Raw genomic sequence first — 72089 nt, forward strand, 5'->3', positions numbered from 1 at the left:
GCCAGTGGATGCTCTGTCAACTGGTGGTGAAGGAATACATAGTTACTGCTCATTTAATCTGAATTCAGTTATCTTAGTCACTCACATAAGTGTTGATTGTCATTTTAATAACTGGGGTGGGGCTTTTTCTGCACTTGTCCTCCTGAGCCTAACTTCCTTGTACTTGGAAGTTTTTTCAATTATCTTTTCAAGATACATCTCTAAACTTATATATATATAGATAGATAGATATATAAAGGAAAAAAAAAATTACATTGTAGTTCAACTCTTTGCTCTGAGCATGAATAAACTTAGCCTGGAGTATTTTCTCCAGGGTTTTTAACTAATTCTTCAAAGTTCTGCAGGATTTTTCCTGTCCCTATAGAATGAAATGGACAACTAGGTCCTATCAAGGGAAAAGAAAGTATGTGATTTTATTTAAGAATCCGGATTCAGCTGACCATCCAATCATCTTTAGAGATGAACAATGTGGTCCGTATTAATGGGGTGATAAAATTATATATTAGTAGATATATGATCCTTTTCCATGTCAAAAGCATCTTGCTCAGCAGATATCCTAATTTCAGAAGCTGATGTCTGAGGATGCACACCAAATGAGCACATAGATCTCATCTGACATAATGGATCAGCTTGTGAGCCATGGTTTTCTATGTAAAAAGACAAAAACAGTCTTTGTACATTTACATGGTATTTACAAGGCATGTATTGGTACAGGCTTCAGAAAAAACTGATAAATATCCAGGCTAACTACCAGTTTCTGCTGTTATGTCTGCAGGCTGCATCCTCGTCTGCTGGTGGAGGATCCCATGGACCCATGCCCCAGTGGGACTGACTCAGAGTATTGTATCAGAAAATTGCTTTGATGAAGGACAAGTTTGCCAGTTTGAATTTAATGGAAAAATTTCAAGAAGGTATTTGAGTTATGATTGTGCTGGGCTTTTAAGAATGCATGAGTGCAGTTTCCAGTCTTCACATTTAATTTAGGTTTTGAGAACAGAGAATAGAATGGGAAATATGAGCATGATTTACTTGTTTCTTCAGAGCAGTGATGAAAATTCCAGTGTTGTACTGGTGATAGATTAGCAGAAGAGATTCAGTCATAAATAATAAAGAACACCTCTGAAGATAACACAGATTCCAGTTGTAGTTCTAAAATTTCATGATCTTATGAAAATTGGTTTATGTTTAGATGTAAGAATGGATATAAAATTATACTCCTAAAACATAATTAGCAATATCTCTGTATGGGATTACAACTTTTCATTTAAATTTGAAAGTACTTCTGAAGGAATATATAAGACAGACAGGAGAGTTATCACCACAGCTTCCTGGCACTGTCCTAAAAGTTTACCTTGGGATTAGTGGAGAAGTCTAAAAGTCAGTAATTGGACATTGCTGTTATTCTGGGAATAGGGAGCAACCAAAAATACAAAGCCAAAATTACCAGTTCATTTGAGAGTCTTGGTGGCATGTCCAGCTTCTGTGACAGTTTCTCAAGTCTTCTGACACATTTCTTTTCGTAGACATTTTCATACACAAAGAAATGCAGTTGAAAAGTTGGGTCTTTCAACTCTATTTGTCAATGCTGAATTTCAGGTCTGAAGGTTGAAGGCACCGGGGTAGGTGTGGCTCTTAGCAAATCTGCTGTGCCCTGTGAAGGTGTGGGGCTGGGTCCAGGGCACCCTCGAAGCACTGGAATTCCTGTGCAGGCTTCCTAGGCTCAGGGAAGTCTTACACAGATAAATCAGAATCACACAGCTGTTTCAAGTAGATAATAAATTTTCCTTACCCTAGGGAAGGCATCTCTTCTATGACCAGCTGCTTAGAAATTTGGGGGGTTTTTTAATAGTATATATTCTAAAGGAATTTTCCTGAGGGTCACCAACTATATAAGCTAGGAAGTTCTGATCCTTGCAGAATCCAGAGGCTTGAAAGAAGTCAAGGAAGTCCACATTTTTTGTGGAATACCCATTCTTGGCACTGCTTTCTATTTTTGGATTATTTGCATGCCTCAGCACTGAAAGACCAGTATCTGTATTTATTACCTCCAGACTTTGGACCATTTGAGAGGCAGAGAACTCCTTTTGTTCCCTGTTACTTTTCTGTGCCAAAAGAGCTCAATTAAACCATAAAAGTATTGAACTTCAGTGATTAATTAAGGAAAACTTGCTATGCAATTGAGTTTATTTTAATGAGTTATACAGCAGGCAGGATGTTGCTAGGAGTATAATACAGTATAATCTTTACTTGTAAGGAAGATGAGGCAGAATAATTTTTCAGGAATTAAGCTATTAATGTAGCAACTAAAATGGACTAGAAAATTAACCATGGTTTTGGGACTTACCAAAAATTGTGCTTCAGCACCTGGGAAACTTACCCCGAAACTTGTAAACCAAGTCTCTGAGTTCTAAAGCTTATAGTGTCCATCACGAGATTGAAAAGGGAGGGACAGAAATCTTACATTCCCTTTTTCAGAATTTTTAGTGTGTGTGTGCATGCCCATGTGGAATTATATAGCAAATTCTGCAGTTTGCTTGCACTTAAAGCAGCAGAATTAAAGGAGAGGCACCTTTGTTAAGGATTGTGAATTTTCAGTGCTAATCCATCAAGCTACAAGACTAGTACCAAATAATAATGTGAAAAAGAAAAGGCACTACACAGCTCCTAGAGCTACACTCATGTTTTCATGCCGGGCAGCTTCCTGGAGTCTTTAGTTATTCAGACAAAATTCACACATGAATATTAATAAGAACATGATATCCTCACTGTTGCAAGTGTTCAGACCACAAAACTATTTAAAACTGAATAGTTAATGGCTAATCATTTGTCATCTCTCTGTGATGATTCAAAATGAGACTACGTGGCAAATAAATTATGTAGTGGCTAGTATGGTGTCACATAAACTGCATTCTTTATATATTCCAAGGAAAATACAGCAAGAGCCAATATTTCAGCTGTAGTATTTATTTATTGTTGGTAGAACTGCTAGTTACTGTGATGTGTAATTCTTGAACAGTCAGAATTATCTATAAGCACATTAAACAAAGATTTATAATCAAAATGCTTCTACTGGAAATCTGACAGAGTCCAAGATTCCCATGATAGATATAGTTTGAGCTGGAGTAAAATTTCCTGAACTTTTTGATATGTGCAAGCTTCTTAGAAGAAAAATAAAATAATTCGAAAACTTTTCTCAGCTTAATCCTGGGTGAAGTAGTTGGCACAAACTCAGCTTTTAATGACTTACTATGACAATGAAGGTGGTGACTGCATAATTTCATTTTAGCCACAATTTTCTGCAGGATTCAGTAGAGCTTGAGATGGCTGTGAGAGTTCCAAAGCAGAGCTTGCACACCTTTCAATTGCAGTGCTGCAGGAAGGACAGTTTGGGGTATAGCATTGCAAACATATCTATTTAGCATCTGGTTTTCATGAAGTTTGGTGATTTGCAGTATAAAACTCATACACATGCTGCTGGATTTGAGGACACAAGGTATATTGCAGTTATGTAATTAGTAATATGCAATTTTGCCTCTAGGCCTGAAGTAAGTTCTGTTGAAAGAAGAATTTCTAAGGTTAAAGTTACCTGAATTTTCAAATGCAGCTGGTCCTATATGCTTTAAATCTTTGAAGCTTCAGGTTAGGGTATTCAGTTTCAAAGATGAGTACCCCTTGTTTAGATGCACAGCATATTTGGAATACCTGTGATATAATTTGCATTTGAAATATCCTAATAAATCTGTTGAAAATGCCAAGAAGAACAATCTAGGGAGAATGAGTGAGGAAAACTGAGTTTGGCCTCAAATATGTTCTATTTATCAGGTTTGTAATTTCAGCAGTAAAGCACACATCTAACTAAAGTATCACTGTAAATATAGTGCAAAATTCACGATTCACTGTAAATCTAGCCCTGAGGAAGAGGGGAGGGAGTTTCTTCATATCCCTTTTATACTGCTGCTATGCTTATGAGGTCTGCAGCTCCTACTTTTCCACAAATTAATCACCTTGCCAGTAAAATCCCTCATCCAGCTGCACAACAGAAATGGCAATAATAATAATAATAATAATAATAATAATAATAATAATAATAATAATAATAGTAAAGGAATCCAGCAAAAAACAAACCTGAAGAGGCCACAGCAAAGTACTAAAACTGAGGTGATTAAAAAAAAAACTTTGTGTTTTCCCAGTACTCAAGTAGAATGAAGACACTTTGTTTTCTTGCCAACTGAGTGTGCTGTGTCTGTGTTGGCCACCCCCCATACTGGAACTCCAGAATAAACAAGGCAGTACCTATTTGCTTATATTTTGGGAAATAGGGTCTTCAAATTGGATTTTGAGGGCACAAGCTGCTTTTGCTTAATGGCCCCAGCTTTAATCCTCTGTTTTGAACAGATGTGGCATTGTTCCATTCCTGATGCAGAGGTCTTGGTGCTGGAACAGCTGTGGTGCCACGTTAGACACCAGATCCCTGAGATGTCCCTGCTGGGCCAGCAGACCCAGCACAGGACTGGCAGCACAGCCCTGCCTGCAGGACTGGGATGGGGAGCCATAAAGGACCCAAAGTGGTACTGTCTGCAGCCAGGGAAGGAAATTCTCCCTTAAATGCCATTAAATCAGTCCAGTGAAGTTCCAGAAGTCTCAAAAGTGTTAGGAGAAAAAGTGCTGGTCTGAATTTAGTGAAGTTGCTTGTGGGCTGTGCTGTTTTGCTCAAAAAGATTCAGGAGGGTACTTGTGCAGTGTAGGGCTGTGCATGTGTGCTGCCTGAGGCTCCAGGTCACAGATGAATTCATAAGACTAAGATTTTCATTTTCAGAGTTACAGACCTGAGATACTGCCTTAAAAACAGAGTCTCTGTGGACAAACTTGTTTTCATGTAGAGAATCAGAATTAATGAAATGAAAACATGGGTGGGCATTAATGAAACGTGCTTCTGTGCCATTTTTAAAATGGCATAAATTTACTCTTTTAGAGGAATTTAAAAAGCTGCTGTTACTGTATGGAATGCCTTCTTCTGGATGCTAAATGTACAAATAAGGAAATGAGGTCCCTGCTTATATGAAAAGTAAACAACATATAAACCAAAAATGGAAGCAAGATTCGGCAATGAGCAAATGGGAATATAGCAACAACAAAAAAAAGATTCAGCAATGAGCAAATGAGGAAATTAATTTAATGGGCACCTTGCAAGCCATGCTCCTTCCCCTCCTACTCTCTTGAACAATTCTATGAGAAAGGATTTATGAGCATGCTAGAGGAAAGAGTCTGAGGAGAGCCTAGCATGGTGCGGAGAGGTGTTTCACACAGATTTGGGTGGGAGTTCTGGGCCCAGGTGTCTCAGCAGGACAAAATTTAGCAGCTGAGAATTTTAATGAGATAACTGCTTTCCACAGAGTTTCTTTGAAATTTAAGTGTTTGGCTCCTTGAGGTTTATAGAGACAACAGATGGAAAAAAGAAAGAAAAAAACTGTGAGTTATTTAGTATGCTTTAGATAGATGGAGCTAGCCCAAAAGCATATGAAAATCATAGGAAAGGAGATTTTGGGAGGGGTGATAGCTGAGAAATACAGAGCATACAGTGATCTTGGAAACACTCTCTGTAAAAATTAAATTGAGGTTCTCGGGTTGAAACATGTTTCTTGCACAGTAAATGTAATACAAGTTTTTAAAAGTCTCAGAAAATTGTATGTTAAATTAAAAGCACAACACATCTGTTTACAGGTGTGTGTTTGTGAATGATCCCTTTCTGGGAGTCAGGTGTAATGCTTCATGCTGTAGTCAAACACAGATTTTATTTAAATATATCAGTTTTCAAGAGGTAGAATTCATAATTAACTGAACACAAAAATTACTTCATAAACCTTAAAAGATCTTCATGTAAATATTTCTGATTTGGGTCAGCAAGGCAGAGCAGTTACATTATATATCCATCAATGAGTCAAACTCAGATAATTTCCTTAGGCTTGTATCTAGCCTTTATTTCACTCTGAAATGAACATAGCAGGACACAGCCTTGAGATTGCTGAATTGACAAAACAGGGCAGGCAGTTTTAAAGCAATTGGCATTACTGAGGAAAGGAAATCCAATAGAGGATCAAGCATTCCTTTTGTCTTTTGGCTAAAGCAGGTTACAGACCACACTGTGGTCTGTATTTGTGGTCTGTCTCTGTAAATAACATGTAATTGAAGACTGAACAACAGTGTTTCACAGACACAGGAGATTAACAGCCCCAGAAATTACTTGTGCCCACACTTAAGTGGGTTAGTGCTGTATTTATCTGGTCCTTTGGCAGAGAACAATCATCAGGATGTCACTAGACTTGGTACTTGGCTTCTTGTATGGAAGCTGCACACTTCTTCCTGTGCTGGTAGTAGTGCTGCTTTAAGTAGTACTGACATTAAAGATGTGTTATTAATCCTTCACCAGCAAAAAAAGATGCCATTTCAGCAGTGTGTTTGGCCCTGTTATTATAATTTTGTAGGTGATTCATGCATTGAAATCTGAATGCAGGATTTCTGTCTGTTTGTTTCTCAAAACTGGCAGCATTTTCCTTATATGCATTTATTTCAGTTAACACATTTATTTCAGTTTACTACAGAATTTCTGTCCAGCATTTACTGCCAGAAAGGGCCAGCATTAATTTGTTGACAGGTGTGGGGGTGTGAGCTTATTATAACATGCCAAATCACACTTTGATCAAAAGATGGCAGCTTTCACCTGTAAATACAAAGGGTGATTTCTTGTCACCTCTGGAGTTCAGCCTGTGCATGGGTGATGTTTTTGGGGGTCTGTGCTCCACCACCAAGTGCCCTGTGGGCTACAGAGCCCCCAGCTTTTAACAGCAACAGCTTTCACTGTTCTCTTTGCATTGTCCTCTCTGCTGGGACCAATAAAATGACATGTGAAGGATTGTGGTCTGGGTATCTATAGGTGTGCATATATTCAGATCAATGCAAAATTAGAAGCATAGTTCAAAATGCAAGAATAACATGAGAACTGTAGCTAAGGCTGATGAAATGCCTTCTCTTGCATAAATTTTGGAATAAAATGCTGATTAGATTTCACACCCTAGACTGGGTTTTGTTTATTTTATATGTAGTATGCCTAATATACCTGTCTGTCAGGTGCACAGAGACAGAATATAAATGTATCTGTAGGCAGATGTTCTACTCTCACAGACTCATTTTGGAACATTTTTAGATGTTTTAATATGGGAGAAATAACTAAGGCAGCATCAGTTATTCCAATACTTTGCATTTTTAAATATCTTTCCACAGATTTATTTATTAATTACTTCTGAGTTAACTCTCACAGGACATATACATAACTGAAAACAAATGGGCAAGTAGCTGTCCAAGTAAACTGAAAAGGGTGCTTGAAAAGATGTTTTCTTTATGAATTATTCAGAAAAATACCTATTCTGGACATAGTCTTAAGGTGCATCAGGGGAGCCTTAGGCTGGACATTTGGAGGAATTTCATCACAGAAAGGCTGATTAGATCAGAAGGCATTTGCCTTGTATTTGTGATTGCCTGGGCTCTGCAGATTAGGTTATCATATGATTTATTTGAAATAAATCATATATCATATGATTTATTTCTAAGGAATGGTATTAGGGATGAATCAAAAAGATATGTTGCCAATTTATATCTAGTTACTATTCTATAAATGCTATTCAGATTTTCCATCTTCCAAGCTTGCATTCTCCTGCAACTGGAAATCACCATGTCCTGTTTTTCCAGGAGCTCATCCCCTGATAGCAGTGAGCTTGTTGCTGTGCCACTCTTTGGCTACTGCATTATTTTTATTTCCCCACCTTCCCTCGTTATTGTTTTGGGTTAAATGTATGCTTGTCTTGTTACAGGTAGACTTTATCTTCTACTCAAGGGATCCCTGGGGCTGCATCAGCTCTCCTTACATACAATTTGAAGCAGCTGATTTTCCCTGGTTTTGACTTGTCATCCCCAATGTATTTTTCCTAACAAGAAGGGCACAGTACAATTTGCACAGATGTCAAGGGAGAGTGTCTAGTTACACTGACTTCCAGGAGCAGTGGTTCAGGGCAGAAATGTGAGTCATTATATTCTTCAGAAAATTATTTCTCCTGAGGTCGGTAACTTTGTGGTCTTAGTTCTTATTACCTAGTTCTGTATCCTGTTAATGGCCAGTGATTCCACAATTCATTTCTAATGTTAGATGAGGTAAGTGGTGAGCCATCTCCTCAGGGATTAGGAGTAAAACCTCCTGCTTAACCTGCCCTGCAACACTGAAACTTGAGTGAAATTTTACCAATTTTTTTTGAATTTGCATCATTTTAATACATGGAATTCCTCAGAAAGCTGAATTTATTAAATAGTGGGCTGAGTGAAGGAAGACATTTTCCCAGAGATGAACTAAATCAGAAATTGGAATTGGTCTGTGGAAAGCATGATGAGGCTTGGGACAAACAGAATTAGCAATAGTTAGAAAAAGGTAAAAGAAAACCATCAGGAAGACACCAGAGTAAACTAAAGTAGAAAGAAGCATCTGATGGCTCCCAGCTGTTGGACAGCTACTGACTCTGAATGCCACAAACACCCAAAAAAGAGATTATTTTTTCACCCCTGCTGTGTCAGTGGGTGAAATACCACCATGTCTTGCCAGAAGTTTGGAGTCTATCCTGGGATCTGCAGCCTGAAAGGTTCTTACTTGCCAATAACAGTTTAAAGACTTATGAAAAATTATATACTTCACTTACAGACAGCTGCTTCCAAACAAATTTATTATTTTGCAACATACAAGTAGTAAAGTAAAAAATTACTTTGAATGTGTGTTTCTCTGCTTATTTATAACAACATTCCAATTACCAAACTGTTGTATCTTTATAGGAGTGTGGTTGTCTCTTGAGGAGTCCAATGAATTAATGCTTCTATAAAATATGGGGTTTGTAATATGATAAAATTACTTACAGGTGTTTTAGAAAAGAAGAAATTGTGGGGAGTCTTTTTATTGCTAGTAAGTATTTATGTGTGTGTGCTGTAGTATTGCCACATGCTGTATATTGCAAGAATTCCCACAGACAGAAATGATAATTTGGAAAAAAGGACCTGCAGATAGTGCATATGAGTACTTGTGTTCAAAAGCATCCTTGGTTGTTAATTTGGAAAACATCTGAAAAACAAGAGGAGTTCTTTCTGCCTTGCTACCTAAGCTTGCTGGGCTCCAGCAGGAGCAAAATTCCTGTCACTTAAAAAGTAACTGGCTGTTGATAAATAAAAATATTAGAAGAATACTTTCCTCATCCCATGCTTTTTGTTTGCATACTTGTATTTTAATAAAAATCACTTAAAATATTATGTATTAAAGTCCTATAAATATTTCTATTTTTTATTTGTTTTATAGATGTCAATATTGCTGTACTTTGTATACATTTTGTCTATCATAGAATCATAAAATCAAATTGACATTGGAAAAGGCTTCTAAGATCAAGTTCACCACTAAACCTTGTCTGAAGGCCACATCCTCATGTCTTTTGAGCATCCTGTGAATTAAGTTAACAAGGTTGTTGCAGATCCACTTAAGTGCATCTATAGAAAAATAGGGTTTCTTGGATGTTTTCAGTCTTTTCATTATATCTGTTTATAAGCACGTGCTGTCTCAGGTTCTGGTGGTGTCAAACTGGTTTTTCTAACACCACTTCAGTGTTTCTGTGCCTGTGTGAGGTGTGCAGCTGCCCTCAGAGCCCCTGGGATGAGGTGGAATTCAGTCAGGCTGCAGCCCCTGCTGCAGCTCCCCCTGCCCTCTCACAGCACTGATGGAAGGAGGTTAAATGATTTCCTCCCATCTTTTAAAGCCTGATAAAGATCATGCAGCCCTCTGAAAGAAAGTCCTATTTAAGCCTGGCTATTTCATAGCGGAAGTGAAAAATTTGATTTTTATTTGAAGTTTTTTTAAAAATGTTGCATGGATTGGTTGCAGTCATGATTGATTCTGGATTTCACATGAGGAAGGCTGTGGACGTGTGACTGCCCCCCCAGCTTTTCTCTTTCTGGACAAGGACACGGGAGGTGGGATGATCTGGGCTGCTCTGAATTACAGATGTGACTTTATCTCAGCACAAAATCTGGTGACCTTAAATGTATGTTTTCAAGAAAATACCAACAGTAATAATGATTCTGAATTAGAATGTAATATGAAGATGTAAAAAAAGTTGATAAAGGTCAACCTGACCTATTTATTTAATGAACTATCAAGTATTTTTTCTATCTTAATGTAGACTTACAGCTTTATTTGACTATTAATTTTATGCTTTCTTATACACATGAGAAACATTGAAGTTTTCCCCATTTAAAGACTGTTGAGGGTTCTTTCCTTATGCTGGCTTTTCAATTACCTGTAATTTTACTGGTGTCTGCTGTTCAGGTATGGAATTTTCAATAATTGTGGTCTGCTCCACTATTGTATGAGATCTACTTTCCTAGAAAAAACGGCCTCAGAATGAAACAAGGGAAAATCTGTGCTTTTCAGGGGTAAAGTTTTCCTTTGAAAATTTAAAAGTACTCATATTTTAGAGCAAGGACTTGACATTCCATGAGAAGAGAGAAATACATTTTATATTCTGCTTAGAAATCTGTAGAACTTTATTCAAGTTGTAGATATTTGAAAGTTATGATTTGCTCATGCTCAAGAGGTACTGCTTAATTTTTAGGTGAGATACTCCATTTTCTCTAAGTATAGCTGTTTTTTTCAGGTCTGAATTTGGCTTATTTTAGTATGTTTAGAATTGTAACGTTCAAGCTGGGCTTTCTCTGCAATAGTTTCCTTAAGTATTCATGAAATATGGAAGATGAAGGCACTTGATCACAAAATACACCAGCAAAGAGTTCATAGCTGGCTAAAGGTGAAAGGGAACAAGAATATCTTGGGATGCAGCTGAATTAAAAGGACAATAAAAACAGCCATTACTAGAGAATCAGTTTTCTGTGCTGTGTTTTCTCACCATTTGTTGCAATGTATTTGCAAGGGTTAGGCCATAGTGTGCACCAGACAGCCTGCTTCTGAGTTTGTTATCAAAACCTGAAGAATTTATCAAAGCTATTAAAACATAAATTATGCTAAATTAAGAAAGAAAGGGCTGAGAAAACAAATACCAAGACTGCAAGGACTAGATAACAGTAAAACACCTAGACTATAACCAATCACATACTCTGAGAAATAAAAGCAGGAAATGAGTGAACAAAACAAGGACACCAATCAAAAAGTATATACTTAGTAATTAGTAGAATCTATAAATATGTGTATAATGTAAACAATAAACAACTTCTACTTAATCATATTAGTTAGTTGTCCAAAAATCCTGAATTTCCCACAACCATTCTGCAGCTTCCCAAATACCATCAGTGAACTTCATCCAGTTGTGCCCAGCCACACTGGACTTCCCCTCTCCTGTGTGAAAAGACAAGTATTATGCAGATCCTTTAGCAGTGCTCCCTTGTTGCCCTGATTTTTAAAAGCGTTTTCTTTTATAGTTCTTTTGAAAGTTTTAAAGTTCTCATAAAACTTGTTTGGTCTTCTGATTATGTTTACATATTTCTATGGGAGTCCTCATGCACTGTTCATATAAATACTGATTATTTTACATTCTTCTTTGTGGGAAGAGAGTATTGATGGACTGTTGGTTTGACCAGTGTGGTTGGAGAGGTGATAATTTCACCCTCCAATCCGCTGCCACTTTTAGAATTCTATATATTGTGAGGTCAGAAATAAATTTGTCTCTTTTTCTCTCTTGAACTCACCAAGCTTCTGTGTACTCATTTTGTGTCCAAGAGCAACAGTCCCTCTCCGATGCCTGAACATCACAGAATTTGCCCCTTCTTCTCAATGGAGAGCCCCATTCATCCCTTCCAGCAATGACCAAGATTCTTCACGTTCCATTTACTGGAAGAGGCAGAAGTTAATAAATGTTTACTTGGGAAAAAGCAGGCAAAGTGGAGGGCTCTGTGCATCCTGTGGGATTGCTGATGGCAGGAGGGAATCTCCTGCAGGCTTCAGTCGTGCACGTGCTCTGTCAGGAGGATAAGGACAATATTCCAGTGCATGTAAGCACGGATGCTAACTCCAGTTGAGTGATTGCAGTAAGCATTTAGTTGCTGCTGACATTAGCATGGGTGAGGCCAACTAAAGCTTTATTCTTGTTTTGAAAGTTTGTTCTTTACAGGGGAAAAAAAAATGGTCTCATTTTCAGCTCTGGCTTTTTTTCTTTGAAGAAAATCAATATTTGGGATAATTTCTTTCAGGGGTCTCTTTTGCAGTTTCGTGCTGTGTTTGGTGAACTGATGAAATGTGTTGCTCATTCTCCATCTTGTAATATTTTAGCCACTTTCACTTATCTTTTTTGCCAAGCAAGAAATTGGAGATGGTAAAACTGTGCTTTTAGCTGGATGATTTTGGAATTTGAGATTAATTTTTCAGTTTTGCAGAGTTCTGTATGTGCTGACATTTAATGAAATTGTTGCATCAATATAGAAATGATGCAATGCATATATTTTTTTTTTTGTGTAGTGGAAAAAAAAAGCTTTAATGTCTGAAACTTTTATTCACTTCACCTAGATAATATCCCACTTTCCCCAGTCTTTGCTAACTGGCTAATTCCAGAAAAAAAAAAAGTTCCTCTGGTTCAAATTTTAAATGATATTTCTTTTCCCAAGACATTCATTTAGATTTTGGTAGTTGATACCAGAATTCTGTAAATACCTGAGCATTTGAGATCTGTGTCATTAAAACACTTCTTCTATAAGTAGATGTTTTGTTTGGTTAATTACTTTAAAGATATGAAATGAAGGTCATGAATAGTTAATAAATACTGTTTGTTACAAAATTATAAAAAAGGCAATGGATTATTAAAGAAAAAAACAATTAAAGATTAATACTGAGTTGTAATACTTTAAAAGTATTTTCCGGATTTGAAAAAAAAAGCTAATAAAGGATGTGGAAATCATATTTTTATTATAATAACACAGCTATATTGTAGAAACACAATATATAGACTTGATTAAATTTTTCCATTGTTCACAGCAGAATATGATATTTTAGCAGCAGCACTGCAGTGCTCAGATATCTGCAGTCTGCAGGAGTCCAGCAGCTGCTCAGCAGCCAGCTGAGTTGCCACTCATTTCGGAGGTCTCAGAACTCAGCCATGCAGACAGACTTTTGCAGCTGGGCTTCCATCAGCTGAGCAGGCAGGTTTCTGCTTTGCTCCCTGGGTTTTATAGCTGGGAAGAAAGGAGGAGATGTGTGGCTTAGTGCAGGATTCTCTGACGCAGGAAGAATGCTTCCCTGGGATTTATGGGCCTTACCCAAAGCCCCTTGTTAAAGTTTAAAGCCATTCAGCACCACTTGCCTGGGATTCACTCAGGTTTATATAAATCCCTTCTCTAGACTCCACAATGCAGAATTAGTCTCTTGGCACTAATTTGGAGATATTGCTACAGTAACAGTGAGAGAATCTAAACAAGAGGTTAACTACCAAGTTAAAAGACAAGTCTCGGGGATATAAAATAACCCTCCTGAGTTTTACTTTGCTTTGATATAAGAACTGTAAAATAGTAAAAGATTTCAATATTAGTCCAATTTTGCATAAGATTCTTTAGTCTTAGGAATTCTGAACCAGAGCTTTAGGACAGAAAAAAAAAGAGAGGGATTAGATATTTTTGGTACATTTTATTTGCTTCCCATTGTGGCATGTATTTTAGCATTTTATCTAAAAAGCACATGATTTTTCAGAGGGGTAAAACATTTATGTTCTAAAAATAAAATATTAATAGAAGAATGTAGATAAATAAGTGAGTCAGAATGACAAGACAGTTATTGAATGGGAAATCTCTGGATAACTGAAGAAGAAAAGCATTTAAGTCAATTGAGCTTTTTCATTTTCTTGTACATTTCTTGTCCAAGTTTTGTTTATCTGGAAAGAACATGAATTCTTGAGAGAATCACCTTCAGTTGTGCTGCTGATATTGCTGCTAGTCAAAGAAAATTGAATGTCACAAAGATAGAAATGCATAGTAATACAAAGTCCTAGGGAAGGGTGATAGCCTATGTAAAACTTTTTATTTTACAGCTATTTTGTTCATCACATCTTGCTTCCATCTTTTCTCCTTTGATTTCTTCACTGATAATCATTACAGACTTTTGAAACTATTTGTAGCTAGGAAAAAATAATCAATTATGAAAGTATCATGAGCTGATACTTTTATAACTATAAAATTTGGTGAATGGCCAAATGTGTAGCACGGCTGGAATAGAAAAACACAAATAAAGGAGAGGGAAAAAGAGCCTTTGTACTTGCCCATCTTCCAGCCACAGCTGTCTGAGGGAGCAGGCATGTTCAGAGGGTCCTACTCAGTGCAACACGTTTGTAGCAGTAAATGAACCATGAAAAGATGGAAGTTTTTGTCATGGCATCATCCCTTCTGCTCAGAGACCGTGGTCGAGGGCATGGTTTGGCTGTGGGCAGTGACGAGTCCTTTGCAGTACCAGTGCCACTGAACTTGAGATGTGCCAAGGCTTTTCTGCAGTTGCAGTAAAGTCCTCCCATCACTCTCTGCTTTGTGCTCGAAGGTTCAGGAGCAGAGGGGAGCTGGCTGCTGTACCCTCCCTGTATTTCTGCAGTGAGCATTAACAGACCTGCTGCAAGCACACCCCTGAGCTTTGGGCCAGCACAGACCTGAAGCTGCATCTCCTTGGCTCTTGGCCATTGCTGCTTAGCTCTAAGAAAACCCTTTTGCCAAACATCTTTGTCTTTAACTTTCTGTGTTTGAATTAAGAAACTGTGGTAGAGTTAGGAAGGGAGAGTGTATAATTTGATGAGCTGGATTTTCTGGAGAAATCAGGTTATTCTGATCACTGATTTCTTTCCATGTAAGGGGAAGGATAGCATCACTGTACCTGAGGCAGTGCTTTTAAGTTTTGTCATGGGAATGTAAAGGCTGGTATACAAAGAAGAAGGGTTTAGTGAAAATTCCTAGGACATGGGCAATCAGAGTTCTACTATTTGGCATGAGCTTCCTGTGGATGTGTAGAATTTTCCCAGCCCTAAATGAAGGGAGTAGTATTGTAAATGCAGGTGAACTTGATGGGAAGAAATGATGATGTCTGACTCCAGTTGAGAAGGCTGAATGATTTCTTTATGTTATAATACATTGATATACTCTATATAGGAAGATACTAAAACTACATACCTGCTTTCTCTAACTACCTCACAACTCGTGACCCTCTCTCAAGATGGGTTGGATTGGCCATCAGGCTCAAACAATGCTCACCAGAATCCAATCAGGCACTCACCCCAGGTAAACAATTCCCCAAACACATTCCACATGGGAAAACAAGGAGCAGAAATAGAAATTTGTTTTCTCTTTCATTTCTCTCTGTGCACCTCTATGAAAAATCCTGAGAAAGAGAGAAAAGTGCTTGCCACAGAGTAGAACTTGACGTTTGCTTTATATTTTGTAAGGGAAAAATTAATATTAGAAATTCCAAATTGCCTTGATATTTAGACACCAGCCGCCAGTTTATTTTGTGAAAATAAAACTGTGCTTGTTTTGGAATTTTGAGCCTGTCAAAAGCTTAGGCATCAAAAAACTGAATGTTATGTTATATGTACTTAATGTGGCTGGCCTTGATTTTATCTGAGCAAATTATGATGTAGTCAAGATACTTTACCAGTATTTTCTACTCTTATTTGTTTATGACTGTGGCATTTTGTTCTTGGACATTCCAATGTTAAATTATTAACCTCCTGTGAGCACTAATACACAAAAGGATTCTTTGAAGGAGTTATAGCAATCACTGCATCGTTTAAATAATTGACTAATGGAACACAAGAGTTGCCCTCTGGATAAAGGAAAAGCAGTGGGTCAGTAAGTTCTGCATTTCAATCAAACACACACACAGGGTTTAATTACCTAATGCACAGTATGAACATCAGTCTTGCAGTAAAGTATTTCATTCCTCACCAGTCTCTGTTTTACAGTTGTTACCCCAGAAAACATGAATTTCAACCCTTGTGTTTGCAAAGAACAAACTTGTTTTCCAGCCACCAGTTGATGCATTCTCAGGTGTGACCTTGAGCTGTGTCATAAGATATATCAACAAGGACAGGATGTTGTAATTAGAGTGGACAAAGCTTCAAGGATATTCCTAAGGGAATAAATTTCTATATTGCCATCTGTGGGCCTTTTGTTTTTTAAAGGCGTGCTACACATTTTTAAGAAGCTGTTCTAGTAGATGGCACCGCCACTTTGACAAGTATAGTAATTTTAATTTCCTACAATATTTTTTCTTCTCTTTGTTCTCATTTAATCTAAAAGTGGCTTTGGACCCATATATGTGTGGAAATTCTAATAAGATTTCAAAAGGCTACAAATTCACAATGTATCTAGGACTAATGGAGCAATAATTGAAATTTAAATGAGAAAGGAAATCAGCATATGTATTCTCAAATCATAAATGAAACAAAAAGGGATAAAAACACTTATCAAATAAAAAGCTTCCAGAGTTTTTCATGCAACATGTTTTCAATAAAATCTTTTTGAAATTTTATCATTCCCAGGACATTATTTCTTGCTTTTTAAATTCCCTTTCATTCTGAACATAAAAATAATGCAAGAGGTTTTTTTGTCAGATCTTCAATAGTACTTTTTAAATACTTGCAAAACTTAGTGTAGAGCTTTGGGTCAGCAGATAACTAATGTATGGATATCACATAATTTAGCAGGATAATCTGTCAGAAATGTATGTTCTCTTGCAGTAATGTCACCTTTTTAGAAACCAATGCAAAAGGAAAATTATAAGGCAGGCGGAAAATTCAAGAGGATGTAAACTGAAGTCTTCTGATACTTAAGATGCATCTACATTTGCCTTCAGTAGGCCCTAATTTTGGCTATGCTGCAAGAAAAGTTTATTAGTGAGCAGGTAATCTTTAGCTGCAATTAGAGGAAAGAAAACATAATTATGTATATTATGCCAAAGAAGAAGAGGAGTTCTTAGTGAGTCTCAATTGTCCCAGTATCCCTACGAGTCGATATCTAGTGCAGTAACAAACAGCAGTAAATATAATTATGCTATTCCTTATGGTAGTGATTTTCTAAAACATGCACATCTGCTACTGTGGAGTGATCTGCCAGCCCTGGGAAAATACTGCTAACAAAACATGCAGTGCATACAAGGCAATTTCCAGAAAAGTTATTTCTATACTAAATCTAATACACTGATATAAGAAAGTTGGAGATGAGGAACTTCTTGCTGATGTACCCTAGGATGTGGCTGATATCGTTCATGTTATAACGGATCCTTCCACTGGTGAGTTGTAAAAACAAACAAGAGATTTTGAGCAGTGTAGAACCAGGTGAAGACCTACAGGAGTGTATCAAACAGGTGCATAACCATGGATTGCTAGTTTGTCATGATTTGTCTCTTTCAGCTTTCTATTTGGCTTCTTAACAGGTCCTTCTTGAGGTCCATATTGTCACTCAGTGCCCTCAGATTCAGCACATGGGACTGTGGAGCTCAAGGTTTGTAAGGTCAGGACTCTTGTACCTCAGGATAGCACAGACAGATAGCACAGACCCTGTGCCATGGCAGGGCTGTGACACTGTGCCATGGCTGAGATGTGACACTGTGCCAAGGCAGAGCTGTGACACTGTGCCATGGCAGGGCTGTGACACTGTGCCATGGCTGAGATGTGACACTGTGCCAAGGCAGAGCTGTGACACTGTGCCATTGCTGAGATGTGACATTGAGCATGGCAGGGCTGTGACACTGTGCCATGGCTGAGATGTGACCCTGTGCCATGGCAGGGCTGTGACACTGTGCCATGGCAGGGCTGTGACACTGTGCCATTGCTGAGATGTGACATTGAGCATGGCAGGGCTGTGACACTGTGCCATGGCTGAGATGTGACACTGTGCCATGGCAGGGCTGTGACACTGTGCCATTGCTGAGATGTGACATTGAGCATGGCAGGGCTGTGACACTGTGCCATGGCTGAGATGTGACATTGAGCATGGCAGAGCTGTGACACTGTGCCATGGCTGAGATGTGACACTGAGCATGGCAGAGCTGTGACACTGTGCGATGGCAGGGCTGTGACACTGAGTATGGCAGAGCTGTGACACTGTGCCATGGCAGGGCTGTGACACTGTGCCATGGCTGAGCTGTGACACTGTGCCATGGCAGGGCTGTGACACTGTGCCATGGCTGAGCTGTGACACTGTGCCATGGCAGAGCTGTGACACTGTGCCATGGCAGTGCTGTGACACTGTCAGTGTGGTTCTCTGGGCACTGTGAGGTTCTTGCCCTCCTGCTGGCTTTGAGGAAATGATGCCATCCATAAGTGTGGTGTGGCACTGGTGGTTATTGCAGGGCAGCACTGCAATAATGACAAGTTTCAGTAAGCAGTGCAGTGAGAAGTCCTGCCTGTGCTGAGGACTGGAGCCCAGTTTTGTGACAGAGCTGGGGGGGGATTTGGCCAGGACAAGCTGGTTTGGATGCAGGGCCCTGTGAGGCTCCAGAGCTGGGCTGAAGTGGCACTCTGCTGTGCAATGAACAAAAAGATCTTCTGTCTCCATCTTTCTCATGACCTTCATGACCAATGCTTTACCTCCTTGAAAGTTGCCTTAAACGAACCTGAATCATTGTTGTTCCTGGCATAAGAACACTCCTGCCAGTTGTTTTGTAATAAAACACAGTCCAAACCCTGCAGACATCCTGAGATTTCTTTCTTTTTGTCAAGTGACAATAAGGCTTTAAGTATCCATTGAAGAAAAGCTGGTAGTTAAAGAAGTAACATTTTCCTGAGTCTATCTGATACCCTGAGGAATATTGCCAGCACAACTAGGAAGCTCTGAATGAGATTTAGGCAGTTATTATTACTATGTTTAAGTATATAATTACCTTTAATATTTTTCTTCAAATATCACCTAATGCTGAAGTCTACTTAACTATACAGACCATTAATTATTTTCCTTGAAATTCCTGATATAGCTTCAGGTTTCATCTCCACATGTCTCCTTAGTGCTCCTGTTCCCACAAGCTGAGCAGCAGAGTACCTGCTGTATGGGGAGCTTGGTGTTTCTGGATGCCAGGCTGGCAGCTGAAAGTCAGAAAATTAGTGACATGGTTGGTTGGCCATAGTACGTCTGACAAACTGAGCACTGATTAGAATAATTATGTTATAAGTAGGATTTTTTATGCTTATAGCCTTAGTATCATTGTATTTCTGCATGATGGTGACATTAAAATATACTCTAAAGGAAATGTGTTCACTGCTAAACATCTCTGAGACTGCCTCAAGGAAAATAGTGACTCAAATACTGAAGCTACAGTGGAGCCAGAATTTCTCCCATTAGTCAACGGAGGAGAAAGCTGTAGTTTTAGATTGAAGACATCCTTGCCTCCATTTGCTTTCTTCTAGACTTTTTTTGGGGATTAAGTGTATAAAAAAGGGAAGAAAAAGAAGATAAGAATTGTATTAGTGGATATTGCTGGACTCACAGTGCTGGCAGAAATGGATGAAGAAGCAGGATGAGATTTATCACAGGAAAACAGTGGAGGGAGGAACCAGACTCAGACTTGTTAGTTTTCTTTTGAGGGAATGCTGTTATCAGTTCTTTCTGTAGTATGTTCTGTTCTTCCAGTTTGAGACAGAATGATGAGATTTAGGTTTGTTAGTAAAATAGCATGAAATTCTGAATCTTATGCATTGTAGATGAATATTGTGTTGAAGCATAATTTGAGTTAGCTCTGCCATAAAGCAGGTACTTCCTCACTTCCCATTCCAGTTCGTGTGGTTGGCTTTGCACGTGCATTGAAAGCATCAGAAGGATTTACTGTTTTCTGACATTGAGGTACATCCAGGATCAAAAGCTGTGACAATCATATTTTCTGTGGGTAATACCTGATTGCAGCAGGTGCACTCTGCGACAGGGAATATGGCAAAGCACACAGGCCTACTCATATGCATCAGATTTCATGACTGCCATGAAGCTACTTCTTTTATCCACACCATATGGCATCTCAAAACACATTAAATAGCCTTTTTCTTGTGCCTGGATTGGCAAAAGCCCTAATCCAACAGCAAATTTCTACATGAAACCAGCAGGTTCTAACAAAATGACACAGTCACAATTCGGCATGGTATCAAGTGATGGCATTATAGCCATCCATCTGCCAGGCAACAGGAAAGAGGGGCTTAAAGCAGCAGCCACCATTCAAAATTACTCCCATTTTATAACCTGTAAAACATGGCTAAGTCAATAAATGAGATACATTTCAGTGCAAATGAACTTTCATGAAAACATAGCTATATCTGTCTGCCTCTCTGTATATATGCAGAAAGTTAATCTGCACACTGCTGCAAAATTAAAGCTGCACTCTGACCCTGTGGCCATGCCAGGCACGTGCAGGTGCCAAAGGGTTACCCATAACAGAATCTCAGAGGAGCCAAGTCCTAAGTTTCACCACATGGTAGCAGCATCATCACATCACAGCAGGCTAATGAGCACCAGGAGATGTTTGTATCATGATCACTTTTGACATCTTCAGCACACATTATATAAAATAAATACATTAATGTTAGATCAAGGGATATTGCACAGGTTTAATCGATCAAATCACTTAGTCCATTAAACTGGCTCTGTTTAATTATATGTTTTTTATTATTTTTATCATTTCGTCAATGGCAGACTCTGAGATGGTGCCTGTAGTATGTGGGGTGATTAGGCTGCCTATAACCCCATGAGGCTATTGACACTATGGAGATACTAACAGAGATTCCTTTGGGAATCTGTAAGGGATGGCCCCTCCCAAAGTCCTAAACTCCCCTCCAACCACTGGCTTAAGTTTAGTGCTCTGAGGTTTTTGGTTATGGTGGGAATAGAAATTAAGGTTCCAGTAACCCCTAAAGTAACCCCTTGGTCATCAGCAGAGATGCATCTGTTTCTTAAGTATTGTAGTTTTCTGGAAAAAAAAAAGGGTTTATACAACAGTGCTGAGAAATATCTGTACGTGGTTTATATATTTGGTTTTTGCAATCATCTAGTTTTGCATTTTTATAATGATACGGGGCCCTAAATAACATGATATTTGCTCGTCTAAGAATTTTTTTTATGCCAAAGATGTACGATGAAGAACAAGATTTCATGTTATGTTGTACCATAAATAATCCTATATAAAAAAGAAAAAAAAGAAGAGCAGAGTGTTTTGATGCCATTTGGCTCCTTGTCATGTATATATGCTAACTCTAATAAGGATTTATGGAAGACAGACATGGGATAAAATGTGCTATGTTCTGAAGAAATATGGGTAACATACTGACATTTGCAATCTGAAATTTTGATTCATCAAAGAAAAATTTAACAAAAATGGAGTCTAAATATTGCTTGCTCTCTGCTTTTCTTCTTGTGGAGGAGGTTTCTCACCACATCATACTTTTTAATGCTGCACTCAGCAGTAAAAAAGGATTGAGAATACAGAAAAAAACAATGGAAAAATAAACTTAAAATAGGTTTAAAACTAAATTAAGCTTTCTTAACATAGTAAAGTTTGTTGCTTGAAATTGTTTCTAAAGACACAAAAAAGGATATGGGGTCATTTAATAAAATCATGTGATCTTTTATTTCTGGAAAATCAGGTAACATGAACATCATGTTTCATTTTGACTATGAAAGAAAAACAGTATTTTTTTTTTATTACACAGAAAAGAACTCTCTTGTAGATTGTGGACAGAGAAGAAAAGTTAAACACAGAATTAACACTGCTGGAAGATACCAGAGTAACATAAATAGTGCTGAATGCTGCATCATCCTTTGCACACACATAGAAACTTCAATTGCTTATCAGAAAACTGTTCTCTTGTTCATACAAAAGAATCCAGACCAAAAAACATTGACTAAGTTCTGCCAATGTAAAATTATGGCTTTATGCCCGAGTGCATCTGGAATAATGAAAAATTATTTTAGAAAGTACCTACTTATTAATAATAGCAGCAAAATAACTGCACTTATTCCAATAACAGCAAAACCAAATAACACTTGGTTATGATAATTTATTATCAAAACACTCTTCTGGTCCCAGGCTTGTAGTATGATTTAAATTTTCTTCACCAGTTTTGCATAATTGTAAGGGTATTTCTGGGATGCAACTCATAAGAAGTGTTGGAATACTACAACACTTTAAAAGTAATTTTGAAATGTTCTGTAAATATGTTAATTTAGTAATTTTTTGTTTAAGGCATGTTAGTTTAGTAAATAAAGTGAAAGTGTTGCTACTATATCCAGTGACTCTAAAACAATTGAACAAAGGCTACAAAGGAGTCTCTGTATCTCCAGTAACAGGATTATGCAATCTGGAGTCTGTTTTCAGATATATTAAGTTGAAACATGTACAACTCCCACGCCCTCAAGCCACCATCCTCCCCACCAAAAAAAAAAAAAAAAAATTAAATTGTTTATCATGTAGGAACTATCTGCAGCTATTCAGGCCCATTTAGTACTTTTCATTCATGAATACATGACAATCTTTCAATTTCTATAAAGGATCCCTGATGTCTGCCATGCCTTCAGTGGCCTGATTTTAGTGAGAGAGGGTAACTGATTCTGACCTGGGACACATTGCTAAGACTTCTGAAAACGTTTGGAATGTTAGTAAGGATTTGATGTGCTGCTGTGATGTGTTACTTTCATTCTGCACCATTTTCCAGGTGGGTGTGAGCTGGCCATGCAGCAGTGTTGATACAGATCAGTACAGAAGCCAGTTGTGTATCTTCAGAGTGGAGTAGCAGCACATTCAGTCAGGAAATAATGGTGATGCAGTGCTTCATTTGACATTAACTGTGCCTTCATTTGCTGCCAGGACACAACGTGCGGCCAGCCAGGTGTGCTCACCTCAGATGGGACCAAAGCCTCAGCAGTGCTGTGTGTGTCTGTGCTTTCCAGGGCTTGTCCTCATGATAACCCCAGAGCTGTGAGGACCCAGAGCTCTGCAAACACGTGTCAGTTCATGAGGGCAGCTCACCACTGCAGAGCTCTGGAGATGGAGGCACAGAATCTGTGCTCTATTGTGTCATGTTAAAAATTGCCAAAGAGCTTAAAGGTATATCATGGTTGCTGATGCCTCATTGTCCCTTCCCTTTTGTGCTACACTCTCATTGCATCTTATCTGCGCTGCCTGCTTTCAATAATCACAATTATTATCTAAATAACTCAAAACATGCAGATCCCTGCCTGGTGATTGGCTGCCCATCACCATTAGGCATTCAAGGAGCAAGCATTTGCATAGGAACTCTGGGTTTCTATCTCAACAACTGTATTGTAAATATGCCAATTACCTGCTCTGGATGCTGCAATCATTTTTTTTTTCTGATTGGCTGCTGATTTGAGATTTCTCCAGCAACTTTATAGTGGTATAAACACAATGTTAACATTTTAGTTGAGGCAGAGAGTTCTATAGCCTACCTAAAAAGACCAGGTAGAGAGCTAGGGTCAAAGGGAGGTTATTGTCTCTTGGGTGATTTATGGCTGATTTCTTTTCTTTCCAGTCCATAATAGTGTACAGGCCATCAGGGCTCTTCTTTTAGGATTTACTAGCACAACCATATTTTCATTTATAATATTTTTTGACTCATCTCTGTCTTCAGTATTGAAATACTACAGATGCAAAATGAGTTATCCTTTAGAGAAGAGTCTTGGTCTGTCAAAGAGGTGAAATTCTGGGGAAAAGGAATGACAGAAGACTGGGAAGAAAGAGCAAATTAGCAGTTAAACAGAAAAAAACAGCTTTGCATTCTGTCAGGCTCTTTACAGATATTTTCACTTAAGGCATGGACTGTATCGCTGTATTTTTTATTAATATCAATGTGTCAATAAACCCAGAATCTTGCAGTGATGAATTATCTTTGGAAATGTAACCAACCAATCAAGTTAATTTGTTCATCCTTCAGAATTTACCAAGTAAGTATTTACTGTATTCTGATTACCATCAGCCCAATCTCAAAGCTACAGAGAAAATATTAATGCAAAATATCTGTGCTGATTTTTTCCATGATGAAAACTTCTCTCTGTGTGTGCTTGTTTTAAGTATTCTGTGTTGTCTTTCAATCTTTTCTTTGTAGTGCTCCTATGTAGTAGTTTTGTTTCTGAGTAGTGGTTTAAGGTTAAAACATTTCAATCTGATGAAATCTTGGTCAGGTGCATAGGGTACATATTGGAACTATCCCACACCTATAGGGTCTTCATTCATTAAAAGGTTTGTTTATTTACACCCCTGTAATAAAAGATGAATAGCAAATCTCTTAACCAGTGGGTGATGTCTATTAAGAGAATTCAGAATGTTTTTGTTACCCTCAAAGTTGCAAAGTTGTGTTCAATGGCAGGAGCAGAATTCTGCTGAAATACTGGAAATGGATAGTTTTCCTTTCAGTGCTAGGTTCCTTCCAAGACAAGTGCAGACCACATATTTTCCCTGTTCTCACTCAAAATCAGGCAAGAAAGGCCTGTCTCCTCAGAGGAGGTGCTGGTTGTTTTGTAGGGCCAGCTTTTATTTGCTGGTTTTGGCCTTTATTCCCCTCTTCCTCCACCATTTCCCTTTGCAGAATCTCTGAAGATTTCATTTGGAGGTATGCAACAGGTATGTACTCAAACCAAATTTGGTTTGACTGAAAGCTGAACAAATGCAGCAGGATGGGTGAGGAAGATCTGTCTTGGTTAGAGGATGGCAGCAGGTCTTTAAACTAAATCTAGGGGATTTTTTGGCAGATTCACATACTGTAGAAGTATCCTGAAATTGCCAGGCTGGCTCCTCATTAGTGAATCTGAGCTTGTGGCCTATGGTTAATCAGGATCCAAAGCAACTTAAAGCCTCCCCGTTCCTCATAAAGGGAGAACATTTGGTTCAGTAAGCTTCATCCCTAGCTAGATGCTCAGATTTATATTATCAAACAGGTCCTAAAGTTAAAGAGACACTCCTAGATTTCTTTGACAAATAAAACCCTGTCTCTCTTTGGTTTGTTTGGTCAGTTCTTTAGTATTACTTTTCGTGATGGCAGAATTATTCTGATGTTTTCTAAACTTGTGCTTGACACCAGCCAAAGAGAGCTCAATATGACTTACACAGTGTATGTGGCAGTGACTTCCTCAGGGCATTGTTTCAAGCGCATCATTTTTCAACAACTCCAGAACACTACTTATTGATATTTTAGAGGTGCACAAAAGCTTGAAACTCTGACTATTTTGTAGCTAATTTATTCCCTTGCTGCATGCTGGCCTAGCAACCATGCTGACTGAAGCAGTGCTGTTTTTCATCGTGGGTGAAGCTCAGCTTTAGGGAAGGGTTCATGCTGAATGGTCTGCTCTGAGATTTGCTGGCAGGGAAATTAAACTGCAGTTCACGGGAGCAAGCTGCCTTTTCTAAAGCCTGCAGTGGCTGCTGCTTTAACAGGCCAAATAACAAATGCTCTTTTTCTTGGACACAGAGGAAAGTACAGTAAGTTGAGAGCTATTTGGAGTGGCTCAACTGCAGCTTTTTAAAAGAAATCCCTCTCAGACCTCTGCCACAAAGGTGTTTTCCTCCTTTTTAGCAAGGAGACACAGTTATGCATTATTCAAAAACTGGGGCTTTGGAAGCAAACTGAGAAACCTCATGAACACCTTTTGGTTAGATTTTTAGCAAGAGTACAGGCAATATTCTCTTTACATGACTTAGGTTACAGTTTGTCTCATAGTTCTGGGTAATTTGTTATAATGAGTACAATGCAGCCTCAGACTTGTAAGTGCTATTAAGGGCAGTATTATTATTATTATTGGGGTTTTTAAAAATAATTTCCTTAATAGTCTGTATCTTTACATATATTCTGTACAAAATATTTATAAAGTACACCCCAGTTGACATTTTGGAAGTAAACATACCCTTCTAAACAATTTTTTCTGGTGTTCCAGGCTAACCCTGTTGGGAATCAGAGGAGGCGAACCTGCAAAAGCAATCCTAGATTTTGAGGATTTGCTCTTTATTAGGGGTCTTTAACCTTGAGGATTTTTTGCTGCAGCAGTATCACACAAGAGGAAAACTAGGCCTGAAGTCTATATATCAGTTTGCAATGTCAGATATTAATTAACATCTAATTTTCAGCATGCAGTTCCTCCTGTGTTTTCTTCCACACAGATACACCTCCACACACATGGACAGTATTATTATTCTGACTGTTTTGGGGCAGTGCTGTTAATTCACACACCTCCTGGCAAGTTCAACAGAAACAAATTTATTTTAACCTGTTGTTAAAAGATGGGAAGATAAATTAATGAAAAGCCAATGTAAGGAAATAAGGATGCCAGGTACACCTGAATTATTGTAGCCCACCCTGCTGCTATTGTTGATGATGGGGGAAATGGCAGAGCAATTCCAGCACTGCCTCCTTGCCTGTTTTACCTGTTGTTTCTGGAACTTTCTCAGGTGTGCATTAATTGAAGTTTGGGATCATATGCTCCTTGATGGACATACTTCCCCAGATTAGTCTAGATTTTGAACATATCTATAATTTTTAGTTCACAACATCTTGTGATTCTGAATTTCACCACTTAGCTATAGATTCTGTTAAAAACAAACCCCCAAAACCTACCCTTTTTTAAAAAAAAGTTGTTGCCTGAAAAGTCCATGGAGTACCACATCATTCTTTTGCATTGGGAAGCTGTGAGTAATCACTCACTATTCACAAAGCTCTTATTATTTTGCTCTCTATGAGATTTTCCTTTCCTTTCATTAGGTTCCTAACCTCTCAGGTTAGTCTTATAAAAAATATATTTCATTTTCTGGTTATTTTCACAAAATTATTTTATGCTTTTTTCTGAAGAGTTTTACTCTGGTGTTCTGAATTAGGTGAGCAGAAGTTCTGCTTGACTTAAGAATTTTTCAGAGCATTTATTATTTTTTCCAGGTGGAATATTCTTAAAGAGGAAGGACTCTCATTGAAAAATACACATAGAAATAAAATGTCTGTAAGTGAAAAAAGTGACTTCACAAAAGTTTGTGTGCGTGTAACTTTACCCTTTCTGAGGTATTATCTTTGGACTTATCTTGAAAGCCATGATCCAAAGATTATATGCAGTTTCCTTGACCAGAGAAGGAGTATTTAGAGCATTATTCAGCATAAATGTAGCTGGGTGAGAGGGTTTTCAAAAAAATGGAACCTAGAGTAGCAGCAGTACTGATATAAATTTTAAGGAAACAGCTATGAATTTCAGGATACTTGTTCTGCTAGTTTTTGTCTCTGGCATGAGCAGCAGGATCACACCATTTGTTTTCATACTCTTGAGTCAATCAGAATTTATTGCAACTGTTGCAAAAGGTACTTACACTCATCTCTGTCAATTTATTACTCCTCTTGACATTTTATTAGTAATTTTTTTTCTTCACTTAAAAGATAATTCTCACAAAAGAAAAGAACTTTCCAATGCAGTCCATTTATGTTATAGATATATCTGACTTCATGGTTTTCTAACAGTTGGACTTAAACATGGCAAGTCTGTTAACATGAGAACATTGTTTGTAATTCTTATTTTCAGCATATATTACTTATATTTTAGAGTTTAAGATTACTTCTATGTGTGGTTTATCTAAAATTTAATTTTATTTTTTTCAATTATAGAGTATTGCTCATTTACTTAGATCTGTAGCAGGTGAACAGAGAAACAGGAGCCAGAAGCAGCTGCAGCACCCACCCCTTTTTTGTCCCCAGCAACGGGGTATTTCACTGCTGAGGTACTTTTCTTTAACATAGTTTATGGAAACAAAATGTGGGGAAAAGAGTCTCAAGATACTGCCAGAAATAGACTGTCCTGCATGATTTTGTTACTAGCAGCTGGACCAGCTCAGTCCAAAGAAGGAGCACATTTTTCCAGACACAAAATGTAGGTAAGTGCCACTGGAGTTGGGCAATTGTTAGGCTTGGCTTCCTTTTTGTTCCTTAGAAACTTCCTTGTGGGGAAAAAAAAAATAACCCGGGGAGGGTTTTTCCCATTCTGTGTCTGCACAGTCACCTCACATGCCCTGCACAGCCATGGGGGTTATGCATTTTGTCTCAAGGACTCGAGATTATCTCCAGCTTCACTGCCCATCCTCATTCATTTCAGGGCACACATTGTTTCCCACTGAAATCTGCTTCCATAGGAATCATCACGCTCAGACTCCAGATACAGCTTCTTTGATAAAACAATGTCATTCAGGGGAAGATGAAATGGTAATTATAATCAGAGTTCAAGCTGGCAGGAGATGGAGCAGAAATTAAAAGTGCTAAATCTGTAGCATTTTGATTATCTGAAAAGTCCCCAGATTTTGCAGCAAGGCTGCGTTTAAATATGTAGTAAAGTGGCTCCTTGTAAATCAAGTCATAATTGTTCAGCTCTAGGTTGCAGGAGCCAATTTCAATTTTCTACTTCTCTACAGAATTCTCAGCTTTGATTAAGAGCAGAGGTATGAATAATAGGCTTCCCTCCATTAAATACACAGTCAGGAGAAAAAAGAAACAACAAAATATTCAAGATGTATTGTACAAAGTTGCAAGATACATATAATGTTTCTTTTAATATTGAGATTTAATTCCAGACCTATAAATATACAGTCTCACTTATTTAAGTGCAATGATATGAATAATAAGCTTCTCTAATACCCATGGCCACCTCAGATATGTCTGTGGTGTTCAGTAACATTACAATAGTCATTATATATTTGAAAATCATTTAAATTTAGCAACTTCCAAAGATAGTGATGTTAGGTTTGTGGGTGAAAAGGACAGTAAAAAGCATTTTCACAAGAAAAACACCTATTAAACAGCATGTAAAATGTGAGATTTCTTACAGTGTTGACCAGTGAACTGTCAGGAACTTTATTGATGTTCCCCAAATGAAAACTAACCCCTTCCAGCTTCAGGCCAAGTGTATTTGGTTTTCTGTTTAGACACAGCTGTTCAGAAACCCCAACAACCACATTTAATTCTTCTTGTTCTGTGTTAAGTATGAATTATGTTTTCTGAAAATTTACCTGCATGATCTCTTATTTCTTCTCTAGTGTTGGTCTTACCTACTTTGCGTTGTAAAGGTTTTACCCCAAAAGATTATGTATATGTTCAGAGAAATTTCAGAAGTGTAGTATTTTTTACTTCAGAATGACAGCATTACTGTTATGGGTAGAGGACTTTGAACATCTCTATTTCCCTAAATATTTTGTTTTGAAAAATTACAGACCTATGCATATGTTAGTTTACTGGAGGGTTCTGCTACAAAATACAGTTGGTGTAAGAGTAAAAACTCATGTAACTTTAAGAGGATAGCGCTCTGGTGAGTTTGCTGTGCTCAGTAACTTCTCACTACAATACCATCTAATATTTGTGATCTCTAGTTAAGCCATATTTTCTTTAGCAGAAAAGTCAGCAAAATAGGAATTTAATGAAGTGTCTAGAGGACTTTCTTGGCAGCACGTGGCTGTACTGAACTCATTGCCTAACACTGAATAACCAGCAGGATTCTTCAGCACCTACCAGATGCTACTTAAGGTCCTTTATTATGAAAACTGAATGCAAATATAGTTTCATAGAACTATATCTAAATGGAAAGGGTTCAAATAACACAGCCCAAAAATCAGATTAAAGCTTTCGCAGTGGCTGCTGGGGCTCTGTGTCTTTTCTCCCCAAAGCCCCTGAGTGATGCCAGGGCTGTGGCAGTATCTGAGGAGGGTCACACCTGCCTGGGGGAGCAGCACAGCTGCTCAGAGTGGGGCTTAGAAAGGAGGAAAGAAGGTCTTGAGGGAGGGGAGAGTTTTGCATCAAATATCCAAAGTGTTGATGAATATGCACTAATACAGAGCAGCAGCACATCAGGAATCTTTGCCAGAAGTGCAGGATCATTTTAGTGACAGTGTTGGAGCTTTGTGAATTAAAATAGCAATTCCTTCATCTGATCTCAGGCATCAGCATGAAAACAGATCACCTGGAGGACTTGGGCAGAGGGGGACTGCCCTGCGTGTACAGCACAGCACAGCCATGTGGAACATGAGAAACTCTACATTCCGAATAGGGCTAACAACAGTACAGCAAATTCTCTGATTCAAGGAAGTGTTCAAAATAATTGATTTTGTTTTTCTAATTTTTTAAATGAAGTTGGGAGTGGAGAATTTATCTGCTTAATTCCCATTAAAGCTAACCAAGAATGTTTCACTAATTGTAATGTCACAGGGATTTGTAACTGATTTGAATGACTTTAATTGATTTACTTCTATGGGCAAGCCTTAAAAGGAGTACCTGAATATGCCTTGGAAGCAAAGAAAATAACAGAGGCTTTGTGTAAAGTGCTGGTTAATTTGCTGTAAAGCTAGATATGTTTTTCTTTAAGAATAAAAGATTTGCTTTTATGTCTATTAATTAAATTTTTCTTAAGTCTATCTTATAATTTCAGAAAAGGCTTTCCTGTATTTTATTTTTATATTGTCTTAAGGAACACAGGGATTTACTGCAAAAATAGGAGTTTCTTTAAAATTTAAGCCATGGTAAGAAAAACCTAGGTTTTAGAGCCATGATTTTGAAGCTTTGTTGAGATTAGTGCCTTTTGAATATTTTCCCTTGTGCCTTATGTTCTAGCAAATGCCATTAACAAAATCCATCTTTAATGGTTTTAAGTTCCTTTAAATAACAAGATGTAGAATTAGATAGTACAATATAATCTAAGATAACCTTTTCTTTGAAAGAGAGGGAGATAAAAAGAGGAAGCAAATAAATCTTTGTGTCTTTACACCATTTTGATTTTGGAGCTCCCTGCCTACATAAACCACAAGTGTTGCAAATGAAAATATTTGTGTAGTTAGGTTTACCCCGATATTTATATTCTAAATCTGAATTTTAATATTTGACCATTTCATGAAGCAATTCATGGAGTAAGTTTGGACTTTCTAATTTCAATTCTTCTACTCACTGAAGTTGATTGCAGTGTGCCAGTGAACAGAATCCTCCCTGAACATCTTCCCACCAAAGCGAAGCTTTCCTGCTGAGCAGGGGCATCCACCTCCCGCTGTCTCCTGCGACCACAGCCAGCCTTGCTCTGTCCTCTGGAAGGGAGGAATGGTTATCCACGTTCAGCTTCAAGCTGTGACAATATCCAGCAGAGGAGGTGGAACACAGCAACACCCACCTTGCTGCCTGAACTCTCTCCAGGCCCAGCAGTGTCCATCCTGAGCTGAGATAAACATCACCTTCTGCAAGGCCATGTGTTAAAAACTGTTCCTGCTGCTCAGATTCTTAATTAACCAAATGCACAGACACTACTCAGGTTAACTCTGTCAGATTTAAGGGGTAAGGCGGGTCTGCTAGAGACATCATGTCCATAAATTGCTCCTTCCTTTGGCAAGAATTGCCAAGTTTATGGTGTATTTTCCTGTGAAAACAGCAGAAATGCAGATTGTATTTCTGTAGGATTCATAGCAAGTGTAAGGAAAACATGTTTCTTCCACTTGTTAGTAGTACATCAAGCTAGCTTTAATGTCTCATGTCAGTAGACACTTTTTGACATAATTACACTACTCTTGTTGCTTTACTTTCTAATCAATCTGAGTTGGGCAAAACAGCAATTATAATCAATGATTATATTGACAGAGGATAGTGATAATAGGGAATGGCAGAGGAGTAACAAGCATGGTTTGTTGCTCCTTTTAAGAACTTGCAGTAAGAACAGAAGTTCCATAGCCTAATTTATAAGCTAAACCCACAATTTGGGAGTGTCCCAGTGGAACAAATTTTGTCTTTCTTGAAAAAGAAAGACAAGCTGTCTGAGTTAATCAGACTGTATTTTAGACATTCTCACACTGTAGGTGACTTAATCTGATCCTGACAACTTTTATAATATCAGTTGTGGTCAGTTTTTACCTGAGTTCTGTTGAATTCTCATTTCTTAGCACTGCTGAAAATTGAGACGTCAATTCCTTTATTGGGAGCAGAGAGAGGAAAACAAATCTGCCTTTCTTTCACTGCCACAACTGGAATGTCAGGCTCTGTGCTTTCAGCTTCCCTCACTTAGGGAACTGAACTCATAGAACTCACCTCAGAGTCCATCCCCTCTTTTTCCTGCACATTAAACTGCCTTGAAAAGGAGAGGCACAAGGTCACTCATACTCAGTAGTCTCAAATCCAGCACCCAAAGAGCCCCCAGCATAATAAGGAAGGAATGATTCTCACCACATCAAGCTGGTGGAGCATCTCATCTGCCAGCCAGTGGCATCCCTTCTCCCCTGGGTGCTGGGTGAATGTGCAAATGGAGGGCACTGCTCCCCTGTGTCACACAGAGTTTCCCTGCATGGGACACACAGTGAGGTAGGCTCTGGGTCTGCACAAAAGTCTCATCTGAGGCTTAAAAATAAATTAGGTGCCTATACACAGCCTTGATTGGGACACCAAAATCCAGGAAAGAATATGGGATCAGGTACAGTGTGTGAGATTATGAAAATGGTAGTCTGAGGTCCAGCATAGCACAGCATTAGGTCTTTCTCAGTTTTGTCTGCCTGTTGCTGAGACAAAAGTCTAAAATGCAGTGGAAGTGTGGATGGGTAGTTCACAAGGTTACTGTCCCAGGCCTGAGTCAATGTCTCAGTAGCACCCCAAGCCAGGATTGGCATTTGTGTATTTGAGAATGTTTCCCCAACTTTTCAGACCTGTTTTTCAGCCCATAGGAAGATTTGGCATCTCCTTTACACTCTGGCAATGTGTTGTGGAGGCCATCAATGAATTTTTGGGCTACACATAGACTTGGTTTTCTGCTGCATGAGCACATAATAAGAAATACTGTGGAAGATCACCCTATGAGTTGGTTGTTGGGTGACCATCCATGATTTTTGGGTTGGTGCTGATAATATTTGCATCTCTGTATTTGATGGTACATGGACTGTGGTGTTCTGAATGTGTTGGCAAAGGCTGGCACTTCCCCTTTGAGGAGCTGGGGACAGCATGTGGCTGCTTAGAGCTTGGTGCAGAGGTCAGAGGTTTGGGGAATGGACCACAGTGGAATGAAAGCCCTCCTTTTCTTCTGGGATGGGGAAAGCACTTCATCCTAGCAAGATGCCTTAAACAAAGGATGCTTTGGGGAAACATCAATACAATAGCAGTCCCTAGTCCAGGAACCAGTCTTTGAGGGAGTCTGGAAATACTATCTCTTTGTCTAAATAAATTTTAATTTAAACATTATCCTTGTTAAATCTAGAGGCATTCTGCTTGGTAATTCTTTAAAATGCTATGTATTTGGTGCCACAGAGTTGATGTACTGGGTGATATTTTTGATTCAGTAGGAGAGATATTTGAATCACATGGTGGATTTGATTTACTGTAGGAGATATCTGTTTTGATAGATGATGCATCTTGTCCTGCATTGAGTAAGCAGTGATTCAACAGGGATGTGTCTGATTTGGTGAATAAAATATTGTATCTGATTTTGATCAATTTTTCCTGTAACACACACATTTATTTTAATACTTGATGCATTTATTTTAGTTTGAAGTGTATCAAATTCTTCATATAATGTTCTTTCTTCTGTTGGAATGAGCTATGGATTTTACAAGTGATAGATATATATTTCAATTAAAAGTAAAATGTTCATTACTGACTGCCTTGCATTCACAATATTCTTGAATATCTCCAATTCTGCTCCTGTAGGCATTTGTGTTGGTTGGATGTAAGGCCTCTGTAAAGCGTAAGCAAAAACATTTATTTGGCAAAACCATCAGTGCATTATTATGTGAAGGTAGAATGTCTTTTTGAAGAGAAACAGATTCTGTTTATGCCTCACATGAAGTGCTTCTGTGCGTGCCACAGATATTTAAAATTATTAATAATACATGGGCACTTCATAATCATCATCAGCCAGGCTCTTTTGCTGCATGTAAATGTTCAGTGAGAGTTTTCAGCTAGAATAGATGCAGGACTTAGGGCCAGAGATTTTCATGTTTATTAATACTATTAATCTGTTTTTTTTGGTTGGTTGGAGTTTTTGTGGTGGGTTTTTCTGGGGGGTTTTGTTTTTTTTGTTTGTGTGTTTTGTGCCATAACTTTGCTCCTTTCCTATCCCAGAACGCAGTGATTTGTAGAGCTTCTGATGACCTCTACTCTGTACCTGATCAAGCAGCCACACAATGTAATTTGGTGCATATTTTCACTAAAGGGTAAACTGCAATATATTCTGGCCGGCACCAAATTATCTTATTTTATGTATTTAAATTTTACAGAAGTAAAGGTCATTCATTTCCCTGGATGCTTCTTATTGTATTTATTTGCAAGTTATGAAAACAATTATATTAGGCTTGGCCCTTCCTGACCTTTTGTATGTTACTACTTTTATTTAATACAAAAAAATTGCTACAAAAAAGACACTGAGATAAAAAATTAAAATTATGAACCATTTCCCAGGCTGAGACAAGGTTATATAAAAGTGTAGCCAACAGAAATTAAAAGCTGGAACAGGATTGAAGGAGATAATCTGAAAGTGGAACAAATGATAAAAGCAGAGGTGCCACAGGGGGAGGCTGGGAGGCTCAGCCTTCCTCTTGCCCCCCTCACTCTCAGGGCTGTGCTGGCACTCTGGAGAGCCCAGGTGTGCTTTGTGCTTTTTGCTGTAAGTCCCCACTTTGTACAGCAGATAACACTGAGCTCCTCTGGTATCTTCAGTTGGCAAGAGTCAGGCCTGGCTGTTTTAGCATAAAATAATTGTCCTGAGTAAAAGGGAATGGGATTAGGAGATCAGGTGTGTTCGTGTTTCCTAATCCTGACCCATAGCTACATATATTACTTTAGTTTTTAAGGCAAGAAGTATTTTACACATTAAACCTACAGCAAGAGATCCTCTTTATCACTTCAGAAGGAATATGAGATCAGGGCCTTGCCTCAGCCCTGCCTGGCAGAATATGTAAAGTAGTGATAAAATGGCTCATCTCCTCTGATACAGGTGTAGCTCCAGGTTGAGCACTCTCTGCTTTTTAGGAACTATTTCTGGGCTCCCAATGAACATTCTGCATCTATGCACTGATCTTTCCCCAGCAAGCTGCCAGGTTTGGAAAATAGAAGAACTAAGTGATGCAAAACTGGTTGTGTGACTTAGGTCAGGATAGGTATTGCTGCCTTAGTGTGTTTGTTTTGCTGCTTTAGCCCATGAACAGAATCGATGTAGGGGCTGTAAGGCATTCCTGGTGCCTGTAAGCCCTGGAGGGATGAGGGATGCTGGCTGCAGGCAGCCTCCAACCTCCCTTCCATCCTCAGCAAGGTTTTCCCACAACTGGAATTATCTCCCTATAGTGAATTGCTTGGGAAAGTGTCTAGGGCCATATTCTCCTTCACCCTCTGGGCTAGTTTTGGACAAGAACATCTATATGATAGAGAAAATGTCATGTGATGTTAAATAATAATAGTTATCTGTTCACCTTTTCATCAGAAAGATAATTGACTTTTGATTTTGAACTTTTTCAGAAAAAAATGTTGTTGTTCATGCACCCACAGCCAAGCTTTGTTTCCAGGTCTTGGTCAGCTGTCACAGTGTTCAAGCACTTCAGCAATTGTGAATTTGGATATTTAAATGCTGCCAAGCTCTTTAATATTTTATATTAAATTTTATTAGAAGTTCTTGAAAGCTGCGAGCATTCATTTCTGCAAAAGATGGTAAAAAGCCCACATTACTGTCTACATATGGAGACCCATTCACAGATAAGTGACAACAAAACAAGTTTGTAAAGTTGTAAAAAGTTGTCATTTTGCTTTCTTCTCGAGCAGCTGGGCTATTAAATTACCTGGGCTGTGTAATGGACAATAGACAGGCTGTTGAGAATTATGTATAGAGCCAAACATGTGGCCTTTAAAATTTTCTCTGACTTGTTACAGCGTGTAGCGCTGCATTATGTCTGATCACATTGGCGTGATAGGCAAGTGAAACAAGACAGTTCATGCTAATGAACACAGAAACACAGCAGTTTGCTAGTTACCAAATTCACTTAGAGTATTTCAGGGCATTTGGAAGTATTATGGGAGAGACAGTTATTGCTGAGAAGAGCTGAGCTGTAATGAAATTAGGGATGTGAAAACCATATGTTTGCCTCTGTTTTACCAAAGCATGAAATGTTCTCTTACTGTATATCTGTAGCTTCACTCTGCTTCAAAATAATGGCTGTGCTGCAAGATCACTTGACTAGGGTACAGGGTACCAATCTAAATTTTAATTGAAAATACATTTAATCTCAGCATGGTTTGTTTCAGATGGGTATCTGGCTTTATGGCTTTTATACTCAAAGCACATTTGTGTGTTGTTTATGATTATAATGAGAGAAAAACAACTGCAAATGTGTCTCAACCCTTTTACAATAATAGCACTTTGTAAACCATGTCAGAAAACAATTTTTTAATAGTCATAACAATTTCTGTGCTTGTTGTTGCCAGGTCTTCTGTTTGGCCATGTTTACCAAGTGCAGTATGGACATGGGCTGGATATTTCTCACTTTAAACCGTGGTCAGGTTAGATTGTTTTTCCTCTGAATTTTCAGGTGCACCCAAATTATCTCAGCCTAGGAGTGTTCACTAGTTTTCACAAAATTCATCTTTATTGTCTCAAAGCAGAAGCTGTTTCCAAACCCCTCACTGTAGCACGGACAGCTGGAAGTGCCCCAAGGTCGCGCCTGTCTCTGCTGCTCTGACCCTCGCCCATCAGTTCCTTGAGGTGGAACAGTTTTCCCTGTACTGCACTTGGGCTGGTCATTTCAGGTGAGGGAAGGCAGTCAGCATAAGACAGAAACCAATTTTTACCTCCTATTAAATTCCAAACATGAAAGGTAAGAAGTTCAGACAACCTTGTCATCTCCCTGCCTGGGTTGCTGAGTGACTGACACAGGTGGGTACCTGGCTACCTAGAGGGGAGCTCAGGACTCCTTTCAAACTATTTATTGCTGTGATTTTTTATGGTTGAACTTCATGAGGACTGGGTGCACTGTGGAGGATGGGTGAGGGAATTTAAGAGTAGGGAATTAATTAGAAGCTGTCAGTGACTGAGAAGAAGTGGGTTGGACAAATATGATGGGCTCAGCAGGGTGTCAAAGAGTGTTAAAAATGATAGCACCAAAATGTTTTGATCTTAGGTGGGAGCATAGAAATATTGCCTTGGATAATAAAGAAAGATATAAGAAACATTCTTTAGATCTTTCCTAATGTACTTTCAAAATCCTGTCAGGTACTTGCATGGACACAACATTTTCTGTGGGGTTCTGAATTGCTTTAAAAATATGAAGGTTCTGGAGAGTGTCATTTCTGGTGAGAAAACACGGTCAGTCTTCACTTTTCAAAATTATTTTGGAGGAACATGATAGGGTTTTAGCTTCTGCAGTAGACTAAGACCAGCCTTATTCTGTTATTAAAAATATCTTTCTAAGGTCATTTAGCATCTCTGAAATTCTTTCAAGCATACACCAGAGCAATGTGATGAATAGCTACCAGCCCACATTTGGGCAGTATAACCTGTTATAAAGATTAAGTAACATTATTTAAGACAATTGCCTCAATAATCTGTCAATTTGCAACAAATTTTCCTTCTTATTATAATTTTTTTTTAGAGCTAAAAACTCTCTGCATGATTGGAAAGATCTTTCTGATTTGGCATAAAGGAGTTACAATATAGTTCAGGCTGCTTTTTTCTTTCTGATATTTTTCATATTTTAACTCTATCTTCTGGACTTTCAAGGAACTCAGTCTTTCACTGTTTCTTTTTTCCTTATAACTTAATGCTTTGGTCTGGCAGCGTTTGAAATTGTTTCTCTTCATTGACCTCTGGGAGCTTTATTTACACTTTGAATATGTTTATATTACAGCTGGAAACCAATGGTGCCTTTTACTACTGCTGTTATATTTACTTGGATGGGACCTGGCAGGTCAGAGCCTTGTAACACCACCCTCTGTCCTCTCCCAGCATGAGCAACTCTTTACTTCTAAAGCTGCAAGTCCCACTCCAGCTGGACTTCAGCTCCTTGAGGCTATTTCTTCCACAGGCCCAAACCTGTTCTTATTAGCTGATAAAGGTCTCTCCCTGCAGTGCTATTCTTGCCATAAATTGCATATTCATTGTTAGCCTCATTTCCTAACTGAAGAAAATAAGGCTCAGAGGATTTAAGGATGTAGTTTCCACATTCAGAAATGCACCAATTACCTGTGCACCGTTCTTGTAGCTGCACACACACTGTGTATTCTAGAAAGGAATTCAGTGCATTAGATCCTGTTTCCGTGTGCATTTGAACATTTGACATACATATTTGTGTACTGGAAAAGCAGCTGTGCACAGCTGGGCAGGAACAACTCCCAGTGAGTTCCACAAGGTCATTCAGCAAATGAATATTGAACCTGAATCTGGATAACAAGTCTCTCTTTTATTACGTAGAAAATAAACTCTTGAAAAAAGTTTCTTCTAGGTTATATTGCCCATTGAGCTTAAACACATTTTCCAGTCTCTTAGTGCCAGTTTTCCTGTTGTTCTGATATGAAAAACTCCCTATGAACTGTGCAGCAGTGCCTTTTCTAAAAGATGGGTATCTCAAGCAGTAGTATACATACTTTAATAATAAAAAACTTATTACTGCAACAAAAATGTTGTTTCAGCTCTTTTTCTGTGCAGCAGAACAGTGGCACCCAGTGGCCATTCATGCAAAAATACTAACCACTAAAATTTCACAAGCTCGAATATCAGTACAAAGAAAAATGAAAAGAAAAATAAATTAGCACTTGTGTGTCTTTTGTTTCTGTATGCCTATAAATATTCCTTAAAAACCTGTACGTTTTGGACAAATTTCAAGAACATTTCATGTTCTCTCATGCATATATCTGTGTTAACCCTAGAATGCATACATGTGCTTGCAGGTATGCCTATAACAGTTTCATTTGGATTTGTTTCTAAAAATAAGTTTACTTCTTTCTTCTTTTTAAAAACCTATTGGCTGAATGGTCACAGACAAATAGTGATTCACATCCCCTTGGCTCTCCATTATAGCCAGGAATGCTGAGGATTTGGAAATCATGCCAAAAGACAAAGTTTTGTAGCTGCCACGAAGAGCTGATCTTCAGGTGAAATTCTGAATAAATGGGTGCAGCTCCATATGCAAACATACATAAATATAGACCTGTCTGATCAGCCCTTTAGTCCCATGCTTAACTGAGCCTGCCACTTGGGCTAAACTGGGTTTATGGTAAAGACTTTATTACCAGAGGATTGGAGTCTTTTTGTGGAGTGAGTCTTCAATAGCAGTTGTCTTTCTGTCTGCAATTCCATTTTAGATCAGGGAAGACTTTTCTATCAAAATCTTCTGTCAAAAATTTTCCTGTGAAAAATGTAGGTTTTAATATTTAAGATGCTCCACCAAACCCCAGTTTCTTATCAGAAAATAACCAGCCATCTCAGCATATAATCTCTCAGTTCATCTGAGGGTTAAATGCAATCAGGTGAGAAAAACATATAAGTAACTTCTGTGTCTATCTCAAGATTTTGTGCAGGCACTCTATTTCAGATAATGCATAAGCATGAATTTGGCCCATATTTATAGGCAGAAGATCTAGGATCTGTCTATCCATGCCCTGAACCTAAAATAGATGGTGCATTAGCCATCTAAGTTTTATAGCAGTAAAATAACTTAATGTATTAAACAGCTATTCTTGGGTTATAAAACATTTCTAGCTTAAAGAAAGTTTAATAAGCTAAGTTCACTTGCTTGCATATTGGAAGAAAAGTAAGTTTGATGTTTGAATTGATAATGGCTTCTTAGCTGGAAAACTGATATCTTATGTTGAATTATTCTAAATCAGACAATAAAAATTATTTGAAGGAGAACTCAGAAATAAAAAATACAAAGCCTCTAAATAAGATATGTTTAATGTCCCATGAGTCAACAAAATTGCTTTGTGGTTTAGACTGATTTTATGTTATTAATAGGACTGTACAACAATCTCCTACAAATCCTTTATTCCTTTGGTAATACCTTTTGCCTAATGCCAGCATAGAAAGTATGCATACAGCAGAGGAATAATTGTGAAATTAAGATCTAAAAACTTGAAAAATTCCAGGTATTCAGGATTTGATTAGAATGTTCAGCCACTGTGTAACTGCAGTTGGACCTGCACTCTATGTGCAGTTTCTTCTCGACTAACAATTCTTCTCTTTCCCTGAGAACCAGAAAAAAGATCAAAAGACTGAAGAGTGAAAAAGTGGAATTTACACTTTGTAGAATGTCACAAGATGGATTAAAAAAATATGCCACTAATAATCTTTTAGCAGATGGGGTACAAATGTTTTGTATCCCTTTGTTGACAGCAGCCCATGAGCAAATACCTGAAAGCTTTTCTGAGGCTGGGAAATGTAAACAAATCTTGTTGCCTTTGAGTAAAATTTTCTGAAGTTTTTCTGGAGCAATCATTTTCTTACAGATATCTCATGCTCCCACAGAATATTGATGAAATGAGTTCCAGGCTTTGGATGGCAAGGTGTAGGAAATCAGAGTGAGGAGAGCCTGCTGTGGTACATGCAGCAGTGTTTCTGTGTGGGAGAACTGGGAGAAGATGTGCTTGTCCTTTCAAAAATGTTGTAGGAGACAGAAGACTTGTCCCTGCAGTATCCCAGACCCCAGCCAGTGTTAGATGCACCAAGAGGGGGAGAAAAGAGATGTGAATCTCTTTGCAGAGAGTGGAGTAGAGTGGAGGAAGCACTTGAAGATATCCATAGTGAAATGAGGCTGGAAAACCTTGGGCTGGGGACTTTGGCATAGTGAGAATGTGCCCTGGAAGCTGAGGAGCCAAGAGAATCCAAGAGCAGGAAGGAGTACTGGAGGTTGTGTGAAGAATAAGTTAGAGAATTTAATATTGAGATATTAGAGTATAAGCAGGAGTACGAGGGGAGCAGGCAGTTAAATGAAAAGGAAAAAGAAATAGTTGAAAGACAGATGAGATGTTTAGAACATTGACAGAAAAGGGTAGGTATGAAGTCCCTGAAGACTCCAGGATTCACCTCAGAAGGAGAAGATTGACAGACCTTTAAGAAAGAACCTGAGAGAAGGGCTTGAACTTGTCCTTTGTTTTCTTGGAGGCTGGCTACCCGGGACAAGGATGGAGTTTTTAGTGTGTCTGGAGAACTGAACTAATTAATGAGGTGAGGCAAAGGTTCAAACCTACTCAATGTGCCGAGGAGGAGAAAAAGGCCTGAACTCTTGAGAAAACCTGATTATGCCACCTGTAAGGCAGAAGTTCTCTTTAGACTGTTACATGACTCTCAGATGCATTGAGAGATTTTTTACAAGCACAACTCAATTTACAAGCCTAAAAAAGAAAACATGGCCAGTAAAAAAAGAAGGTGCAGAAAACGTTTAGGGTACATATGTAAACAAACATTTCCTGCACTATCAGAAACCCCTGAGAGGGAGACTTATATTTCTAAATACTCCCATCTTAGAGGTCATAACCCATCGTTCCGTGAGCAGCTCACAAATGTATTGTACACCCATGTGGAAATTGTTGTAGTTGATTTAGCAGAATGAGTACCATTGTTTTTTTTCTTCTTATTTCTGTAAGCAGCAAGCCTTTATCCAGCCCTTCTTTCTCAAAAAACTAAAATACCAAGTGAATTCATCTATGAATCCTTTAGGCCTTTGCATCCCATGAAGTGTAAGAACGAAGCAGTTAACATTTGCAAAGCATATAATACAAGTTTTAAGAGCCTTCAGAATGCACTGTTCTGTTGAAACTGTGTGCATTGAGTTGGGCTTTTTTTTAATGTTGCCTTTGTTTGTTTGTTTGGTGCTTTTTAAAGTTTCCAACAGCAGAGTGATCTTTTTCAGGTTGCTGACTCCTCCCTGGTTGCAGCAAAAAAGTAGGAAAAACTGGAGAGGGCAACAGCAGGAGAGTATTTCTGCAAAGTTTGTGGTTAGACTTAAAATCTGTGTTTAAAAATACTGGTTTGTATGAACAAGGTCACTGAAAAATGATTGCACTGTCCTCTTTCTTTATAACTAAGGTTTTTCCAAAGGGAAAAGGTTCTTCCTTCTGAAGCCCAGGAAGAAGAACCTTAAGAGCAAAGGCCCCAGCTATATTTGTTGGTGCCATCAGGTGTGAGGGATGTGGGTATGGATGACTGCAAGTGTTGCCTTTTTCCTAACCTGGAAATAAACTTGAGATAATTTTAGTAAGGAGGTCATATAAGAGTGGATCCTTATTTGAAGGCCCTCAGGAGCAGTTACAGAAGGATGTCCATAAAAGCCTACATTTTTAAATACATTTTTATAGATTTTAGGAAATTAACATAATTGATAAAAGAGTACCAATTAGAAGGACAAAAGGTGTTGCAATTCCCCCCCAGGTCAAGCCCCATTTCTGGAGCACCCCCTTTTGATTCTAATTGCACTCTGGCCATGGAAATGTATCTTGAAGAGTTGTCAGCTTTGGTTCTCAGGAAGAACCAGGAGAGCGTTGGGGCTTTGTACTTCAAGGGTTTGGAGCTCTGGAATTTGTTTTGTCTATCTGCCTAGGGAAAGGCCATGGAACATTCCTGGGAAATCTAGTCGCTAATACAATAGGCTACAGGGCTACAAATGTGCAAAGAATACAGAGAACATAGAAAAGAAAAAAAGGCAAAACCCCAACCGGCATCACAACAAACCACCGTGAGTCTCATCTGCAGCTCCTGCAAGGCACTGCCCACAGTTGCTGTGCCCCTTGTGCCATCAGTGCCCCTTGTGCCATCAGCGTCTGTCCCCACCTGCAGGACACCCAGTGCCACCCTCAGCACGGGCAGGGAGGACCTGCTGTCCCTGCCAGTGCTGGGACACTGCTGTCACAGCTGGGGACGGGAGCAGGGCTCACTCCTCCCTCTGACAGCTCCCCAAGTGAGCTGAGTGTGCAGGGGAATCAATAGATGTCGATGGAGGATTTTCTTCTAAATCCTAGAGGTCAGCCCTGGGCAGTGGAGTGTGTTCGCTCAGGGAAATAGCGAGTAAAATATTTTTGACTGGAGGGGAGATTTACTTACTGTGTGACTATCCAAAAGGTTTGGGGCTTGTATTTTCTGTTCTAACTGAAAGCTGAGAAAGATGTTTATTTACCTTTCTGCAAATTAGGAAGACAATGCCCATACAAGGAAACTTTTTTTCTCTTTCAGCTGGCTCAGAAGACACAGTGTTTCCAGTGACTCATTCTCAGATCTAAAACTCTCTGTTGTCATTCATGGCATGTTCGATAGAAGTGATTTATTGCCTGTCTGCAAGTCAAGACATTTGATCATTATCATCTTCTTTTTCCTCCACATCAACCTTGTCCCATCTTATGCAAGTCCAAGCTAATTTAGATAAGGTCAAGATCTAGGCCACTCCTTAAAAGTTTTTAACATGGCTTTTCCTACAGCGCCTTCTATCTCATTCTTGAAACATCTTTTGTAGTATCCCCAAGGCAGAGCTGGAAGAGGAGGTTAGTGGGTAATTCAGTAGTTAAGCTATCCTCCAACATCTGATATGCCTCCAAGGCATTAAATTTTTGCTTGTATCTGTTAAATTGCTGGGAGCTTTCTTCAGTGGTTAATAATCTTTATGAAATATATGAGGTTTTCAGTGATGCAGAACTTTGAAAAATTCTCCTCACATTATCATTCTAAAGGTGGAAAGATAGATATTACAGGTTTATCTCCATAATATTTGGAATGTGTGTTAATATATCTTTATGTGGAATAGCAAAACAAATTAAAAGGCTATTTAACCCTTCTTATAAATGAGATATGACCTTACATTGTCCCTTCCTCCATTAGCTAATCATAGTTAATGGAGGAATATTTCTCTCTGAATATTTCTTATGTTTAGTGTGAAAAGCAAAGCAGGAACAAGATTTTTAAAGGATTTTTTTCCCAAACCATCCCTGCAGACATTTTCTGAAAAGGATAATCCATCTTAAAACATGTTGACTTGCAAATTTGTCATGCCTCTGCCAGATCGGAAGAATGCTGCAGCAACTGAAGAGCCACCAGACACAGTTCTATCCTCCAGCAATATCCTGAGGAATTTTGCAGGGTTGAGGATGGGCTTTGTGGGCTGTTTTGACCAGCTGAGTGTAGAGCACAGGACAGGCAGTATGAGCAGGACCTGGCAGGAACAGCCACCTACACTTTAGGGAACAAGGAGAGAGGGAGGAAGGAATTTCTATAAGCTTTTCCCCTTAAATTTTTAAGGTTTTTTTCCCTTTAAATCACACTTTGAAAGTAGGATAAGTGTTCTTTGTGCATATCCCTGGCTCATGTGCATTGAGACATCCCAGATTTTTTCTGTGGCTCAGCAAAGAATTGTCTGTGTATTTGTTGTGTTAAATTATTTTTAAATGTATCTGTCAAAGTCCCTCAGAAACATTTGTTTTTTCCAGACTGATTTTATATCTTTTTTCTTTTGTAATTTCTGATGATATCTTACAGAAAATGAAATTATCTTATTCACATAGCCACTTAGTATTTTCTTTCCATTATAAGAAGGCTAACATTACTCATATCATCACTGTGATAGTGAGTAAAATCAATATGATTTTAATTACTCATGGCCTGCGCTTCTGTTATCTAAGACTGCCATTGCACACAGAGTGAACCTGAGGCAAATTTAGGTATCACTGAATTACGTTTGGTTTGTGTTTGTCATGAGGGTTTTCAGCCCAGGAAAGAGAGCTGGACGTGGCAGCTTTGGTTTGGTTGGTGCGGTGGTGTTTGGTCAGAGGTTGGGCTTAATGACCTTGGAGCTCTTTTCCAACCTTAATGACTGTGTGGTTCTGTGATTCTCAGCTGTGTGATGTGACTGAGGGATGTTTGGTTTGGGATGGAGCTGCACTGGAAGACTGGATTGCTTATGAACAGGAGCCAAAAACAGGGAGGTGTGCACTGCTGAGTCTGGGAGATGCTGAGTCCTGCCGACAGAAGTAACACACAGCAGGTAGAAGCAGAGCTGAGGTAGCTGGGACCAGCAAACTCTTTCTCAGGCTGGTTATTGTTTGTAGCCAGCTGAAATTCTGCAGCACTTTGCACCCGTGGCTGTTGCTGCAGTGGGGCTGGGCTGCCGTGGCCGTGCAGTGAGGGACAGCCAGCAGAGCTGGCCAAGGGGCTCTCAGCCTGAGCCACAGGACACAGCTCCAGCCTTCCTGCCACCTGAGCTCCACTCCTAGAAACTGCAAATCTGAACGAGGGCTGAGCAAGCAAGATTATCTTTGCTTCAGCCTGTTGGATGATGAGCATGCACATAGACATTCTATTCAGCACATTTGAGAATAGCTGAATTTCTGCTCTTAACCATTCTGTAAATCTGCAGTGTCACATCCTAAATCCAGACTTTGCCAATTGGTTTTTTTGTTTGTTTGTTTGTTTGTTTTATTTTATTTTTTTTTATTTTTCTTTTTTTTTTTTTTTAGTTCAAAGAACTGCATTGAGTTAATTTGCTTTTCTCATGCTCCTCCTTTTCATGAGCATTCACATGGTTGCGGTCTGCTAGTCAGTTCCTCAGGAGAGAGCAGAGGAAGGAATACACTTCAAAGTTTTATGAGGGTACACTCACAGAAGCTTAATATTAAATTTGAACTTGAAGATGTGTATGCCTTCATTTCTATTCCACTGTGCACTCTCTGACTCTGGAGTATTGAACTTGCCAAGAAAGTTCAGAATGTGGCTTAATTTTTAGGAAAGCTGTCTGCTTAAAAACAGAATGTACCTGAGGTTGAAACTAACTACCAGAGGAAATTCAATGAAAAAAAAATACCAAACCAAAAACATGCCAGATAAATTATTCATTGTGAATTGTTTGCCTTTGACTTAAAAGGAAAATAATAAAAAATACCCACCACAAAACCAATCATGTTTTGCAATTAGTTTTGAACTTTTTTATGTTTTTAATTTTAATATTTGTCTTATAAACCGCTTCATGATTTTGTGAGAAAACTTTATGTGAATTCTGCTTCCAAACTCAGTCTCAGCGGGGAAAATTATATGAAAATTAAGTTACAATGCTATGTACTGAAAGGAAAGACCAATGTTGCTTTTGTCCTGGGGCTGAAAGTGTCTCTATAGCAAGTGGAAATAGAGTTAAGCTTGCCAAGAGTTCCTTGAGAAGCAGATGGAGAGGCAACTAACAACCTTGAGGAAATCTTGTTGGCTAAGCCTTCTGAGTATCCATGGGGCTCCCAGAGCTAGCTATCAAATTAACTTGATCACTGCCCTATATGAAAGTATTCTTCACTTTTGTCAATGCTGGAGCAGTTTTGCACCCTTTGCCCCTGCACAGAGCTCTTTGTTCTGAACACCCAGTTAAACTCTCAATTATCTCTTAATGTGGTGAGTGATTACAGGTCTGTCCTGATTCCTGAAAAACTTCCATGGCCATGTGCATCTTCTCTCTTTAAAGGCTTTACACTTTTTACTGGTATTCAAAAGACACACAAAAATGTGGTAATTAGTTTTAATGGCTACATAAAATAGTATTATATGTGGCTGCATGCACTGAAGAGTAGAAAAGGATATTTGATTGTTGAGCTAGACTGGTTTGCTGAATGCAGAGAAACAACCTTGGATTCTGCTGGCATTCTCAGATGCACAACATGATCCAGAAGCTGATTGTAAGATGATGGTATCAGTCTCTCTTTTCTTGCTGCTGGTGGGTTCTGAATATAAATCACAAGCTGTGTGTGCTTCGGCTGATCCTCTGTTCCCACAGTGACCTTAGAGTAAATGTATTGTTTTTTCATTTATATTTAAGAACAGATGAAAGTGTGTTGAGACTTGCTCCCCTATCCACACCACCTAAATCAATATTTCACACACATTCTGTGTTGGCAATTAGCTGCTCCCCATCAGAAGTAACGTCTGCTTTAGAAGTTTCCACACCATCCATTCTGTTTGTTTTTATTCTTGCAAGTGTTCAACCAACTAAAGTGGGATCAGAAGTTTGCTTAATTGACATTTCTTTATTTTCCACTGCAAGAAAACTGTCCATACAGAAAGGACACTGTGAAGTGCGTAGATATGCAGGTGTTCAGTCATTGATGTCCTCCCTCTGCTCCCCCTGTATGCTACTGAGTATTCACACCTGTGTCTGTGTGTCATTTTAATTATTAAGAGCTCCTCAGTCCACAAAGCCAAATCATGCTCTTTGATATGCATGGAGCCCCTCCTCTGAAGCTGGAGAAGCCACAGCTGGTCCCTACATAAACCATGCAGGACTGGATGTGGTGTCAGCCACTTCAGGGGCTGCAGTGCTCACCAGGGCCCAGGAGGGAAGGCAGCCCTGCTTTCAGGGTGGGCAGGCTTTGGGAATTGCCCTGCTAGAAGGAAGAGTGGCATTCCAAGCCTCTCTGCAGGGCACAGGTGGCCAAGCCCTGCAGGGAGGTTTGAAACGCACAGCCTCAAGCTCCTGTGTGTCAGACATTCCTCAGTGCTGGGTTCACTTAAACTGAGATACTATGTCCATTATATATCCATAGTTAAAATTATGTATGTTGTTTTTTTTTTTTTCCCTGTGCTTTGGTCAGACACAGATTTGCCTCCACCAGCTGGTATGCAGTGAATCCATTCAGATATGGAAGCTTGTGGATAATATGCCAGGATAATATGTGAGGTTATCTGACATGTATCATGGAGTTCATGTGACTCTTGGCCTTACATTCTGTACTCACTGGTTTTCCTGAGAAATTTGGAAGTGTTTCTTCTGACAGGGAGAGTTGAGAGGGCTTGGACCTTTCCTCCTGAGATGACCTTGCAGTAGCTATGGTCTACAGAAATGCTAAATTTCCTTGAGATAAAAGCAGGCTGCTCAAAAAAGTGTCTTTCTTGGAGATTTGTACTCAGCTTCTACTTTCTTTCCTGAAGTACTTGTAAGGCTTTTTGCACTTTCCCAGCTGCACTTGCCAAAGCTTTGTGCTGCCTTGCTGGCAGGAATCTCAGAACAGCAGGAGCTTCAGTGTGGGCTTTGCAGCGGGTGCTGACCTCTGTGCTCTCTGCTCCTGGGTTAGCTGTCTTAAACCCAGGTTACAGCAAAGTGTAAACTCCAGAAACAGGTTTTAAATCCATCACACACTTTCAGCAGCAGTTTCTTTCCATTACAAGATGCTGCAAGGAAGATGCCAGGGCCCAGGTGAGCTGAATGTACATTTTTTCTGGCCCGTGGTTTCTCACCTGTAGTGTGTGAGGGCTCTCCTAGGATGCTGGATTGCTGATAAACTCTAAGGGTAACTCTAAGTCTCAGTCTGAATTCTAGGTCTAAAATAATTCCCTCAGAATGTGGCATCTGGGGTTTGTTTTTGTTAGTTTGGTTGGGGTTTTATGGGTTGGTTTGTTGGTTTTCTCCTAATTTATTTCCTCTGGGAGAAGGGAATCACTATATTTACTTAGCAGATATCAACCCTCCTGTTATCCTATAGCTCTCATTTTCAACTTTCATTTTGTTAGGCTGAAGCTATGGAGAGTTAACATTTGTCTTGAGAAGGTCTGAATTTATCCAAAAATATCTTATATCTTAAATTATAAATGTCTTCCGATACTGAGTATTCCAAGGTAATAAAAGCCCTTTGGTACTTGGGGCAAGTACCAAAGATGGCTGGGTAAATCACTATTGAGCTTTGCCTGCAGACACATCACTGCCTCACTCAACCCAGTTTCTTACCATATCCAGGAACCTGTGACAGACCAGAATATTTGTTTAATATTATCTTGATATTTATTGACTGCAGCGTAGTGGAGTCTAAGAGAAGCATTTTTACAGAACAGTGTGACAACAGATGTCTAATATTTCAATTTTGCTTACTTATTTAGTTAATACCCCAGCAAGTAAAAGCCCTGTCAAACCCCCACAAAGATCCAGCCAGGGAACTCACCTGGTAGGTTTTCTGCCTGCCACACACTGTCAGTGTGTTCATTAGTCTTATTTCCAGAAAAGGGCTCTGAAAGTAGAAAGGCCTCTGGACTCAATCAGTATAAAAGGTTGGCTGCACTCCCACTAGCTACCAGTTTTATTGTGCTACTGATCTACTTTAGTTTTCACATTTTTTGTAATAGTAGTAACTTTTAGTTGCCATTAGTAATACAACTATCCTCTGTGGGAGCATTTAACAATGAAAAATGCACATGAAAAATTGGTGGAATTGAAATGAAATATACAGCATGTGGAAAAGTAATTTGATCATGAAAATTTTCCACAAGCTTTTCATGGGGGAAGAATACTGAGTGCCAATTGGTATTTCAAAGTTCAGGTTAAATTCACATCACAATGGCAGAGGAAATCAGTAGATCAGTTGTAAGGGAAGATGACACAGCTCAAATGGTGATTATGTCAGACAAATGGACAGTATCTTGAAGGTAGCTTATAAGTATTTTAAGTATTTATTGCAATACTTAATCATGAAGGGAAAGTTTGAGTGACTATAGAACCATCTTTACACACTATGCTCCAGTACCTTCCTACACATTGTACAGGCTGTAAGAGGATTGATTGGCAATAATGAATCTGTTCATGGGAAGCATGGGGAGCTTTGAAAGATGAATGGCTGAAAAAAATGTAAAAGTGCTATTCTGCTGTCTGTCCAGTTATTAGCCAGTGCATGCAGCATTGCTCTGTTTAATTCACTTTTCTATAAGGGGGAGTCATGTCCAAGAAACAGCCCAAAACATTCATTTTAAACCCTTTTGGAAAAGCTTCTCAGTCCCTGCAGAGCACGAAGAAGCAGCCTCCCCTATTTACAGAGAGCAGAATCCTGCTAGGCTCCAATTTGCTCTGAGGTGAGCACTGACCTCAACACCCACTGGGACAAGGGAATTTGAAACTCAGAGTAACTTAGCACTGTGCAAGATTAAAGGTTCCAATTTCACTCCATTTGCTCAAACTAACTTTCTTTTTAGTACCTTGAATTAGATTATCAAAATGGAATTAAATTTGAGAACGCCAAAATTTAATGTGAAACAGAACTCTTATTTTCTTGCCTGCCTCAATTATAACAAAAAAGCCCCTACGCTTTTTGTACTTTTATGGCAAGTGCCCAACGTGAAAAAGAAAAGAGTATAAGGAAAATTAAGAGCTTCCCTTTGCTGGACTCCCTAGTAGCACTCTAACTTTGAACAGTTTGGTATCCACAGCTCCAGCTTCAAACCCTGAAAGAAAGTGGCTTTGTCTGATAGTTTTATTATATGTTTTTAAACTATGTGAAATGAAAGGAGTGGTGATTTAGAGATTCTTCAGGCTTTACTGACTCAAGTTCAGATTATAACAGACTGCCAACCCCTATTTCTCACCTGTAATGCCAACCTATAAATTATAAACATGTTGGCACAATTGTTAGAATATTATTTTTTTTATAGCTCTCAATTTACAACTCTGGCTGTCCTTGAGCTGGTTCTCTGTATTTGTTACAGTCTCCTGAGGCAGGATTCATTGACTAGTGACTCCACATTTTAGCTCAGGGAAAATTCAGTCTCATTCTGATGTCTTCAATTTTTCACAAGGCTTTACTGTTCCTCATTGATTATGTACTGAGGATTAATTATGCTGTCACTTAATCTATTTACATGCTTGGACAATATATGGGCCCACTTATTCTGGCATGGTCAGCATTTTCCCCCATATGGGACATGCTTGTTTTATTAATTGCAACATGTTGCCATTAGAATGCATGGAAGTGGTTGGTTAGCAAAGTTGTATTTATTCCCTTCATAAATCTATGAAGATATTTTTCTCTGTGACTTTGAAAACTGGGCTGTCTACATTTTTTGCCTTGAAGGCATCAGAAAAATTGGTGTTTCATGGAAAAAGATTACTCTCTGGTAGGTTGTTTTACACAGGTCAGTGCACAGTCCAGAGAAATATGATATTATGCAAATCTGCTATTTCACATATATGATGAAAGAAGTGCCATTAAATATGGGAAATATGTGACATGGAGTCTTACTTTTAATATTCAGAAATTTCTATCCATTCATTTGCAGATATTTAAAGATAGAAAGAAAGGTAGATGTTAGATATATAATTTAAAGATTTTCTCAAAGAAGTTCATAAAGAGAAAGTAGGACTTAAAATAACATAGAGCTAAGTATTTTGGTGGACTGAGACTATGGCTTCTTCACAGCCTAACTGTCCACTCTTCCAAGCAACCACAAAAGAGCTAAAAAGGAGGACATCCCAGGAGGGATTCCATTTCCCACAGAGTGCAGTGCCTTTGCAGGGGGACAGCATCATTTTGTAGTTTAATTCCCTTGTTTCTCCCCAAGCTGAGTGGAATTACCCCAGAGCTGTTAGGAGAACCCTAGGAAGCCAGTGTCATTTCCAGAAAGGAATTGTGCTCTGATGCCAGCCAGATCCCCAGCACAATGTAACATCTCCTTATGAAGATGCATAAACTTATACAGTAGAAGATGAACAGATAAATGTCTTCTTCTTTATGCAATATGCACCTCCCATGAGAAATGGTTCCAGTCCATGATGGGAATTGTGGAGGAGTCACTGAGGTGAAATGTCACTGAAACATCCCCTGATATAACACATAGCCACCTAAAATTGTACAGAGGCCACTTGAGAGCCACATGGTCCAAAGGGGTAAGCAGCAATATCAAGTCTGGGCATTTGTTCCTCTCCTTCCTTACACCAGGTCCCCCTTTTGGAACTTTTGAAATCCTAGAAAAGGGAATTCTGCTACATGGAAAGTGTAAACAAGTGAGCAGATACAGCAAAATATGTTCTGAAGGCTGACTTATTAGCTTGGTAATAAATAAATATTGTATAGAAGCCAAAGTTAGAGATCAGGAAGAGGAAGAGGTTTTCTTTTACAAAAAGCAGAAAATCCACTTCTAATATTTGTTTGTTTGTTTCTTTTCTCCTTAACCTAGGTATGTAATAGTTCCTTCTTGGATGCTGTGGCAGATGGTTTTCATGTGTTTAAATTCACTGTAACCATAAATCCCAGACTAACAGTGTCCCTAATCTTCCTCTTTGGTTCACCTAATAAAAGATAAAGTTATTAGTAAGAGAAGAGAGAGCACTCTGAATTATCAAAATGATCCTAAAAGCCTCTAGGTCTGTGATATGCAGAAAGAGAAGGGGGGTTATTATCATTCTTCTACCATTTTTTTTATATTTGTCTAGGGAAATATTTTCAGCTGACTCTGTCATTTGTTTTCTCAGTGTGATGCTGCTTGTGTTAGATACTGGTTGTGTTAGTTATTTGAGTGTTACAGGTTTGATGTTTCACACAACATCCCAGTCAGTCAATATGAGAAAATAGGAAGGGCTTCATTAAACACTGAAAATAGTGCAGCTTAAGCTGGGTGTGCTCCAATTGCTGTAGTTATCCCCACACTGATCTCATTTTCAGAGGAATTTGTTCTGAACGAGGTATTTCTTCCCACCCAATATTTCTGAAATCCTTGAATTATTCTACGACAGCATTTTACACTTAGAGATTACATTTGGTTAATGTTGTCAAAAGATTTTCTCCCACTTTTGGACAAGTACATAGCTGGAGGCCTGGGAGGTGTCCGTGCAGTGAAATAAAGCAACTCCTGTGTGCTCACACTTGCAGTGTTACCTCGCTGTAGGAGAGGAGATCTAATGAGCAAATGGAAACATCCAGGGACTTCTTATTCAACACCTTGGTGGCAATGATCTGGCAGGTGTCTCTCACACACATTTCTGTCAGCTGCATGAGTTTTTCTAGGCTTTAAGACTGATGCCAAGACATGTAGTGCCAGGTCAAGCTGTTAGTTAATATTAGCATAAATTTAGTATTCTTATTTTAAGGTACAAATTTCTGTTATCAACTCAATAGCTTTTGTGTGACAGTCCATATTTCAACATCACAAAATTAAGATCTCTTATATTCAGAGAAATTCAGGGTTTTTTCAAGTTGCAGAGCTTTGACATCCCTGACTCTCCACCTTGCTACATGACTTCCAAGAGCCATTGGACTTCTGGCTTGATAATATTTCATACTGATTTGGTATCGAGATGTACGGCTCTTTTGCTGTCATTTCCATGGTAACTTTAGGATATTGGGATGATATTAAACCATCAGTTTCAGTGAGAGTTACTGCTCTGTCTGTCCTGTTTCTGTGTAAGTGCAAAGTCAGAAAACTGCCTCACCATCCTGGGTAAGATGTGACAGAGTGGGGGGCTACGCCAGCATCTTCAGCACATCCTGCCTGCCTTACATGAGAGCACAAGCGTGCGTGAGGCTACAGCTTCAACAAAAAAATCTCACTGTGTGGTGCTACTAGTCCTACAGGATTTCTAGAGTAGGCCTACCTTGTGATCACACCAGTCACTCCAAGGAGAAATCACTGAAAACGAGGATATTGTAAGAACTACAAGGAAAGTTCTGTTTCTTCTTATTTCTAGTGATGGCATTGTTGCTGAAACTGGAAGAATTCTGGTAGGTGCACAAAGCTCTAAAGTGACATTATCATTTTACCAAGAATGATGTAATCTAGTTAGAGTTGTTCAGGATAATAGGATACCTCAAGTATCACAAGTGACACTGTCCAAAAAAAGACTCATCTGAGAAGAGGAAATGATTAGTCACTCAAGAGACCTGAAAATGGAGGAGGGCCAATCACTGTGGGTAAAAGATATACTGTGTGCCTTAGAAGTTTGGAAGAAAGGTGAGACTAGGAAGAGGATTTAGATCTTTGTGTAGGAAAAGCAAAGGACAGCTGCAGGAAGACAGTTGTAGCATTCTGAAAGCTTATTCCACACAGCAGGATTAGCTCCATGCAGTTCACTGAAAAAGAGCCATGCATTGACTGCATGACAAAAGCAGGCTGTGGTTATGCACTGTCTCATGTTTTTTATTTGTTCTTTTTAAAATTATTATTATATTTTATTATTATCATTATTATCTATATTATTATTGTTATTGTTTTAATATTTCCCCCCCTTACTAGCTCACATTATTTTACTTACTATGTGTGCCCTAAGGGATTTCTAAGGAGGATTGAGAGCTGTGCTTGTGTCAGATGGAGACTGAATGCTAATTACCAGCCTGACAGAGTATAATAACAATACAAGAGCATCAGCGACAGAAAAAAAAAAATGAGCAGAATATACAATTATTTTATAAAAGAGTTTCTCTCCTTGAGGGAAAAATCTGCACATTTACCATCTGTGACAAAGGAGATGTTGAACTGTGTAAGTGAATTACCCATTGCTCTGCCTACATGTGTGCATGGAACAGGATGAACTTGAAATGACATTAAGCAATTTTGTTATTGCAAGAAAAGACCAGAAAAGGTACTGAACTGCAAAGCTGCATTTTCCTCTTTCAAAAGCCTAATTCAGGTTGATAAATGAATCATGATGTAGAGCAGAAATACTACATAGACTTCTATGGAAATGTTTATTATACTGCACAAAGCTTTCATTTTTCTTAATGCCATGTTCTAGATGGAAATGTACAGTATGTTGGAAGAAAATTGTAGAAGACCTAAGCTGTGTCAGTATTAATGATATGTTTAGATGGAGTTTATTTGTGTACAACAAAGGACATTTAACTATAATAAGGGATGGCTCCCAGCAACATAAGACTCTTACTCTAAAATAAGTGTATTATTTAAGGTTCTTCTCTCAACTAATTTCATAATATGTACTTCTGTCTGATTTTCAATCTGGTCTTCAGTTTTCAATTAAGTAGCATCAGGAAATTAGGCCATTAGACATTGCACAAATTAAATTCTGGATTTTCTTAGTAAACATTTTTATGGGCAAGAAAAGATTTTTACCCTTGTACCCCTTGTCTATTTGATCAGAAATGGTCCTTCACAAATTTTTTAGCTCAAGTCCTGTACAGTTCTGTGTTATCAAGTGACAGCTGAATCTGAAACTTTCACATGTGACTTTTTCAGCTTGTAGAAGATAATGCAGTATGTTTGATGTCTAAGCTGAGTGCCAGGAGCTGGAGCACAGACACACCTGGGGCAGGCTATGGAAAACAGAAAAGGGCTCTGTGTGCCTGAGAAAAGAATTATTTCCCTCGGGAGCCTTCCAGGGGGGAAGCACCTTTCCTATAATTGATGTTCTCAGGCCACAGCGGTATCATGACTGCAGTGTTAAATACTGATTTATAACCAAGTTAGATGAAACAGTCAAAATTAGTCTAATTTTAGAAGAAACCTGGAAAAAAACCTGCAGAAAAAAACTGTAGCCAGATGATGGAATGGTCAGTTCTGTGGCCAAAACATTTTAAAAGAGTGGAAGAGTTGTAGACAATCACATACAGGAAGCCAGATGGAATTTCTGTGGATCAAGAAACACTACAGACTCTAGAATGTTAATAACATCTCCATATTATATATAGCTAGAAATATATGAAATAGCATCTATACATTCACCTGAGAGGTGTTATTTTCTGCTCCTCTTCAAGGACACTGTCAGAACATTCCTCTACTCCTTGGAAGAATTGAGGCAGCTCACATACTTTAACCTGTAACAAGAACCTTGCTCATTACAGGAGCAGGAAAAAGCTGTTATCACCAGTTCACCACAAAATGATGCTCACACAAAAATATTTTGATTCCAACTGTAAGGAGCACCTTATTGCATAGAAAAGGGGTTCAGCTGAATGTGTTTGCATTGCACAGCTTTCATTTGGCCGATGGTTGGCTTTCTTACCATAAAGGTGTTCACAAACTCATTTTCTGTATATGTTACCAAACCAGTGAGAATTTTAACGGAGTTAAATAATGACAACTATGGGAGGCAGGTCTTTGGACTACAGCAGAAGTACAGGTATACAATGCTCCCAGGATATTAAATTACTGTATTCTTTTTGCCATGTTGAAAGAACATTATGTGATACCACAAGAGGTCAGTTGACACAAGCCAAGGAATTTTGGTGTGAATCATCAGTCATCATTAATATTCTGAATACCAAATAAAATATTTTAATAGTGCTTGTCAAATATTTTAACAATGCAATCTATTTTTAGTGTATTTTTCCCTGCAGTTATCTTTTGGGGAATATAGGAGTTATCTTATTTGTTTTCCTACATTTCATTCTGCAGACAGAGATTGCAAGTAACAGTTCTTGCACAATCTAAAGTATAAAAAATGTAAATAATATATGATTCCTACATCTGTGGCAGATATATGATAAGCTGGCCATGAATGAAATACTTCAAATATTATTGCTCATAAAAGACAGGCATAACATAGACTGTTTACCCATTTGTAGAGACAACTGGTGAAATCATGACTCTAAGTTATGGAAAAACTCTTATTGGATGCATTTATGCATTCTTTTATACAATCATTTTAGAAATTCACATAACCAAATTTCTCCTTTATCATAGAAAAAATGAATGTATGCAGTCTAGAATCAAGCCTAAGGAGTTCATTTCACCCTACACTCTTTCCCTCCTCATCTGCTTTTAAAAAAAATTCATCCTATCTAAATTGCAACTTCTGTGCATCACTATGTGTTTCTCTTTCTAGGAGAAACTAAGAACTATTTTTAACATTGCTCTCTTTTAACATTGCTCTTTTTTAACAGATAGATAACCCTTCCATTAAATACTCTCATGTCATTAGAAAGCTCTTCTTTTTTAGCTTTATTAGGTAGGTTTGTGTGTTCTACAAAAATGTGTATTTTGTACAGGTTGTGACATGAGTGTATGAGTATAGCAATTTGCAGGGACTTTTCGTGCTTGTGTGAACCAAATTAAAGCAAAAGGCTTAAAACTCAATGTCCATTCAATATTTACAGCTAACTGTAATGAAGTACTAATGCCATGAGCCTGCCTGTATATTATTAACAAATGCAAGCCATTCAGACAATAGCAAAGTCTGAATTGTGATTTGATTCATATGGTTGTTCTATGGTAGTTAAAAAGTTAAAGGGATGATACAAGTTGGACTAAGTGGGCAATTAATCTGATCAGTACTCAAAAGCCAAAATATGCATCAATTTGAAATCTATGTGATTTTTCAAAGTTGCTGTCACAGTGTCCTTGAAAATCAATAATTCCTTTATGATTCCCAGCATAGCAACACGCTAAAGCAGTGCGGGCTAATCTGCCATTAGATAATGATTCCATTGAAATGAGCATTTATTTTAGAAATTAAACAGTAGTTGATAAATTCTGTCAGATTCCTTCAATGCAGAAAGTAGTTGTCAAAATACTGCCCTGACCAGCAAAATGGCTGAACCCGAGCAAGGGCTCCCTGCGTGAACTTCCCCACAGAAATGTCTCTTTTTCCAGTTTACAGTGCTAAAGTATAATGTGGAGACTCTAATCTATCAAAATAGATACCTTATCTCAAAGCTGCAAAGTTGACAATTGGCCATACCTTTTACAAGCAAATGTTTGGGCTTCAGCTTTCAAATTAGTCCATTATTTTTCTATTACAGATGACCTTGTGGATTTCTTGCCAAATGGCTCCTAGTAAAAAAAGCCTTTCACAAAGACAGGAAGAACAAAAACCATTCAGAGTGTCTTCTGCTGGAAGCTGTGATCATCAGCAGGCGCAGGGCAGCACTGTGAGATCCATCACGCCTGGGGGTGCTGGGGAGGAAGGTGCACTGAGCCTGGGAGTGATGGGCAGGGCTCAGCTGCAGCACACGGGCTGTGCTCCTTGTAAAACTTACACTGGAAAGGAGAAAGTTGCTTTCATCTTCTTTTCCACAAAGCTTAGAGAGTTCTGAAGCAAAATGGAGGAAAAGACATGAACTTTTGTATAAGATATTTTTTCTCCTGATAGCCAGCATTTTATGAACCTGATTGGTTTGTACTTCAAGGAAAGAAAAAAAAAAAACTCACAAGTACAAATATTAAAGATAGAATTATTGATAAAAACAAAACTCATTTTCTAGTATTCCAAATTTGATTTCTAATATAGTACATTTGAGAAGTATTTAATAATTAAAAGACAAAATATTCTTTCATTCTCTGCAAATTTAACTGTTTTTTTTTCCTCATATTTGGAGCATATTTGGCTATATTACATTTCATATGCCCATAAATAAAACTTAAAGAAAATTATTTGGTTTACAAAATCACACAGTATAAGTTATAGAATGCCATAATAGAACTCGCTCATGCAAGATAAGTTCATCTGTTCTGTACTTTCATGTTCATACAATCTTTAATTGCATAGCAAATATGGCTATAATTTATTATTAATAAATCAAAATTCTGTAATTTCATCATCCTATTTTCCACGTGACACTGTCCTTTTCCCTGCAGTTTCATGCTGTGCTTGACAACAGAGAGCAAAATTGTGCAGAGACCTTCCATTAAAGCAATTTAATCACTGGAATCTGAAACAAGATCTAAATTGAAAGTTGAAATAATATTTTGTGGAAGACCTATGTACCCACCCTGAAGCTTGGAACTGATCTCAGCCCACAGCAGTATAAGTGTGCTTATACTTTTGCTATAGTTTGGATGTTGTTACAGAGTTATACCCTGGTTAAATGCTAGAATTACACTTCATTACTTATTTTAAAAGCAGCAGCACTAAGCAGCACCCTGAATTTCATGTCCCTGCTGTGTTATGTCTGACGAAGAAGATGCTGACACATGTCCTGGGAGGCAGAGCTCACACTGAACTGGAGTTCCTGGGGTTGAGGTGTGGCAATGTTTGTGTGTTTGGTCATTCTTTCTCTGCTCTCTGGATGACAGAGCCTGTGACACACCTTGTGAGAGCAGTGGTTTGCTGTGCTCCATATTGGCCGGCATGTTCACTGATTCCTCAGGGGACTGGTACAGTCTAATATTGTTAAAAGCTTCAAAACTTCTCAAGCACAGCTCCCACAGGAGCCACAGGGAGCTGTGCAAGGCCAGCATTTGCAGTATCACGCCCATGAATGTAGAGCATTGTAGGATTCCCTGGGAAGGAACCACAACCCTCACAAGAGAATGCCTTTCCCATTACTGCTGTATTCCAAACCCCTATGTATGTTTAAAATTTACAAAATATTTCTGGGGAAATAGAGACCTGTTTTTTTCTTCCTTTGGTTTGGATTAGCTATGCAATTCATCAGCGAAATCTCTTCTGCTCCTAGGCAGGTCTGTTAGCCTGTGCCACAGCAGGAGAGATGTGCCCTGCTGAGGATGTGACCATGCAGGAGGTGAAGGTGCTTGCTGGTTGTGCTGTCAGAGTCCTTCTCCCTTCTCAGGTACTTTGCAGCACGGAGCTTTGCAGCTCAGCTGCTGGGTAGGAGCTCCAGACCCACAGCACACCTAAGGCAGGCAAAGATAACCCCGGGGAAGCCCTTAGCCCTGCCCTGCCCCTCAGCCCCGGGGGCTGGGGTACCTTGGCAGATGTCCTGTGTGGCAAGCACATTTCTCTCCCTCTCAGGATTTTTCATAGAGGTGCACAGAGAGAAATGAAAGAGAAAACAAATTTCTATTTCTGCTCCTTGTTTTTCCTATGTGGAATGTGTTTGGAGAATTGTTTACCTGGAGTGAGTGCTTGGTTGGATTCTGGTGAGGATTGTTTGAGCCTGATGGCCAATCCAACCCACCTGGGGTTGGACTCTCAGAGAGGGTCATGAGTTGTGTTAGAGTCAGAGAAAGTAGTGTAAATATATATATATATATATATATATATATATATATATTTAGTATCCTCCTTTTATATAGTATATTAATGTATTTTAGCATAGTTATAATAAAGAAATAATTCAGCCTTCTGAATTGAGTCAGACATCATCCTTTCTTCCCATTGGGTTTGCCTGCATTTACAATAGTCCTGTGCAGAGGTCTGGGGGCACTGCAGAAGCTGATCCAGGCAGCAGGGCTGCCCTGGGGGTCTCACTCTCCACTGTGGTGTGCTCATCCTCTCCTCTTGCACTCCCAGTGCCCCACCCCAGAGCCATTTTACCCCCCAGCACAGCAGCAGCTTCACCTATAAAATGTTTAGATAATATTTGCCTTCTCCACAAGGGTGTTGAGAGTGTTAATAATTTCTTGAAAAAGCACTTTGAGAGTTGAGATTGCTGCTAGCAGTATCTATAATCCACAAAATAATTTAGTAGTGGAAACGAGTTTGCTTTTCTTTTTTTCCCTCATTTGCCTTTGATTGTCATTTCTGGCTTTCAACTGATAAATGACTTCCAAACTTACTAACATAACACTGCAAATATGTGCCACTTATGGTCTTAAATACATGTGAAGCTTTGTCTTCCCAAGGATAAGTACTGCACTTGAAAAGGGAGCATCCCAATCACATTTGACCTGCTACATAAAGTCAATAGTTTCTGCAATTACTCTGCGATCCAACAATTCAAACCAATCTGTTTTTAAAGACAAATCATGCATAAACTCAAGCTAAGTAGTGGTCTCCAGTGATTCTGATTCATGCTGTGCTGACAAACCCTCATGAAAGCAGATAAGCTGTATCAAGAACTAATTAAGAACAGAGTGTTTTATGCCTCCTTTGCATGAAATTAAATAACAACATTCTGGGAAGAACTAAAGCAACAAAAACCAGCCTATTTTTTCTTACTCATACATAGGATTGTAAAACATTAAATTTTTCTGAAGCTTCAGGTTTTCTATGTACCTCTGGTGTGTGAATGCCAAAAATGAGCCATAGGCAAGACAAAAATATTTCTCATTTCACCCAATATTTTCGTCTTGGTGGTACTATTTGGGAAAATAAACCTAAATTATTCTTTATGGAATTAAGAGTACATATCTTGTCTTCCTTAGTAGCATGCTCATTTCACTTAATTGATTTTTCCATAGGGGCATCTTGTTCATTCTTTGGGGAAGACTAGAGTTAATCTGTTAATCAAGCAACCTTGAGATTTTAAACTAACAAAAAAAAAGATTGGAAGGTAACTTTATAATAACTTGCTGCTTGATAAGTCTACTGATTTAGTCTTTGTCCCAAAATTAGATAGCCTTAGCACTCAAAGTCAGTTGGAAAGGTGGTGTAGAGACATGGCATGGCCTGGAATGAAGTTTGGCATAGTGCCAGTAGTTATGCCAATTTGAACAAGTGAATGTGTCTCAGTGTGTCAGTACTTTCTTCTATAAATTTGATTAACAACAGAAATATCTTCCATGTATATACATTCCTAGGAATACTACCACATTCCCTGAAAAAATTGTCTGAAGATGGAAGAAGTGTATGAAATTCTGTTTCAAGTTAGCTTTGATCGGAATCAACCGTCTGTCTAATTAAGACAATAATTTACATTGCATAATGGTACATTTTGATACTTTGTGAAGTCGAGGTAAAATAACAGCAGTGGTTTTACCATTTCTGGAAATTACAATTTTGAGATCACACAACACTTTCCAAACCTGAGGTTTAACAATACCTCAGGTATTTATGTTGTGCCTATTTACAGAAACGAAGGAAAAGGCAAATGAACTGAGGATTGCTCGGATGCCTTCATATTCAGAATGAGCTTTCAAGAAAGCAACTAAATTAGCTCCCACAAAGACAGACACATTTCTGCTTGTTTTCCCACATTTTATATAGTACTATGTGTTTTTCAAAATACTCTTTATGTTTTATGCTGATCTTTTAAAAATATTTTCCCACTTATTTACACTTGAAATGGGGATTTGTCATATGTAATAGGAAAGAGTTTTCTGCAAAGGAGTGCTGCAGTCTTCTTTTTACTTTTATACTTTCTGTCTCTTTTTGACAGTTCTCTGAAATTACTCCAGTGGTTCCTCCAGATTTAAGTCTGTGGGGCAGACAGTGGTCTCAGAGTAGTTTGGCTGCATTCCCAGTGGGAAATGGGAAGTGGCAGCAGTGCTGGAACAACCCATTCTAACTGCAGACACCCATAACCTCAGCCTGCTGAGAGCAAGAGAGTGGGGAAGCTGCCTTGAAAAGGAGAATTCTTTGTTGAAAAGGATTACTTGTCACCTACTGGTGAGATTCATTAGACTAGAAAGTCAAAGTATCTGACTCACTCCAGCCTGGAGAATGCTGGTGGAAGATGTATTTCCAGAAGATACAATTCTTAATCTTCATTAAGATTGAGTAATTTCTTTGTAAATTTTCAGTCATTAATGTTTGAATATCTGCTTTTATAGAAAGTTATTAAACCTCACAGTACTATAGTCTCACCAGAGATTCCATAAAGCTGTCCATTCCTTAAAACTCTCCCTTAAGGATAGTTTTTCTCAAATAACTTTTTTCAAATTGTTCTGATAATCTTTTTTGCGTGAACATGGATAAATCTTCTGCCATTATTAAAATCCCCATGAACACATGAATGTTCTTGAATGTACTTGAATGTTCCTTAAAGTTTTGAGGACTTTTTCTCAGATTGCCATCTGAAATTCAAATACATCCGTGCACAACTTAGAAATGATTAGTCATATAATTTGATTGGTGTTTTTCTTGTTCCCTGACTGGTATGAATGTTCACAGAAGGCTATATTTAAATTATCTCATCCTGAGATTAAAATGCATTTTCCCTGAACATCTGTGCCTGTAAACTGAATGCTCATGAGAAGTGACTATAAATGGGCCACTCACATGTGCAATTCAAATGTGGCTGAGTCTAGATCAAGTGAAGATTTAAACCAAGTTCAATTGAAGATTTAAATTTTTATTTGTTTTTATTTATTACTTTTGGCTGTATTTGTTCAGTTTCAGTAGACCACTGCAATAAAAATTAAACCCAGCTGCCTGCTCTGGACACTCCTGTGTTTCCAGTGCATGGATGGGAGCCAGTGGAAATGTTTCATGACAGCCAGAGAAAGGTGCTAGTAAGATGATCCTACAGGCACAACTACACACCTCTAAAACAATTCAGCTGAGGGAACAGCTGATGATTTCATCCTTATTTTTTTTCACACATGATTGTGGATTATCTGTGACTGTACATAATTTGTGAAATACGTATCTCCTGCAGAATGTGAGTATGTGGTGTGGTAATGTTCTATACACACCTGTACACACAGATTTTATTCCAGGGATTGTCTTCAATTGTAGAGGGGAAAATGCTCATTGCTTTTTCTGACAAATTCAGAGGAGTTGCTACTCTTTTGAAATGCAAAATTACTGTCTCTCATTGCTGAAGACTGATTTCTGTTAGGTATACAAATGGAAACTTGTAGAATTCGTTTCAATGAATATCAACATCACACAATTGTCCAAGTGGAAACCACCTTTCCAAAAATATTTTTGCTGCCTAAGATCATCTCTGGCCTCACTACATGTGCTTTACAATCTTTACAGAGGCAATCAGCAAATAAAATTGTCACATGTTGATACGGAAAAGGAAAAATTTGGTTCCAAGTTTAGATTCCTTTCTCATTAATGATTTGATAGTAATAGAAATGTATTAGGAATTCTCCACAATAATTTTGTAATCTCTTTTCAAAATTAAATGCTTCATTTCAGCCACCTGGTCTAATCTCTGGATCATTTGGGAAGTAGAGTCCCAAGAACAGAGTGTTAGGAGTGGTGTTAACTGCTTCCATGCAAATATTCAGCTTGTCATCCTGCAGGTGCACATGGGTCTTAGTGGTATCAGTTCTCTTGCTATGCATTTATTGTATTTTTATTATGTATTCTGTAACCCATATGTTCTTTCTCTCTCTCACGCACAATCCTTTTAACATCTGCAGACTGCTCTGAAAAAGTATAGGAGATTTAGTTTAATCAGTTATATGAGGTCTGATTTTCAGTATAGTTTAATTCTTTTCTGAAAACCTGGAACAAAATAGTGGGCCTTGTATTGAACAGGGACAGCCTGTGGCTCCCTGAATCACTGCTAGGGAAAGGGATAGCACAGTTTCAGTCTTCCAGCAAACAAGAGAAAAACAACTTGGAATTGTAAAAATGTCCCACAAGATTTTACACTTTTAATTGATAAGCAGAGAATGGTGATAAAGCACATTTATAAATAATAATAATAGATGCTAAACAATCATTATTTTCTTTTTTTTTCCTTTAATCTGCTCTTGAAGATTTGACCTTTGTTGTCAGCTATGGCTTGCTGCTGGGTTAGCTGTTATTAATACAACCATGACAGTTTAAAACTGATATTTTTTTTCTTTTTTTTTTAAAGTGCCATTTAAAAGCCTTCTGCAAGATGATGTACCTGGTATACACTAGTTGTGTAAGTTTATAAATGAGATTCGTGCAAATTGGGTAATAGTTTTATATTTTCCAACTTCTGTGTAATGTTTTCCATGCCTTGGGAAGCAGATTTTCTTGGATCACTGAGTTTCCTAAAATCCCTCAAGTGTCCTTTAACTTACTTTAATAGTAACATTCAGGACTGGAAGACTAAGTCATTAATAAAAGTTTGGTTGTTGTTGTTTTTTTTTTTTTTAATGCATTTCAAAGGTGCTGTACTCTGGTGATCAAAGCTGCTTTACAGGGGTTTTGGAATGCATTGACCAGCTGTGTTTCCATAGGACTGGGTGTACAAACCATGGTTTAAGCAGCTGCAGAGACTCCTCCTCCTGCCAAGGGCACTGTAGGCAGGTTCCAGGTGTATCTCCAGTCAGAGAAACTCAGTGGGATCACTCTTACAGTGATAAGACAGTAGGCATAATTTGCTTTTAAAAGTCCGTGAATACCACTGAAATTCTTCCCTTTACTTGTTTGTCAAATAAAATAGGTGGCACTTTCTAGCTCTGTCAGACAGGTACACATTTTAGACACTAGCAAGCTGTATGAGTTATGGCTGTTTCACAAGATAGAAAAGAACTAAAATGTTTCAACTCCATCTCTAAATATGGTTTTTGCCTCTCTTTTTGTATTTTTCCCTCTGAATTTTTCTTTCATTTTGTATGGGCTCTGTTTTCAGAACCACACCGTGTGCTTTGTCTGAAAATATTCACCAGTATCCCAAACATCTCTAAACAACTAGCTTAAAGAAGACTGCCATGGTAGGTAAAACCAGTCCAAAGCCCTGAAGGTAAAAGTTTCAGCTCAGTAGATGTTGCATATGGCATATATTTCAAACTTCATATTGACTATTCATTTTCTGTTAGTCTATTAAATACTGCCCAGGATATATTTGATAATGAAAGTTTTAAACTAGAAAATGTATGTACATATTGACAGTTGTTACAGGATAAGAAGGGACATTGATCCTCAAAAAAAAAAAAAAAATCCATTATATGGCTAGATACATTAACAGAGGCATAAAAACTAAGCTTTTCCAGCTCTGCATCATCTTTCTCATTGCTCTCAATTCCCCTTGACACCATCTCTATCTCACTCTAGCCATTAGTGCTTTAACAGCTGAGGGGTGTGTGCACAAAAGGAGTTTCACGTGTGTGATAATCCATATCTGAGTGAATGTGAATGTCAGTAAATGTGGGTGTGTTCATGTGTGGTTTGACACGTGAAAATACAGTCCTGCAGCTTGCATTGTTCTCCAATTCCAGCTCCCAGGCACTGAGATTTGAGCACAGATGCTGTTTTCAGTGAGATAGTGCTTGTCTATTCTTGGAATGTCATGGCAGATGTTTTACCTCGAGGTTAATATCTGACTTGTTTTAAATTCATGTGGGAAATCTGAAAGTTCCATTTCCTATCTCAAAAATCAATAGAAACTTAATCAGAGCTGCTAAAAACAAGTCCCAGTTCTTTTGTAACAGAGAAAGTAAACAAGGTACAAAATTAAAAGTGACAGAATATTTTACATGAAGGACATGAAGTGCACCACCAACTAGGCTTCAGCTCTACAAGCTGAGTGTCTTTCAAGCTGAGGTTTGACTAGAGAAAGCTCCATCTGTTCTTTTCCTATACCAAGGCACTATAGCACATTTAAGGTACATTTCAATTTTTAGTAAAATGTAAACAAATTTTTTAACAGACATTAGCTTTGAATTGAACAGCTTGTATGGTGACCTATAAGATTTTCTTTGTCAAAAACTGTGTGTTTAATCCAGACTCCTCACGTATGGTTGTTATTCACACAGATAAGAAACCAGATCCCAAATGCTTTTTTTGTCCTCTTGCCTCAACAGATTTCCTGCATGGGCTTCATATAGCTGAAAACTTGTCTTCCCTTCTAGCCTAGACTGATTATTCTTTCTTGCTTCTGTTTTCTGTTATATTCTTTCTTTCTTCTATGTTGTGCTGAAAGAAACTTCATGTCATTTGTCCTAAGCCTGGAAGGGTGTTGGGGGTATATAATTTAATCTCAAAGACACAGGGCAGTTGAGATGGCTGTGTTCAGGTTTTGTTATCTGCTCAAGCTGGCTGATCATGGGACATCCTGGTCACTGCATTCTGCAGCTGGATTCAGTCTGGAAACAAGGATTATTCTTTCAAGAAGGATTGCACGGGCAAATAATCATAGAGGAAATAGGGTAAACTACTGAAGAAACGATTAAAAAAAGTCTCCATGACCATCTTATTAAAACATTCTTTATCCTTGTTATTAAAGCTCCAGAGAGTGCAGATGTGAAGGCTGGTGGAGGGGAGTGAGACATGGAGAGAGGAAATTCCCTCCCAGGGCCTGGGGACACAGCTGGGCTCCAGTGGCTTCCTCGGGATCGTTGCCACTGTTCCAGTGGAGGACACGGAGCTGGTGCAACACCGTAAAGATTTTCTGGCTTGACTACATGCTTTAAAACTTTTTCATGATCAAAACAAAAAGGGTGACTTAATTTCTTTCAGATAAAAAAATTCCAGCAATGAAAGAGCTTGGCTTGACAAGTGGATATCATCTTAAAAATAGAAACATTGTCATTGCTATCTTTGTTATCTTACTTCCTGAAAGCCTCAGAGATTTTAGTGTGTATCTATCTGAATTAATAGGGTGAAAAAAACTGTTAGCATTCTTGTCTCATTACTTAATTTGAAAAGTTCTTGCTTTCTTTAAAGTTAAATTTAAGAAAAAAAGGAGCATTAATATGTTAATTAATAAGAAATTCAATAGAGAACTAGAAAGCAAGTAGTTAGACTACTTCTTTCTTTAGTAACTCTGTGAAGCTCATTAAGTGCTTCTTGGAACACATGCATAGGAAAGCAGTACAGAGGAATCTTCTTAAGATGAGCTTGTGAAAAAAACTCCTGTCTTAAGAGACATTGGTATTCTCAAATGTATTGAGTCTTCTCTTAGAAAATCACATTAATTATACAAGTGATTTTGTTTAGTCCTTTGGGCAAATACTTGAGATAGCTCTCTTTAGGTCCTAGAGCTGAGTGAAATATTGACTTCTAGATCAGTGGCTGAACTCAAAAGTGCTTTTAAATATGTACATGTTCATCCAAGATTTTAAATTTTCTTCTTAAATTTTTCTTGCATCAAAATAAGATTGCTCAAAAGTGGGCTTGAAATTGCTCATATGGAGATAATTGTATTGATTTAATAAAACTTTTTTTTCCTCAGTTTTTAAAATTAAATAAATTTCATCTTGTAAAAAGTTTCAGAGACGAACTTTGAAACATTATTAATTTTGAAATATATTTCCAAATACCCTTCTTTTTTTTTTTTCCCCTGTTGCTTACTGGAAGGGCAGTATCCCTGGATTTCAGTACGGACATGAAAGTCTGAATCAAACTGAGGATCCATTTTTTCACATGCCAAACTCTTGACAAAAAAAAAAAATCAGCATTGTTGAAAGAAGAGCTGTTCTTGTCCAGTGTCAAGATTTGGTATCTTCTTGCTTTCCTATAAATACATGAATCAGCTATGGGGCATAATATGACTTTGGTACTATACAGTGCTAAAGTTTTTTTGCAGCTCTTCTCTGGCTTTATCACTTTCCCTGATCCAGCCTGACAGTACATGTTCAGACTTTTAGAAGAGCTGTCCTTCCTGCATCCCAGTCTCAGTGTGCAGCAGCACCTGGGTTCTCACTGGTCCCAGAGTGGCCCCAGCTGTCTTCATCCTCTCTGACTGCCATTTGGGATAACATTTTAATCTGTGCTGGATGCTGAAACCTGGCCATTAACATAGCCGTGGGTGAAATTTGGGTTGTTATGCCTGTTTACAACCAATTTTCATGTTTCATGAGCAGGAGGGCTCATTCTATTAATAGTTTTGTTGCCTACAGCATTAGCTGGAAAATCCTATCTTCTGAAAACACACTTTTGGTACAAAAGTAAGTGCAAGGCCAGCCCTTGACACCAAGGATGGCAATGGAGGCTTTTAGAGAGGACTCATGCATTGTTCAGGCCTCTTTTATGAGCAATTACTGGCACCGTGAATGATTTCTCGGTGGTTGTGGATGTATAACTTTAGGAGGAGGCTGCTGTTAAAAGCTCCTTTAGGTCACGGCAGCCACTTGGGGCACACTGAACTCCCTGTTCCATAAGTGCTCACAAAAGCAGAGCGGGCTCCCTGCAGCTCTGCCTCGTCCTTGTCCTGCCTGTGAAGTGTGTGAAAGGTTTGCAGCTTTGCCTGTTCCATGAAGAGAGGCTGAGCAAGCTGTCCTCTCCTGAGAGCCTGAAATTACTGGGTTTTAGGTGGGAAAAATGTATTAGGAGTATTAACGCTGTATTAGCTGCCTCCTCTTTACCCACTCAGACCCTAGATGGGGCTCACTGTATTTATGTAATCCTTCACAGGTAGTTATTGACACTAGAAAATGTTTAAATGAGATGTTTCAGTGCAGGCTGACAAGATTTCAGTTTATGAAGAGCACAAGAAGATAGGCTGCTCATCAGAGCCTACCCAAATCTACTATTGAGGTATAAAACCCTCTCTCTTAGGATGTCTGAATCTTGTTTGGCTCACTAGAGAAAAATGGAATGATCTGGGAGAAACCTGTCTGCTACTGCATGGAAGCTGCAAATTAGGCAGTGCAGAGAACACCAGAAAAATAGGTAAACAGTGGAGATTCAGGGGGAAAAGAAATCTCTCACCTTCAGTGGATGACACACTGGTCAAATACTGGGATCAGGGTCAGTGATTTGACATTTTTCTTTCAGCAGTCAGGAGAAAACAGCAGAAAAGAGGGTGTTGTTTCTGAAGCATCTTCTGTCATTCCCTGCCACATCTCCCTAACAAAATTGCTTTTAGTTTTAAAGAAGAAATAGTAATGAAAAATGAAAAACTAAAAATAATACTCAAAACTAAAAATAACATAAGATGAGAAAGTGGTTGCTGTTTCATTTTGACTTAAACAAAGCCCTCTTAAATTTCCTGCTAATTTTTTTTTTTTTTTTTAAATCCAGAAAAGAAAGAGGTAATTATTGTTGTTTTGGAACCTTATTCCTCACTGGTTTGAATTCAATTTCTCATTACAAGACTGTATTAGCTTTAATAAGATTCCAAGTTACTTGCCCAGTTTGTGGTCTTACACATTAGTATTGTTTCCTGTTGCTTGTGTGCACTGAACCTCTCTGTTGTACTTATAATCATCTTTTCTTTGAGATTTTACCTTTCTCTCTTGTGCAGTAGAGTTTCTGTTCCCTTGTTATTTTTCTAATAAAAGCCAAGTTTATTTAAGATTGAATTTTTCCTGCTGGGGTACAGGTGATCAGAACTGTAGCAAGTAATTCAGATGTTAATGCAGGATGTTTTGCTTTATCCCTACTGGAAATTCCTTTTACAATCAAATTTCTAATCACAAACACCTTGTTCACAGTTACCTTGTGTTTAGCCAAGACACCTATATCTTACATTGCTGACCTCTTTCTTTAATGAAAAATCTGCATGGATAGAATATTCTTTAAATGAATATTTAGAAAATGTCTGTTACTGTTGTCAGGTCTGTCACGCTGGAGCAGAGATCTCATTGTCTAAGATTGTCTGTTAGCGCATTTTGCGTACAATATCCGTCTTTGTTCCTTTCCCGTTTTGAACATTTGCAATTCTGTCAATTTCCATGTCACAGTCAGTCAAACTTTCCTGACTTTCAGCACTAACAATTCCTGTAGTCATGTACAATTCACACAAATGCTCATTACTGAGAGCATAATTAGCCTTCTCTATTGTGTGGGACACTGTGTGACACACAGATTAACAAATAGTGGATGATGAATAGTTGGGACAAAACTCAAAAGAAGTATGGCAAAAGAAATGAGTGTTCTTTGGCTCTGACCTGTGCTGAGTACCTGTCTTCTAGGACAGTCAGAAGAGAAATAATTTTGTGCATTTGGATTAATTATTTCAGGAGGTGAGGTAAAGTTTCAGCTCTACGTGGAAAACTTAAAATATGATTTATGTCATGCTTCCATCAGTCATGTTTTGCTATAACCTTACAGATTTCAGCAAAGCTATTTTAGGTTTATTCTACTGTAAATTATACCAGTGTCATGTTCTTAGCTTGAAATACAGAATTTTTATGAACTTCACAAATTAGTCTTTCTGGTCTAGGATAGAACTGTGATGTAACTTGCAAATACAAATGTCTGACATATCAAAATCTCAAAAAGGAATGAGTTTTGCTGGCAGACTTTTTGTCTTTTGTTCTCCCAAAGGGGTGATTAGTGTAACATGCAAAACGGTTCCAATTAAACTCGCAAAAAAGAAAAATGCCAGCTTTTCACAGAAGCTTTCTCCTGAGGACTCAGACCAATTCCAAGATTTACTGAGGTTTAGAAATATTTCATTTGTATCTGGTGGCTCAATAAATTCACAGTGAAACCACCTGTGAGTAAGCACAAACCTTGAATCTAAAAACCTCTCAAAGCGATGTAAAAATACAGGCTGGTGTCAGCTCAGATACACCCAGAGCTGTGCCTGCCTTGTGTGTGCTGCTTTTCATCTCCCTCTGCCTGAACTCCTGTGGGGCACGGGGGAGCAGCACCCCACACCCCAGTGTCTGAGAATGCTGGGCAGGTGGCTGTCTTCTGCAATAAAGAATTACTGGGTTTTATTTTGAAGACTGAAGTAGAGTGGGAAAAAATTATCCTGGTGCATCTCCCAGAGAGATGTCCTTAACTTGCAGCTTTGTGTCCAGAGCAAACCAGCTGACAGTCTGCTTTTGTGGGCTTCTGTTTTGAGGTGGTGGCTTCGTTCAAATCAACATCTTCTAAACAGGATAGGCATTTCACACAAACTTCATAAAGCCAAGGAATCTGTTCCAACTAAATTCTGTGAACTAAATCTGATATTTTACACATAAGCACCAGAAATATGCTCTGTGATGTCATCAGTGAAATGTCAGCTGGCAGATGTATTTTCCTTCCCCCCTCAGATACTGGAACAGATAATAAGTACAGACCATAGTGTGAGGACTACTGTCAACCTTTAAACTCATTTAATTGCAACATGCCTAAGTGGCCTGCCTATAAGTTCACTTCCTTTTATAGTACAGAGAAATCCTCTGCAAAGGTAAAAATCCTCTCAGCCTTACCTGGCTTACATCAGAAAGCTGTATGTTATCGATGAAATCTTTTCTGTGTGAGCTTATTCAATAAAAATGGTAAATAGCACTACTAGGTAAGGCTAATATGCTGTACTGGCTGTATTTCAATATTTATTTTTGACAACAGATGAAGCAAACTAACAAAATAAACTTGAGCTTTTAAAAACACAGTGCCCAGACAGATTTTCAGAAGAAAGAAACAGTTAAAATAATCTCTTTCTTTGGACTCAGTATTACATAGTGCTGTGTTGTATTCAGTCACGAAGAGATTATTATTCTGTGACCCAAACAATACCTATCATGCTTTTAGGGTGAAATATTTTCATTTTTAGCATCTTTTTCTCTACCTGTAATTATATCACAGTAAAAATTTATTAATGCATTTCAAAGTGTGTATATACATAGAAAAAACCACATACATAAATGAACACATAAACCAGGGTTTTAAGCTTTAGATTTTGCAACATATTATCACCGTCAAAACACGAAAAAGGCTAAGAAAAAATCCCCACTAAATTCTCTGGTCAGTTTGTAATGTTGTACTTTACTTTAAACATTTCCCTCTGACATTGAAGACTTTCAGAAATAATAGATAGCCCTAGCTTTCAAAAGACTGACTTATGTAGTGTTCACAAACCACTGTCTGTAAGCAAATTGGGTGGAGAGTGAAGGGAAAATAGAACAAAGAACAGCAGCTTGGAGCTCTTTGTATTTGAAAATCAGTTTCTGGGGAAGGCAGGGGCTGTGTTCTGAGGGAAGGTCTGAGCAACGCCTTCCTTCAGCACAGGTTTCTGAGA

This window comes from Lonchura striata, chromosome 15 (assembly GCF_046129695.1).
Source record: "Lonchura striata isolate bLonStr1 chromosome 15, bLonStr1.mat, whole genome shotgun sequence".
In the NCBI taxonomy this organism is placed as follows: Eukaryota; Metazoa; Chordata; class Aves; order Passeriformes; family Estrildidae; genus Lonchura; species Lonchura striata.